Source organism: Ailuropoda melanoleuca, chromosome 4 (genome assembly GCF_002007445.2).
Source record: "Ailuropoda melanoleuca isolate Jingjing chromosome 4, ASM200744v2, whole genome shotgun sequence".
Lineage (NCBI taxonomy): Eukaryota > Metazoa > Chordata > Mammalia > Carnivora > Ursidae > Ailuropoda > Ailuropoda melanoleuca.
Window position 1 is genome coordinate 95,431,051 of NC_048221.1, and position 69,575 is coordinate 95,500,625.

At 50.2% G+C, this 69,575-nt stretch overlaps 4 protein-coding genes across 5 annotated transcripts in view; 1 reads left to right on the forward strand and 3 right to left on the reverse strand.

The window, feature by feature from the left end:
* Positions 1–16,186, forward strand: part of CCT7 (chaperonin containing TCP1 subunit 7) — a 16,432-nt gene extending 246 nt beyond the window's left edge. Inside the window, exons 2-12 of the mRNA XM_002914872.4 lie at positions 5,064–5,217; positions 5,844–5,950; positions 7,483–7,608; positions 8,615–8,667; positions 9,021–9,192; positions 12,241–12,405; positions 13,213–13,401; positions 14,023–14,120; positions 14,484–14,616; positions 15,108–15,314; positions 15,810–16,186. Coding sequence (XP_002914918.1) covers positions 5,064–5,217; positions 5,844–5,950; positions 7,483–7,608; positions 8,615–8,667; positions 9,021–9,192; positions 12,241–12,405; positions 13,213–13,401; positions 14,023–14,120; positions 14,484–14,616; positions 15,108–15,314; positions 15,810–16,031 — 1,626 coding nt within the window. The 3' untranslated portion in view covers positions 16,032–16,186. The remainder of the gene's footprint in view (positions 1–5,063; positions 5,218–5,843; positions 5,951–7,482; positions 7,609–8,614; positions 8,668–9,020; positions 9,193–12,240; positions 12,406–13,212; positions 13,402–14,022; positions 14,121–14,483; positions 14,617–15,107; positions 15,315–15,809) is intronic.
* A 4,324-nt stretch (positions 16,187–20,510) lies between these two features.
* On the reverse strand, positions 20,511–30,768 carry FBXO41 (F-box protein 41; the record flags this gene model as incomplete). Its single annotated transcript, XM_011219312.3, is given in 13 exon segments — positions 20,511–21,916; positions 22,050–22,165; positions 23,627–23,785; positions 23,954–24,072; positions 25,444–25,539; positions 25,696–25,848; positions 25,970–26,085; positions 26,288–26,529; positions 27,368–27,726; positions 27,990–28,063; positions 28,538–28,763; positions 30,205–30,542; positions 30,544–30,768. Coding segments are annotated over 13 exon segments (2,286 nt in total), but the record flags the coding sequence as incomplete, so codon positions are not given.
* Positions 30,734–44,016, reverse strand: LOC117801783 (formin-like protein 20). The gene is made up of 3 exons (XM_034657279.1): positions 43,982–44,016; positions 43,106–43,452; positions 30,734–30,851 (listed from the first exon to the last, which is right to left on the reverse strand). The coding sequence occupies exons 1-3, from the start codon at positions 44,014–44,016 to the stop codon at positions 30,778–30,780; spliced, it is 456 nt and encodes a 151-aa protein (XP_034513170.1). The 3' UTR covers positions 30,734–30,777.
* Positions 44,017–49,615: 5,599 nt separating this feature from the next.
* On the reverse strand, positions 49,616–52,298 carry EGR4 (early growth response 4). 2 transcript variants are annotated; one of them, XM_019794864.2, is made up of 2 exons: positions 51,918–52,298; positions 49,616–51,517 (listed from the first exon to the last, which is right to left on the reverse strand). In XM_019794864.2, the coding sequence occupies exons 1-2, from the start codon at positions 52,051–52,053 to the stop codon at positions 50,199–50,201; spliced, it is 1,455 nt and encodes a 484-aa protein (XP_019650423.2). In that variant the 5' UTR covers positions 52,054–52,298; the 3' UTR covers positions 49,616–50,198. The 2 variants fall into 2 exon arrangements, with proteins under 2 accessions (XP_019650423.2, XP_019650422.2); XM_019794863.2 differs by having other exon boundaries at positions 49,616–51,514; positions 51,918–52,123.
* Positions 52,299–69,575: the final 17,277 nt, after the last annotated feature.

Consider the following 69,575-nt stretch of genomic DNA (forward strand, 5'->3'; position numbering starts at 1 on the left):
GCTACCGATTCTGTTCTTTCCCGGATCCCTTGCCTACGGGGCCACCCTGGCCCGCCGCGGCCTGGCTCGGCCCCAGCACGGAACAGGGGCCCTGGGCGAGGGCTTTGTGGGGCTGCAGGGAAGGCTTGGTCTGACCGGCTGGGAACTACAAGTCCCAGGCTGCTTCGGGACTGCGAGCCCGTTTAGGGGACCGGGTTTTTGGAGCCCCTCCACAATCGTAACCTGTGTTAAACGAGTGCGGCTCTAGCGTGCGTGCATACACGGTCGGCGGGCCGACTTGGAGGCACCGGTGCCTTGGGAAACGGGATGTAAAAACGTGTGCTTCCTAGAACGGGCTGAGGCACCATGGGGACCTTCTGTTGGGTGGAGCGGAAGGGCTCTACTGTGGTTGCTCGCGGGTCCGCCGGCGCGCCTGCTACTGTGTACATGTACTGCGTACATGCTCGTACTTGAACACTCACTCGTTCGTTGCTTAAGTAAACGCATTTTTAGTGCCTGCTGAATGTCATGTAATGCTAGCTGGTTGTTGGGGGTGCAGCTCCTGAGCCGGGAGAATGGACAGGGCACATGGGAACGCTACATCAGAGGTAGGAAGACCCGGGCTCTGACTCCGACCCTGTCTGCCCTTCCGGATTTGGCATCAGACCAGGCTATTCCTAGTTGGCCATCTAACTCTGGGTCTCCTTATCTTGAATTAGGGGTGTTGGTGAATCCCGGAGGCCCCCTGTAGCCCTGCCCGCTTCCGCACCATCCCTTTCTGCCATCTCAGGGCCGTAGATGCCTTCCATGGACCCCAAGCCTACTGCTGTCTCTTGAGTTGCTTTGAACAGGGTCGGCTTTTAAAGGGATGTCTGAGGCAAGACCCTGACTGAGATACCGCTCCCTGTGGTGCACTTGGCAGTTCACTCGTTCATTTTAGTCTGTCAGCCAGAGGAAGCCCTCTGTACTTTTCTGGCCTGCTGCTGCTGCTTCCTGTCCTGGTAGATGTCAAACTGACACCTATGAGGTGTTCATTCTGTTACCAAATGCCCTGTGAATCCAGTTGTACCCACGGTAGAAGGAACCCAGAATTAATCTGTACTTTCTCCCATTTACCTCTAGTACTGCCCTTTTCCATTCCCTCTTCAGCATTACCTATTCTTGAAGTCACCTTCATCTTCCGTGTGGAGACAGCAGAGCCTTTGAGAGCAAGGGCTCTGGAGCCACACTGGATGCCTAGGTTTGTAACTAAGCTGGGCCACCTACTAGGTGTGTGACGTGGAGCATGTTATTAAATTTCTTGCCCTCACTGTCTTAAGGGGATTCTTTGAACTAATATAAAGCTACCAGCATGTCGTAAGCACTCTGTAAACGTTAGCTGTTCTGCGCCGTGGTTGGTGATGTTTGCTTTCCTCCCTGTACTCTATCCTGCTGGCAAGGCTACTGTAAGAGCTTTGGCTGGCGTTCAAGGAACTGAGGATCACAACCGAGGTTCTTCTGTCAGGTGATAAAACCCTTCACCGAGGGGCCCCACCACACTTGGGTTTTTCCTTAACTGACCCCTGCTCTGTTTCCTTGCTGTATAAGTTTTTAGGGAGGATGAAGATGAAGATCATTAAGCTGAAATGCCAGAGCCTTCCATGATACCCTTGGCAGGTTACTGGTTCCACTATTGTTTCTTTACTTGAGTAAAAATGAGTGAGATTGAAAAGTAACTTAGAAAAGAAGCTGGACATTCCATAGCAGTGCATGCCATTGGGGAGCCAATAGAAGAGGACCCATCCTGCTCGACCCGGTTTGGCACAGTCCAGCTTTGCCACGTTTCCTTTCCCTTAGGATCCCTCCTCTACCCAGCCTGCCATTTCTGTAAGGCCTACAAAGCATAGGGAATGAGGGGACTACATGATCAGCTGCTTCTGAACCCTGCTTGCTTTGTACTTAAGAATTCTCCATGAATTTAGTGTGACCATACTGCCAGTGCTTTGAGAAGCCAGGGCTATCTTAATTCATGGCATATATCAGACACTTAAAAGTATATATAAAGTTGAATTTTCAATATCAAAAGCGGTTATGTATTGCTTCATATGTGGCCAAATCTAGGCACTCCACAAATTGAGATGACTATAATCCTTACCTTTGGGAAGCTCATACTTTAAGATGGCTGGTGTTTTAAAAGTTGTACACAAGAGGAAGCAGAAGGAATTACGGGATCCTCTGTTCAGGGTGCTCCTAGTAGCTGCTGTTGAGAAAACATTCTTGGAAGAATTGGGGCTCTGATGAATTGCTGGCCTGGTAAGAATGTGTTTCATTTTGTTTTTTACTTTATTGAAATATCTTCATACACACACACACACACACACATATTTTATTAAGTAAAGCGTACAGCGAACATAGGACTCAAACTCATGACCTCAAGATCAAGAGACGCATGCTCTACCGATGGAGCCAGGGTAGGGGTGCCTGGGTGGCTCAGCCCGTTGGGTGTTGGACTCTTGGTTTCAGCTCAGTCATGATCTCAGGAACCTGAGACAGAGCCCCCTGTCGGGCTGTGGGCTCAGTACCGAGTCTGTTTGTCCCTCTGTCTCTGCTCCCCCTGCCCCTGTGTGTGCCCTCACTCTCTCACACATAAATAAATAAAATCTTAAAAAAAAAATGGGGTGCCTGGGTGGCTCAGTCAGTTAAACATCTGCCTTTGACTCAGGTCATGATCCCAAGGTCAGGGATTGTTGTCCGACTCCTGACCCCCCTCTGCCAGGCTCCCTGCTCAGCGGGGAGTTTTCTCCTCCTGCCCCTCCCCCTGCTCTTGCTCTCTCTCTCTCTCTCTCTTTCTTTTTCTTTCTCAAATAAATAAAATCTTTAAAGAAAAGGAAAAGTGCCAGGGTAGCTCTTGTAAATAGGCATACAGTTTGGAAGTGGACGCGAGAAAGAGCCTTCACAAGCATTGTTAAGTTATCCTGTTGGAGAGGTGAAAATTTGTTGAAGGCAACAGGAAGAACTTGAGATCCAAGTTAGTTTTTGAAGTGTAAGACTATCCAGGGCAAGGATGAACCAAAGAAGCGTGGGGGCTGCCATGAGGAATAATTTTCAGGACTGGGAGAGGGTGGGGCCTTTGAAGAGGACACCTTTTTCCTTATAGAAGGTGTAAGAGGCCTGAAAGAATGCTGGGAGTATAAAGACGCCATTTCTTACTGCGAGACCTAAGACACTACTGTGAAAGGGGGTAATCTGACCCCAGATTTAGGGAGTTATCTGACAGGTATTCTTTAAAAAAGAAAAAAGAAAAGAAATGTATGTGTTCATTGGGAAAACATTGAAACAAAACAGAAAATACACAATACAAAGCATCAAAATCCTTTTTACTCCCACTCTCTTACTCATTAGAGTTTGTTGCACATCTTTCCAGCCCCCTTTTATGCATTTACATGTTATATCTTGCCTCCTGCTTTCTCTCTCTTTATATTTTATATAGATAAAATGTAAATCAGAACATGCCATTCCTCTGCTAAAAGTTTTTCCAGGGCTTCCTTATGTAGGAATAAAATCCAAATTCCTTACCATGGTCTACAATTGAGTGTGCAGTCTGGTTCTTACCTGCCTCTTCAGCCCTATTCCAATCTTCCTCCTGCCCACTGCTGTCCAGCTGCAATGGCCAAAGGAGTTAGCCTTTATCGGGAATTGCCCAGTGAATATGGAGTCAGTCTCATGGGTCACTAGACTTTCTGGTGTATGAATCCCTGACTCCTTATTGTTGGGTCAAGATCTCTCTTGTGCTTCCGTGTCCTGTGTCTTCCTGCTCAGACACCTGAAGTACCTGGTAGGGGTGGACAGTGGCAGTGGCTTTCAAACTTCATATTGCAATCCATGGTAGGAAATTTTAAGTCATAGCCTAGTAGTACACACATAGCATAACAAGTTTTGAAGCAGCACCCTTACTGTATTGTTTCACACATGCAAAATTAAGTCACAAATGCAGGGCTGAGTGTGGTTCTTAGCTTATCTCTGAAGGCACAGGTTTTGATCCAAACTGGTTTGCTAAGATGAGGAATTGCTGTCTGTGGTTATGGTCACTGAAGCAAGGGTCTCTAAGCAGGCTTTTAAAATAGGCAAGTATCCCTGTCTTCCCCGAGTTTCTAAGGCAGGTCTGCAAATGAAGCCTCTGTAGGAATAGTGACTGTTCTCGAGGCTAGCATGCAAAATAGAGAAAAATTCCTGGGGACGTTTGTTTGGAGATTGGTCACAGGGAAGCTGTATGGAACTGGCATGAGAGGTGGAAGCACTGTTGCACGAATTAGATTTATGGTCACGTTGTGAGGCGGGACAGACATGCTGTTTGTTTCTCTGCCTGGCTCCTTGCGTACAGTCCCGCCAAGCGTGGTTAGGAAAGATGCTTGTCGGCCCGCGCCAGGAAACCACCTGAGGCTGTTGGCGCCTCAGTGTTTTGCATCAGTGCCTTAGCAAGTTCTCTGGGATTGAGCTGTAATGCAGATAAGTGGTGGTTTTGCTGGAGGGTGAACACTGAGCAGCTTCCTCCTGTGCTGTGACCTAATTCTTCAACACAGGGAATAGTGTCAAGTTGAAAAGGCTAGGCTTATCCACTGAGCACTGGAGAACACAATATTTGATTTGTTCTTTTAGACTAAATCATGCTTCTCATACCATTTTCTAGCACACCTGCAGGGTATGCTGTGGTCTTGGCAGTATCTCTGGATGTAGGGGCTGGTTCAGGAATCAGTGTGGTGGGCCTCGGGATATGGTTTTAAAAAGCCTCCAGAGGGGCGCCTGGGTGTCTCTGTCGGTTAAGTGTCTGATTCTTGATTTTGGCTCAGGTCATGATCTCGGGGTCGTGAGATCGGGCCCTGCGTCAGGCTCCGTGCTCAGTGGGGAGTCTGCTTCTCTCCCTCTGCTCCCCTTCCGCATGTGTACGTGCACACTTGCACATGCTGTCTCTCTCTGTCAGATCTTTAAAAGGCCTCCAGATATGTCTGTTAGGGGAGAGATGGAAACATTTATCCTTTCTCCTCCCTCCTTGAATTTCATTGTAAGAGATGATTATTAAAAGCAGTCCATTGCTCTTTCTTCTTCAGCCCACACCAGTTATCCTGTTGAAAGAGGGGACCGATAGCTCCCAAGGCATCCCCCAGCTTGTAAGTAACATCAGCGCCTGCCAGGTGATTGCAGAGGCTGTAAGAACCACCCTGGGCCCTCGTGGCATGGACAAGCTGATTGTAGATGGCCGAGGTAAGTCTGCAGGGTTCCTCAGGCCAGTGTGCAGGAGAGGGGACTGCTGGGGAGTGTTTGGGGCTAGCAGAGGTTGGCATCAGAAATGCCACAGCTTTCAAGCTCTCTGAGTGATTGCGCGCTATGAAACGGTTCCATTTCATACTTTGTCCTGAGTGCTGAACCCTTTGGGAATATATGGGAGAAGTTGGGCTCAGGAGCCTGTTGCCTCTTAGAGGCAGCCTGGAAACATGGAATAGAACCGTCTGAGTTGCCTGTGATCGTTCCCATGGTATCATGTTACCAAGACAGAATTCCCCCCTCATGTTTTAGTATATTAGCTGACATGTGAGATAGTAGGGTATCAACTGTTGTCAAGAATATCTGAACAGTTTTCATTCTCATTTAAAGTAATGTTTCGTACATTCAGTTTGAGGTATGCTAAATGCTGTTCAGAGAAAATCAGGAGCTCGTGGTCTTCAGAAGCTTGTGATTTTAGGTGGCCCTTTGTGCACAGAGCTAAGTCAATGAAAAGATGAGTTCATATATGCCATTATCTCTGTCCCATCCCAATAAAGTGTGCGTGGGCTCCAAATCCAGTTGGGAAAAGGATCTTTAAGTTTTTACTTTGTGTTTTTCCTTTTAAGGCAAAGCAACAATTTCTAATGATGGGGCCACAATTCTGAAACTCCTAGATGTTGTCCATCCTGCAGCAAAGACTTTAGTGGACATTGCCAAATCCCAAGATGCTGAGGTGGGAAAATCAAGCGTGTGTGTTTACATAAAGGTTGAAATACATGCCTGCTTGCTCCTTTGCTTTTCTCTCTTAAAATTTTTCTGATTTTAACTCCGAAATTATGATTTCATAAGTAATACATGCTTGTAAAATATTTAGATGGAATTGATAATATTTTAAAATTTATACTATTTAACTGCGTGTAGCTGAGATCTTAGGACCAGGCTCATGTACTGTCATTCGTATCAGTGACCTGGTAAACAATTTAATCTCTCATGTGTTAGTCATCTTATACAATGGGGCTTTAAGGTTTCCAGTTTACCTGTTGTTGTTGTTGTTTCCTTGCTCGTATAACATAGATAACGTAAAATTTATCAGTTCAGCTATTTTTAAACGAACAATATGATGGCATTAACCAGTCTGTCTTAAAACATTTCTAACACTAGGGGCGCCTGGGTGGCTCAGTTGGTTAAGTGTCTGCCTTCGGTGGGTCATGATCCCAGGGTTCTGGGATCAAGCCCCAGTCATGCTCCTTGCTCAGTGAGGAGCCTGCTTCTCCCTCTCCCTCTGCCTGCCACTCCCCATGCTTGTGCGCGCTCTCTCTCTCTCTCTCTCTCTCTCTCGCTATATCTCTTTGTGTCAAATAAATAGTCTTTTTTAAAAATTTTCTAACACTAGAATCTTGATAATAAATGTTGAGAGGAAACAGGCTTGCATTTTAAGAGTATTACAAATATGTTCTGAAGTTATATAAAAAGGTTTATTAGGACCCAGTAGCCTATAAAACAGTATTGCTTATATAAAATTAAAGTGAGAATAGTCTGGATTTGACCTGTTATTGTCTTCAGCAAGGGACTAATACCTTTCTGGCCAGGAATTTGGCAGCTTAAACCTTTTACCACAGTAACACTTTTTCCCCCTTGAAAATATCTCTCATTACACATAAGTGAGTTGAAAGTAAATTTCTGCCAAATCAGAGGTGAACTGGTTTTAGCTTATTCTTTTTCTCCCTCATTAAAAATAGGGTTTAGATCCCATTGTAGAAAATGACTATGTTAGAAAGATTAGCAGACTAGTGATCTGCCTATTCCAAACAGTGTTTAAAATGTAAAGGACTTTGGTCCTGGAAGGTTTGTTTTAGTGGGATTTGGCTGGAAATTATCTTTTTGTCAACTCCTGTAGTATTTTGTACTCCTTAAAGAATATTTGTCTCATGTCTTATTCATCATGCCTGTGTGCAATAAATAAGTTTTTGTTAATCTGCTTATGTGATTTCATATGCTGAGGAACTCTGATTGTCCAGATCAGCTCTCTTTGGAGAGTGGGTCTGGCTGGGGAGTTTATTTTGGAGCCCAGAGTCATTTGATGGGGTGGATACCTGACTACCATTACCTTCCTTGTACTTGTTGCCATCACCTGTGCTTCCAGAAAAAACATTTCACACTCATTTAAACACTTCCCAGTTTAAATGGGTAGGTTGCCTAAAAATGGAGTTCCAGGTTTTATCTCCAAACATGAGAAAGTGTGAATTTCCTGTCATCATCTTCCAGGTCGGTGATGGTACCACCTCGGTGACCCTGCTGGCTGCAGAGTTTCTGAAGCAAGTGAAACCCTATGTGGAGGAAGGTTTGCACCCACAGATCATCATCCGAGCTTTCCGCACCGCCACCCAGTTGGTATGGGAATATTGGCTACCCTCGGCCTTGTGCCTGGGTACTTTCATGTTTCTCTTAGGATAATACCTTTAGTGGGGTAGAGAGAGACTGGTAACAGGGTTCCTTGCACATTTTCTGACTTATTCTTAAGAATCTGAGTTCTACCATTCTTTAGCTATTCTTCAAGCCTCGGGTTTATTCTGTAGCTATTCTTTAAGCCTCGGGTTTCCTGGTGGACTCAATAAGTGAGAGCTGGGGTTTTTTGGTTTGTTTTTTATCAAGTTCCTCATGGCACACATCTTGAAGAACCTGCTTTTATTGATCTTTGACCTTCATTCTGCAGTCTTGGGAAAGTCAGTCCCTCTGGGCTTGACTTTCTCCCTTTACTGTCTCTGTTCAGGGATACCTGGGTACCTCAGTCAGTTAAGTGTCCGACTCGTGATTTCGGCTCAGGATCGTGGGATCAAGCACTGGGTCAGGCTCCACGCTCAGTGGGGAGTCTGCTTGAGATTCTCTCCACCCCCCCCCAAAGTTATTTACTATCTGTTTCAGGGTGGTGACATTAAAATGAGATCATATATGAGAAGTGCTTTTGAAAAGATACTAAGTTTAACATACAAATATATTACATAACATATCTAAATATATTAATCGTTAGAAGTCATCATGGGTGTTTTTCATAAGCCAGAAGATTCGGCCCAGTCTAGCATCCTAGCTTGTTTCCACTTACTTATTTTAGTCTGTTCCCTGAATATTCAGAGTTAAATCCTGGAAATACCCTGATGATTTTTCAGAACTATACCTAAACCATACCTACGCCTATACCTATTTGTCACTGGGAGTTTTCTAAACTGTAGAGATGTGTGTTTCTGGGCAGCTACAAGACTTGGAAGTGTTGTTTCAGCTGCAGAGTGGGAATGTTTAAGATTTGGGAATAAACAGATTGGAGAGTGGCAGGAGAGACTGGGACCCACCTCTCCTGTTTGCCCTTGGCACCAGAGACTCACTGGGCTTCTGTTGTTGGCAGGCAGTTAACAAGATCAAAGAGATCGCTGTGACCGTGAAGAAGGAAGATAAAGTGTAAGTTTTCGGTGGGCCTTGTCAGAACCTTAACTTTCTGTGGCCAAATTGGACATAGAAGCGTGTTGCCACCCTATATGGACCTGGGGCTGTTTGGCTCTTGCCAGACCCTTGGCTGTGCCCCAGCCCACAGAGCACAAAAGGGGCTGTACACTGTAGTCTTAGAGCTGTCACACAGGAGGTCTCTGACTGCAGTCACCATCCGTCAGTGATAATCTGTCCTAAAGATGTGGAAGATGAAGTTGGTGGGGGCTGTTTAGAGACCAGAACAGACACCCCCTCCACACTGCAGTAGACTCAGACAAGAGGGGCTTTCTGGGCCTGACGCGGGTCCCACCGTCCTTGTGTCCCAGGGAGCAGAGGAAGCTGCTGGAGAAGTGTGCCATGACCGCTCTGAGCTCCAAGCTGATTTCCCAGCAGAAAGCCTTCTTCGCTAAGATGGTGGTGGACGCGGTGATAATGCTCGACGATTTGTTGCAGCTTAAAATGATTGGAATCAAGAAGGTGCAAGGTGGTGCCCTAGAGGTAAGCCTGCCGCGGCCTCCCTGGGAGGCTCCTGCTTGCACGTGGGCTCTTCAGAGAGGTTGGTACAGGAGGTGAGCACACGTTACAGGTGTTGAGAGAAGGCATGCTGGGCTAGAAGTCAGACTGGGGTTGTTGTCCCCGTGCTGTCACTGCAGCCTGTGACTCTACATACATTTTGTAATTTCTCTGAACCTGTATTTACTTGTCAGCAGAAGAGCAGATTGAACCTGTTGATTTTTTTGAATCTCAGTGTGATGTGGGAGGGGATCACGCTGGCTCCGTCTGATAAATTACCTGTGACCCTCTCAGTTAATAAATCTGAGAAGTACTTCTTGGTCCACTCTTTCCCAAGTGACGTGTCCAAGCTCTCCCTTTTATTCGTTTATTTTGAATAGATGATAGATAGTTCTAAATGTATAAAGGGGCCTAAAGATAAAAATAAATGTCCCCTGTACGGTTCCTGCCCCAGATAAAACCACTATTAAGTGTGTGGGGGGTGGGCACACATGTGCACAGTCTTGCAAATGCTTTCAGAGTTATTGTGTGTATCCATGAGCCCGTATGTAAATATTTCTTCTAAACACAAGTGTTCATTTAAAATACATGGTGTTCTGTAGCTCCCTTTTGTCCATTTAACAACATATTTTAGAATTTGATCCATATCAGCATGTCAGACTTTTAATTCAGTGCTTCAGGAAAGAACTTTCTGCGATGGCAGGACTGTTGATGTCTGTGCTGTCCATTTCATGGACATATGTAGCTACCAAACCCTTGAAATGCAGTTAGTACAATTGAGTAAGTTTCTAATTTAACTTTTATTTATTTAAATGGAAATAGCAACATGTGGCTCATGGCTACTGCATTGCCCAGCATAACTGTAGCTTGTTCTTTTTTAACACAGTGCTATCTGTCTGGAAGCCTTTTTTGATGTTGGTATCTCCATTCCCCTTTGGCCCTTCTCTGCTCTGGCCTGCCCTACTTCTTTACTCTACCTTGGTGACCCGGCCTGAGGTGATAATGGACAGGGCAAGACCTGCCTGAAAATTATAACCTGGCCCAGCCCTTCACTTTTTGTTCTGTGACTTTTACTCTTCCAGATTACATCCCCACTCTGTTCTCCTTCCTCCTGTCATGGCACATGTCAGTGGACTGAGGTTCTCTCTTCTGTAAGAGCTGTGAGGAATCTGGAGGTCATCTGAGCAGCTCCCCATCTTTGGCCCCCGTACCACTCCTTTCTCACCCCATCATGGTTTACTGACTTTGTCTCTGCCCACAGCTTTGGCGCAGTAGTCCATCTTCTCCCGGGCCTTCCTGTTTCCCTAGACTCTTGAGATTGGATTGGCATTCACTCAACTGGGGATCAAAAATAATAATTTCATCTGGTGAGAAAGCCAGGGGCTCCAACCCACTTTTTCCTTAGCCTGTCCCACATTCCTTAAATGCATATAAAACCTGACACACAATTCAGTAAATGGTGGTAGTAATTATTTACTTATTCGCAGGATTAACTGAGAACTTCCTGATCTGTATCTTCAGTCCTTACCACCCCCTTGAGCCTCATGCTGTTGTATCTAACTGCTACTGAACTCATCTCGTCCTCCAGACCTGTAGCATTTTCTGTGTTCCTTGACATAGTTGGTATCTCCACCATTGACTCAGTCCCTCACACCAGAAACCCGGGATCATCTTTGAAAATCTTTACAACTCCTCAAAAAAAAAATAAAAATAAAATTAAAAATAAAAAAACTTTCTCCAAAAATCTTTACAACCTCTCACAACCTGTCAATCACCATTGTCTCATCTTGCCTGCCAACTTACTATTTACTTCTGTAAGCTGTCTCTTTTACTTACTCTCAAGAGCATTGTCCTGGCAGTGGTCACCTTTCCTCCAGTCTTGGATCCCCTCAGTCAGCCATGTTTTCTGATGTATGGTGAAGTTCCACAATTTACTACCCTGTGTGGGAAACCTGTTGGGGTTCACCATTGCATACAGGATGAGAGGTAGGCCTTAGCAGAGCCTGGAAGATTCTCCTGCACCGGCCCCTGCCCTCTGTGTTCCTGCAGCTGCCAGGGGCTTCACGTTCTCTGATGCCACCACACGTCCTCTGTGGAACCTCTTTTCCTTTCTCTGTTCGGCTGATTTCTGCTTATCCGTCTTGATTGAGCACAGGCATCACCCCCGTTAGGATGCTGTGGCTTTGAGGGATGCACAGATGTGTTCACTGATAGACTACAGTATTATGGGTAGCACCGGGAGAGAGCATAGAGGCCATTGAGCTGAATATATACCCTTTTTTATTGAGTGGGAAATGACTTGGTCTTTTAGTAAGAAAGAGATCTGGGATTTGAACCCAAGTCTTTTGATAGTGCTGAAGTCAGTCCCAAGTGCAGCGTGCTTTCTTACTATTCCCTATTAAATCCAACCCACAGGAAGCTCATATTCTGAGGGACTGAAATGTAGGAAGCCACAATTGTAGCTAGGGAACTGTACAGGGAATTTCTGACCCTTGTGACCTTTTGGCTTCATCTCCTGAAAAGAGGAAGCACCTAGGCTACTGCACACAGGTCGAAGTGTGTGTGCATGCACACAGGGCAGATACAGGGGGGTGTGAGGAGACGTGTCCCATAGAAGACTGGGTGGGGGGGCTGAGTTGGGATTGAAGGGAGGGAGGCATTAGACAGCCTGTGCCTTATTCATAAATGCCCAGTGCCTTGCCTGGCACTGTAGGGACACATTCACATTATCCCTTGGCTCCTGCTTTGGAGGTCAGGCTTAGAGGATAGCCCAAACAGCCCTTTACCATGCTTAGTCTCTGCAGGCTGAATGATTGATTTCTTTATACTGAAGGGACAACCAAACTATGTTTTGTATTTTTCCCAGCTTTTATGAAAATGAAAAGGCTTTGTTGTAACAGTGAAATAAAGACGTGGTTAAGTCTTTTGAGGTTCACAGGCATGGACACACGGTAGCCTAGTACACCACTAGCTTGATTTCATTTCATGCCAGTACTGAACTGTTGACTGTTGTTTTTTTTTTTTTTTAAACAGGAGTCCCAGCTGGTAGCTGGCGTCGCATTCAAGAAGACTTTCTCTTATGCTGGGTTTGAAATGCAACCCAAAAAGTACAATAATCCAATGATTGCCCTTTTAAATGTTGAGCTTGAACTGAAAGCTGAGAAAGATAATGCTGAAATCAGAGTCCACACGGTTGAGGTAGGCCCCACCAGCTGGCAGTGGCCTGGGAACGATCAGCTTTCTGGGCCAAAGCCTTGGGTCTTTGTGGCCATCTTGGGCCCCACTCTGTTTCTCAGACTCCCTATGAACCCCATTCTCCTCCTGGCCCCCTGAATATGTTGATGTCCAAGCACCAGGCTTACTTCTTTTCCCACTCTACTCTCTGAGTGACCTGAAGCTGAGGAGATGGGGATAGGGAAGACCTGCTGAAATATTCTCCTCTGGCCCCAGGAAGGGGCTGGCGGGGGCCTTCCACCTGTACACCAAGCCCAGGACTTTGAGTCCTCTTACTTGAGCAGATGAAGGCTCTCCTCCTACACTGGGTCCTTACTGTAGGGACAGGTATGCTCCCATCACTGATAATACCAAGTCTGTCTCTGAAGGTAGCGGTGTCACCGAGCTGTAAGCAAGTGCTGTTAGGTAATGTGCTCCCAACAAAGAATGGCCTCTGGGGGAAGGGGTCTTGGCATTGGGAACTCCATGGTTACAGCTTCTCAGAGGAATCTAGAACTCTGTCAGGCTACACTATTTCTTTTACGTTGGGATGCCAGCTCTGGAGGAACTCCCAGTCCTGGGGTTATTTTCTGTTTCTGTGTGTGGAAGTTTTAGGTGGTTCCTAAATTATCATATAGGGTCCTTGTTTAGTTGGACTGAGGAGAGGCTATTCTCTTTACCCTCAATTCCCAGGTAAATCAGCATATTTTACTTTGGGGGGTATGTTGCAGCCTACCGTATATGCTAATCTCCCCCCCAAAATTATCCTCATCCTTTTCTGGGTCTCTTCAGGATTATCAGGCAATTGTTGATGCTGAATGGAACATTCTCTATGACAAGTTAGAGAGGATCCATCATTCTGGAGCCAAAGTCGTCTTGTCCAAACTCCCCATCGGGGATGTGGCCACCCAGTACTTTGCCGACAGGGATATGTTCTGTGCTGGCCGAGTGCCGGAGGAGGATCTGAAGAGGACGATGATGGTAACCAAACATTCGTGTGCTGCTTCTTGGCCTTTGTGGCCCTGGAGGGGTTTTCATTTACTCCTGGTGTACTGGAATGCACTGTCGGGTTGGCATGTGACTCTAGGCCCGTCTTCACTTTTTTTTTGCCTTGAAGCACTCCAGTCCCCATATGCACATGCTCAGTGTAACCAAAACAAGTCGGGAAATCTGATTTGTGAGGGAACCTAGTAGTAATGCTATGATCAGCTAGATAAACTCAAGTATTGGTGTTTGCAGCCAGGTTTCCTCCTTTTCTTTTTCAGCATCTCACCAAAGATGTGTTAGGTCTAAAGCACCAGTCCTAACTAGTTGTTGGGCCCAAGGCATGCTAGTTTGGGAGAGTGGGTTTTGGGTGAAGTAAAGGGTCCCCATCTCCTTTTAACTAGGCCTGCTTGCCTGTCATGTGTCTTTGTTCTATTTTCTTTTCTCCTCTTCCAGGGGGTAAGGGTATAAGAGTGGGTGATCCAGGGCAGGGCGCTCTGGGGATTGTGGCAGGGTTTAGCATGGGAATTGGCTTTTGAGGCTAGGTGGCAGGAAACTGTCTTCTGGCTTCATGGCAGCCTTAACTGCCAGGTGATCTTACCTTCTTGTGCTCCTCAGGCCTGTGGAGGCTCCATCCAAACCAGTGTGAATGCTCTGTCGTCAGATGTGCTGGGTCGCTGCCAGGTCTTTGAAGAGACGCAGATTGGGGGCGAGAGGTAAGCCATAGGCCCGGGCTGCCTGCTGGCCTAGCTCACGGGGCCTGCCTGGGTCTGGCTGCCTGCCATCTTTTGGGGGTGGTATACAACATGTGCTACTCTTTTTTCAGGTGTCACCTTTCGGGGCATAAAGAACTTAGATATATAAAGTATTTCAAGAGGGAAGAAGAGCAAGTTGGGTCTGAAGTCTGACTCCACAAGATTTTATGCCCCAGGGTTACAGCCCCAAACCTTCCCCAAAACATGTCTACAAGAGTGGGGTTGGAAAACCCTAGTGAGGAACAAAAGAGCAGTTGCTGAGTGTCGGGAGGACGCAGCAGTTGGCAGCACAAGTTCACCTGTATGATTTGATCCTGCGTGTAGGTACAATTTCTTCACTGGCTGCCCCAAGGCCAAGACTTGCACTATCATCCTTCGTGGTGGTGCTGAGCAGTTTATGGAGGAGACCGAGCGATCCCTGCACGACGCCATCATGATTGTCAGGAGGGCCATCAAGGTACTAGGCCGGGGGGTATCCTGCCTGCATTGCCTACTTGACCTCCCCAGCTGATAAGACCCTGGATTTATGTGGTGATTTCTTCCCTGTATGACATGTCCTTCCCTGAGTGGCCTCTTGGCCCTGAGTTGCCTTACAAAGCGTGGAAAAATAGCCTCAGTCTCTCAAAATGGGTCATGCTGCCTTAAAGGCTATGACTTGTGAGCCAGCAGTGAAGCTGCTGTCGTCAGCCATCCCAGTGATTGTACCAGTGCCCTCAAACTACAAGGTGACCTTGAAGATGTCAGAAACCAGAAGGTTCACCAGATTGCAGTTGGGATGTGCTAGATAAGAGCCGCATGTAGGCCTCCTGGGGTTTGGGATGTGGGAGGAATGAGGAACCACTCCCTTTCTGTGCTAGGGGGCCTGCTGACTGGCTGGTCCAGCTTGGCTGTGGCTGGAGCTTGGACCAGGGGCCTATTACCATTGAGAGGTGGGTCTGGTCTCTGCAGAATGATTCAGTGGTGGCCGGTGGCGGGGCCATTGAGATGGAGCTCTCCAAGTACCTGCGGGATTACTCAAGGACCATTCCAGGAAAACAGCAGCTGTTGATTGGGGCCTATGCCAAGGCCTTGGAAATTATCCCACGCCAGCTGTGTGACAATGCTGGCTTTGATGCCACAAACATCCTCAACAAGCTGCGGGCGCGGCATGCCCAGGTGGGTCCTTCTCCTTGGGCTCCAGGGATTGGGTGCGTGGGGCTAAATGTTGAGTGTGTGTTGGGCCCCAGTGATAGGGCTGGCACTGGACCTGGCGCTGCCCTCTCTGAGGGCAGAGAGAGCAGCGGTGCCAGACTGGACATTCCAGGGTTTCTTTAGTGCTTCTACTGAGAGTATGATCGCTCCTTGCGGGGCCATCAGAGGAACCAGGGGGACCCTGCCGCCTCCCCAAAACACAGCACGTTGCACAGGGGCCCAGAGCTCTTGTCTGAGCAGCATGTTCAGGGTTTGAAGGGGGTGGTGGTTAGGGGCACAGGCGGGAAGACGTGCACGTCCAGATTCCCGGTGTGATGCCAGGCAGACGTCATCCTCCTTGGGGACATGCAGGCAAGTACAGAGAGAATGAGGTTTCCTCACACCCGGAGTCTTGTGAAGGATATGGGAGAAGAAATTTGAGAGCAGATCCCTATTACCTCCCCCTTCCTGTTCTTTCAGGGGGGCATGTGGTATGGAGTGGACATTAACAACGAGGACATTGCCGACAACTTCGAGGCCTTCGTGTGGGAGCCAGCCATGGTGCGCGTCAATGCACTGACCGCAGCCTCTGAGGCCGCCTGCCTTATCGTGTCGGTAGATGAAACCATCAAAAACCCTCGCTCGACGGTGGACACCCCCCCAGCTGCTGGCCGGGGCCGGGGCCGGGGCCGCCCACACTGAGAGGCATCCGCCCCTGGGCGAGCGGCTGGGAGGCCGGCTGCAGCATGCGCGCCCTCCCCCTGTCTCGGTCGGTTGGTGTTACAAGGAAGGGGTAGTAAGTGGCCCACTCTCTTCTCACTGGAGCTTATTTAAATAAACTTAAGACTTAGAATTCACTTTGCAGATTCCTCACGCACGGGAGTTTGGCTTGGAAATGTCTTGGCTCCAGCTCAGGACTTTGCTTTCGTATGTGCTCACCCACAGAGAGGAACATTTTCTTCTTTTCTGTTGGGCTGAGTCCTCAGCAGCCTCTGGTTGTCAAGGCAGAATGTGGGTGCACTCTGCCAGCAGGGAGCTCCACTCGAGGGGCCTCCATCCAGAAGTTTCACTTGGGGTTTTCTTTGTCTCAGAAGTGGCTGGGACGCTGATGTCATCTTGTTTAGCCCTGGCCTCGCCAGGCACTGGTTTCTCTGGGTTTGAGTGAATGTGTACATTACCTTGTTTGCTCCTTCTACCTCCGTACTCTTGGCTCAGTTTTTGGTCTTTCTTATTCAAGATCTCGTGGTTGAGGGCTCTTGGAGGAATGTTCTAGAGAGGCCACATCTTCTTGAAATTCCGTGGTGATTCCTTAGAAGTCCATCGAGGAGGTGACTGAAGGAGCACCCACGTGGTCTTTTCAAGCCACTAATGGTCTTGGGGGTTCCTTTGCTTTCTTCTGACCGGTAGAGGTTTGGAGTGGCCAGCACGGATAAACTGGAAATCAGCAGGGTCTGACTGCCTTCTCGTTCACACCAGTCCTGAGAGCCGGCCTGTAGCTAGCTAGCTGTCATTAGTAATTGTTAAAGCTGGAGGTGTAACTGTCACCTTGAGCCATGGAAGCTTTAGCTGCCTGACACTGGGAGGTGATGAAAAAGAAAATCTCTTTTGAGTTTGGCCCCCTCTTGGTTAAATGGGCTCAAGCAGGATGGGGTGGTGGGCAGGTCCGGACTGAGGAGCCTGGCATCCCTCCTAACTTGATAGTCTCTGGGTAAACTAGTTTTTCTGAACCTCAGCTGCCCTGCCTGTGTGGGGAACATAAAAACAGCTGGCTCAGAGTTTTGGAGATAAATTCATCCACTTGCTTGATGCAGAACCACACGCAATTTAAGCCTAAGCACCTGGTCTTTCTTCTGATTTTAAATATTTCAAGACCTGAGTAATCAAATCAGTGGGGCAACTTCATTTGGCTAAATGGGGGAGTTGAGGCCAGAAAGTGATGGGCAATTCGGTCTCTTCCCCAGGCCAAAGCCTGATTGGCTGGGTAGAGCTTCCTACGGAGGTGGCCAAGCCACTGAGGGCCGGACAGGGCCTGGGGCTTCTGCTGGACTTGTCCACAGGTTGTCCTTTAAGGTGGCCTCCCCCCCGCTGAGGGTCAGAAATGACACCCCAAGGCTTCTTATCTGTATGCAGACACTGAGTGAGCTATGGCGGGGGCAGTGATGTCTACAGCCCTGAGACAGGTCTTCCTAATGCTTTATTCACTGTTGATTCCGTTCAGGTCATCACCCGCTTCCCGCCCCAGTGTACTTGAGCTGCAGAAGGGCTTGGTGCACAGACGGACAAAAATATGGCCACCTACCATTTACTTCCCGGGCAGATAGTCCAGTTTCACCATCTTTTATTGGATACAAAGTCATAAATTCTCTGATGCCCATGTGAGTCCTTTTAAATACATACACTCAGGTACATTCGGCAAAGGGCATCTATGGGTGACGTGGAGCAAAGTGCTGGGATGGTGATGCCTGGGTGGGGCAGAGAAGTGGGGCCAGGGAAGGCCCCCTGGGGGCTGGAGGTACAGGCACCACTTCAAAAACAAAACCAAAAAATGCTCTCCACCCCTCCGCCTGATGTGCTTGGGGTGGGGGAAGCTACCCTCACTGCTCAGGCCCATTGCAGCCTGGCTGTGCAGGAAAGGCAGGCCTGGGGGCCGGTTTTGGAGGTCCCCGCTAGCAGTGCCCACTAGAGCCAAGCCTACTAGTGCCAGTCATGAGGCAAGCCTAGGTCACCTCAGGCCTCTGCATTTGAATGCAAGACCCTGCCAGGGCAGAGCTGAGGCCAGGGAGCCCAAGGCCAAGCCCCCCTGGAGCCATGCCAGCAACAGCAGACAAGGCTTGGGCTCGTGGTGGGGAAGCCTGCCTGATTGTCAGGGCAGTCTTGGGACTGGCCAGGGTCCCAGGGGGTTGGGGACGGAAGAGGAGCTGGTTGCCTCGGTCAGCCCTGGTATTCCGGTCTTCACCCAATCCTAAACCTTATCCTCAGGCAGAAGCTGCAGATGAATACACTTGTCCAGAAAGAAATACGTACACACGACACACAGCAGTATATACAGAAATGCAGGCCTGGAACAAGGCTGGGTGAGAAAGCGTGACCACCAGGGTTAAAGAGAGAAGTGCCAGTTCCCTGGGGGAGGGATTTCCACTCAGGGACTGATGGGCTGGACAGATCGCATCGGTATGTTAACTTCTCCGGGCAGATAGGCCCTGTACCCACTCACCATCTCTGCTGTCTTCACCCCAAGTCCACCAGGAATTGGGTCTTTGGCACCAATTGTCACCTGGGAAGGTCTTCAGCCTAGTGCCTTAGAGGGACTAGGGCCTGGGCAGCTTCCCACCCATGGCCCAAAGGACCAGGGGAACGGGCAGGACCCAAAGACAAAGGACAGAGCCAAACCTTGGAGCAGCAGGCCCCGGGAGGGAGGTGGCTTTTTGTTTCTGAAGCACTTCTTGAGGGGCTGGCTTGAACCACTCTCACAGGACCAGGAAATCCCGGGGTGCTTTCGTCCTTAGGTGGTTTCTTGGCCAGTGGAAAGCCAGGGTTCTGGGCAGCACACTTCCTCTTTCCCAGTGGTCAGATACACACAGCATCTCCTTCATTCCCTGCTAGTGCCATGCGGAGGCAGCCCAAAGCCTGATGAAGTGCTCGTGCTGAGTGTGCCAAGCCTCCCAGACGCTGGGTCCAGGCCATGTGGCAGGGAGAGGTATAGGGACACCCAAGTGCCAGAGCCCATGGGACCTCTTACACATGCCTGGGACCCCTGGAGCAGGGCCTGCCTCGATTTGCTCTCAGATATTCCTCTCCTTTGCATCTTACTAGGTGTGAGATACGGAGGAGGATTCTCCTTCGAGGGAGTGAAGGATAAGGTGCTTCAGGAATGGCTAGACCCTCCATCCCTGTTGCCCATCCTCAGCCATGCTCCGTGGTTGCGAGGGAAGTGAACAAACGGAGCATCCCTGCACAAGCTCCCCATACAGCAGCGGGGCTCATCCCCCTGACAGTCAAACAATAGCTTCAAGTGGGGGGACACGGGGGCTGTACCCTGCCACTTCTCAGCATGCATGAAGTCCAGCGTGTGTCTGCGAGCCCGTCGGCAGGGTCTTGGGCCAGTGTGACATGTACTTGTACACATCCTTCACACACTCTGCTGGGAGAAACCAGGTGGGCACTTGGTGGCCAAACTTCCTACCTGCCGGGGGTGGGGGTGGGAGGTGGGGGTAGGGCGGCCTGTTCACTCTTCTGCCCCTGGTGCTGGTGGTACTCAGGGCTGTTGCACGAATGAATGAATGACTGAATGACTGGGTGAATGAACCTACTCCTAGAATCAGTCCTCTCAGCACTGCCTTTCTCCCACTTTAGCTCACTGCCCATGCACCCTGATGTCCTTTTCCAGGACTGATGCCAGGCATTCCAGTGGGCACCCACCCAGGGAGAAATTGCCCAATGTCTTGTGTTCAGGGATGGAAGCTTCCTGGGGCAAAAAAAGTCCCTCAGTAAGGCAGGCTTACGCCAAGCAGGGCATCCCTTTGTGCTTTGTCTGGGAGATGGGGAAGGCAGCACCTCTGGTCCTAGGGTCTCGAGCAGGAGCTATAGAGGGTACAGCTGGCAAGGCAAGACAGGCACCCAGGGCACCCGCAGATCCCTTCCAGGCCCCTGGAGGACAGAGAAAAGTTGTGCTTCTTCCTGCGACTCCTGGGGACAGGGCCGTGGAGGCGGGACAGTGGAGTCCGCTGCTCCAGAGTGGGGGATGCCACACAGCCATGGCTTCGTGCAGGACCGGACAGGAAGCTGCCAACATGATACCCTTGGTATGTGGGGCCTTCAAAGGGCAAGGCCAGAATAAGCCAGGGGAGGAAAAATCATCAACAGGAGCTGGGCCAGAGCTGGGTGTGGAGCCAGGGGAGCTGGATACTGGGCCTGCGGGGTCCCAGGTCGGAAGGACTCCTACAGGGTAACCCGGGGCTAGGTCTTGATGTGCCAGCCGGGCTGTAGCAAAAAGGTCCCTTTGGAAAGGGCTGAGAAACTAGAGAAGCCCAGGCCCAGCCAGGCCCAGCAGCCTAATGGTTCGGGCAGAGCTGGCCTCTGGATAGGAAAGAAGGAAACCTAAGATGGATCGAGGTTAATGTTTGAAAGAAGTTTCCAAGTGAATGTTAGCAGGACCCAAGGCCTCTACACCACTATGGGAGTTCTGAGAGGAGGAACTGGGGAGACCTGAGTCTTTGGAGCCTTAATGCCAGAACCTAGTCTTACCAGAACGTGCAAGAGGTAGTGAAAACCCCCTACCTGCACTCTGTGGTTTCTAAGCCAAGTGGCTCCGGCTCAGGCCCCAGCACCGCCCCGAGCCAGCAGCTCTCCAGCATCGCCCACAGGGCCTGTGAAGATGGGGAGGCGGGGGGAAGGCGAGTCTGATGAGGCTGCTCGTGCTCGTCCTTGGCCTCATGGGTCTGGCTCCCTACCAAGGCCACATCTTCAAGCAAGCAAACCCCTCCCTCCTCCTGGCCTCCTCTAGGCCCCAGCACAGCAGGCAGCCCAGTGACTCCCTCCCACCCACAGCACTGGGGACCAGAGGCCATCAGATTCCTGCCCAAGCACCTGGATTAGAAAGACATTTCTTGAGGACAGGAGCTGCTGCTTGCTGCTGCTAAGGTTTCCCAGAGCTAGGACCTTGCCCTTCCAGAGGCTTGGGATTGGTGGAAAGTATAGAAACATGCACCTTTTAGCTCTGAATTTAGCTCTGGTGTGTCGTGAGGGTATGCGGTGGCTGGGAGGGTCTTGTCATTTCTACAGCAACAAAAACTAAGTTTTCTCTACTTGGCAACCCCCCCCCCCCGCTTTGGGAGTGGTGGTTTCAATATCCTGGGGAAAAGTTCTAGATGAATGTTTTGCCATTCCAAGCCCATTCCCACTACCTCACTGCACCCCTGCCCCCCCCCACTTTTGGCTGATCACATTCCCAGACCCAGAGGCCTATCTGTTATCCCTGGGGAGTGTGGACCCAGAGCCCAGGCAGGATGTCTGGAGGGGATGCCCCACAGAGGGCTGAAACAGGGCAGGAGGAGGAAGAGAGTCCTCCTTGCCAAGTCTAAGCTGTTTTGGGGAGCCCCCTCTGGCTGGGGCCTAGCAGAGGCCCTTGACCAGTAGGGTGGGCCTCAGGAGGGGGGGGCCTGGCCCAGTAGCCTGAGCAACCGAGGAGCCACTCTGTGGTTACTGCAGGTCCTGAGGGCAATGACACCAGGTGCTGGTGGTGACTCAGCTCCTTGCTGGCTGTGCCCAGAAGGATGCTCCAGTGGGGGGTGGAGTGGGGGTTGGAGGGCAGCTTCTGTCCAAGCCCCTGCGCTGAAGAGGCAGTGCCCAGGGTCAGGCCTGTTGCTCCACGGTCCCAGGAGGAGGACAGGAAACTCAACCCTTCCCTGGAAGCCAGGGATAACACTAGGCCTCCGAAGTTCTAGTCCAAATCAGGGTCCCTCTGGAGGTCCAAAGAGAGTGCCCTGGTGTGGGGCTGGCAGGGGCCCTGCCGCCCCCCACCCGGGTTAGCAGCTGCCGTCCACCTTGATGTGCAGGATCTTAGAGAAGCCGGGCCTCCGTCGTAGGGCCTATAGACCAAACCCTGGGTTAGTTCCCCTCAGGGTCAGGCAATTGGGGCCCTCCTGTGACACACCCAGGTTACCAACCCCAGCCTAAGGATATCATCTAAGGTCTTGGGTGGCATAAGAGCCAACTCCTTACCTGTAGTTTTGTCACCATGTCCTCAAACAGCTTCTGGGCCTCAGGACTGCTGGGCTCTTTGAAATAATCAGCAATCCCAATCTGGACCACAATGGACTTGAGGTTCCGGCAAATGCCTAGGAAAAGGTAGGTCATAAGGTGGTGGCTCATGTTTGGCCTGAGCAATGGGACTACTGCTTTTCCTTATCACTATTTAATGAAACCAGAACCCTACAGAGAGATGGTCACATGCCAGGCACTGGGCACCACATAGAAGAGAGCAGGCCCGTGGCACCCAGAGGGTCAACCAGATGGGGCTGGCGGGCGGAGGAGGGCAAGGTCATACAGCAGAGGCTGTAGTGGACTCTGGGAGGATGAGTGGGCAACAGCCAATTGTGCAGAGGCTCTAGGAGCTTCCCTAGCAGAGGGGGCAGTTGTACCATGGCCTGGCCATCTGGAAATGAATTCAAGGACAGAGCAGCTGGGGTGAGGCTGATGGGTCTTCTCTGGAGCATGGAGGAGGGGAAGCAGGCAGCAAACAAGTTGAGAGCAGAGGGTTTAAGGGACTAGATGTTGTCATGAAGTCAGTGGAGGAGGAGGAAGAAATTCAGGAGGCTGAGAGGGTTCTGGAGGTCATGATTTTGGAGGCTTGAGCATTTAATTTTGGTAGTCAGTCCAGGGCCAGGCCATGAGGCTGAAGGGGAGGGAAGAAGGGCCCTGGCAATAATGAGACAGTCAAGAAATCTTCAGTGCTCAGGACTTAGGTGTGACCAGGGCCTCAGGAAGGGGGGAGGGGCCTGGCCCAGTAGCTTGAGCAACTGAAGAGCCACTCTGTGGTTACTGCAGGTCCTGAGGGCAATGACACCAGGTGCTGATGGTGACTCAGCTCCTTGCTGGCTGTGCCCAGAAGGATGCTCCAGTGGGGGGTGAAGCGGGGGTTGGAGGGCAGCTTCTGTCCAAGCCCCTGCGCTGAAGGAGTGGGAGTGGCCCCATTGGGGCATCCATGTCCTCAATGAAGGTGGAGCAACGGTCAGGAGTGGAGTAGGAGGCTAGAGGGTGGTGGGGTCCAACGAGGCATGTTGGTGTCTACAGCAGCATGGAGAGAGGGGTCTTCACCCTGAGAATGGTCCTGGCAGGGCTCACATACATCATCTCATTTAATCTCCCACCCATTCCAGAAGGCAGCTTAGAGGATGGAGATACAGAACCCAGAGAAGTAGAGTAACTTGCTCAGTCACACAGCTCATAAGCAGTAGAGCCAAAATTGAGACCTAGATCAGTCCAGCTCCAGACCTGAATTCCTAATCTGTTGTGTGCTGCCCCTGCCCTTCCCCAGAGGCTCATGTGGAAAGGCAGCGGTGTACAGCTCCTATCTCCTGTGGGGGTTGAGCATAGGGCAATAAAAGTCTGTTGAACTGAACCATCTGGACCAGATGCTAGCAGGCCTCAAATGCCACACCAGCCTCCGAGGACACTGATGGCGAGGCTAGGATTAGCACCCTGGTCGGTCTGCCCCCTGTGCTGGTGCTTGCTGACAAGGCATGGTAAGAAAGGACCGTGGAAACCCGCCCCCCCTCCCCCGCATTCTCATCGCTCACTGTTGAAATGCAGCAGGGCCTTGGGGGTGACGGGGGTGGCCGTGAGCACCAACATCTCCAGTCCCTTCAGGCCTTCGCGGCAGACCTCAGCTGCCACCTCCTGGGTGATCTCCGACACGTGGTCCAGCTCTAGGACCTGCAGCCGCATGCAGTTTCTTGCTAGGAAGAGGAGGAAGAGGGGAGGTCCTGCTGACAAACTCCCTGGGTCTCTCTGGCCTTCATGCTCCTGCCACCGCCCAGGCCGAAGCCCCAAGCCCCTCGGATTTCGGTGTCACACCCACACTTGCTTCCCACCACCCTCTATCCTGGTCCCAAGGAAAGACTCACCAAGTGACGCCAGGCCCTGTACCCCACAGCCAGCGCCCCCAACCCCCAGGGCCCGAAGGTGTGGCCAACAGCGACCGATCATCTGCAGGCAGCGGTTACTGAAGCGTGTGGGCTGCTGGCTGCAGAATGGGGCAGAGAAAGGGCTGTCAAGGAAGCTGCTGGTTGCATGACACCCCAAGCCTGCTCCTCTTTCATGCCCCCCACTCAGGCTGAGTCCCCACCAACCACCCCAGCTGCTCAAGTTAGAAACCTGGGATCATCCCTGACTCTTCCTCACCTCCTGCCAAGACCTACGGATTCTGATTCCTGAACTCTTTCAGGCAGGGTTCAGACCACCGTCCCTATTCATGTGGACTCATCTAGTCTCTCTGCCAATTCATCCAGCACACTGCTGACAGCCATTCGTTCCTCTATTCTCTCACCCAGTCGTTCAACGAATGGGCCTCAAGTGTCTACTATAGCCAAGAACAACCAAGCTAGGCCCCGGGGATACAGTGGTGACAGTACAGACATGGTCCCTGCCCTGAAGGTGTGGGGGGCGGGGGGGGGCGGACACACAGAACATAACCAGCCAGGTGTGATCCTATCTTTAAGATCAGAAATACTGCAAAGGCTTCCCGAGCACTTCCTAGGTAAAGTACAAAAATCTAACCCCCATACGCAAGGCCTTCCTAACCTTGCCCCCACCTTCCTCTCCACACTCACTGCTCCACCCCGCCCGCCACTCACACCAAACCGGCCGCTTCCCTGAACACCTCGTTCCTCAACATTCGCCCAGGAGGCGGGTTTCCTGGCGTCTGCCACGCACTTGGTACCAGGGACATGGAAACGGACATTCACAGCCCCGACCCTGAGAACTGCAAGTACAGGTACAGCGGAGACTCGAGTAGAGATTATTGCAAAACAAACTACAGCAGGGGTTGAGCCGAGGCCCAACAGGAATGGGGGCAGGGGAGCAGGGACGGATTCTGCCAGGTGGCAGGGAAGGACACGGGATGCCCCAGGAGGCGCTGTCGTGCGGAGAGAGGGCTTGGAGGACAGAGTCATGGACAAAGAAGCCTGGTTTGAGGAACACCAAGTCGAGCGGTGAATGATCTACATCCTCCGACAACCAGCTCTTCTGTGTACGCTGCGTCGACCTCCCTGAACGGCCTTGGCGTGTGCCAAACCAGACGGGGCTATCTGAAGTGTACATATACGCTTCAGACACACATCTCTGAGCCAGCTACGGTCCTACTAAGGCTGAAAGATCTCTAGTGTCACCTTCACTTTGCAGTTGAGAAACAAAGGCACGACTGGATTGCCCTACGTCACACTGCCAGTGAGCCAGGATGTCACCCCAGGTCTGATTTTGAAGCTCTGCTCTTCACCGCTAGATACACAGACTGATGAAAGTGAATCTGTCTCCCCAACTGACCAATCTGGTCAGTCCTCAGCCCGCCCCAGCCCCAGCTCAAGTCTGGCCCCTCCCAACCCCGGCTGGGGCTCACCAAGGGTGAAGTGGCGCCACCTGGAGGGAGACGATCTCTCTGCAGCCTGCGCCCAGGGCCCAAATGACCTCATGGCCCACCGGGTCTGTGGCGCTCCTGTTGAAAAGACAGAGCTGGGACCGCCCACCCTGGTGGCCCTGGCTCCCCTCCCTTGGACCAGAGCACTCTTGGGTCCCTCTGCCTGACAGCCCCGGGGAAAAGTAGGCCGACCGCAGGGCCCCCTGGCCGAAGGCCGAGAGCGTGGGGCCCTACCTGTAGGTGACGGCCTGCAGGGCGCGGCAGTAGCAGCTGGCCAGCCAGAGCGAGCGGTCGGTGAGGATGTTGGGGCAGTGGGAGATGCGCAGGATGAGCAGACTCCCCCCGGCGGCCTTCAGCAGGGACTCCAGCCCTGCTTCCAGGCAGCCCCTGGGGAGGGCCAAGAGGTCAGGGCACCGCTTGTGGCCACTTCCTCCACTGCGGAGCCTCCCCCGCGGAGCTCCGGCTCTGCGGCGCAGTGATACCCAACCGCCCGCCCCCACGGCCTCACCGGGTACTCCGCGCATACTCTTCCTTGCTCTCCTTCTTGCCCCGCTGTCGGGGCTTCAAGTTCTGCAGCGTCAGCGAGTGGGCCTGGGTGCACCACTGAGCCAGCATGGCCAGGAACTGCAGGGAGAGAAGGGCTGCCTGGCGATGAAGGGGTCTGGGCTTGGCGGGCTGCAGGGGCACCAGCCCCAAGCCACGAGGCCCCATGAGAGCATTTGGGGGGCGAGGCTGTTGGAAGGGTTGCCAGGGCCAGACCTCCAGGGCCCAGATTCTGCTGGGAGAAAGGTGGGTTCAGAGCGGGGCGGTGGACGGGGATAGGCACCTTGGAGCAGACGCGGGCGTTCTCGAGCAGCACCCGTGTCCAGACGGCGGGGTGGCGAGCCACGAACCGCCAGTCCCGGCAGACCTCGGCGGCGTGCAGCAGCGTGCGCGTGTCCAGGTAGGTGAAGATGCAAAACAGGGCGGCTCGCATCTTGAGGATCTCGGGGCTGATGACCTCGTTGGAGCGTGAGGGGCTGCCCCTCTCAGCTCGCCGACCCCGCCCACTGCCTCCCTCTGGGCGGGCTGCACAGTACCAGAGGGTCAAAGGTCAGTGTGGAGGATCGAAGGCCAATGTGGGGGTGCAGCTGGGGAGGTGGGGTGGGGTAGGAGCTACAGAAGGAATAGGCATGAGGGACCCATGCTGGGGGACCGGTGACTTGGGAAGAAGGACAAGAGGCTTCTGCTTCCCCCTCCTCTGCCCACCCCATCTCTAATTATACAAATTAGAAAAAGGTGACCCTTCCTCAAGTAAACTGTCTTTTTAAGATCACATATCATCACAATGTCCAAACTCAGCTCCTAGATGAAGCAACTGAGTCAAGTCTAGGAAAGGCAAGGGTTTGGAGGGTGGGGGAACGGATGGATAGAAACCTGGCCTCTGTGAACAGAAGGCCAGGGCGAGCCTGCCCAGAACAGTCACTCAAGAGCAGCCATGCACCTGACTTGAACTCTAACCTCCTGACCCCAACCCTGACCCACCCACATATGCACATGGCCTTGTGCGTATATAGAAGGGGGCTCTCCCTGCTGTTCCAGAGACCAGTCTGCAGTTAACACTCAGTTACTCTGCTGTAAATGTCAAAGAGCCCACCATGTTAATGGACCCCCTGAGATGTGGCATCCTTGTGCAGCGCCCAACATGAGCTCCCCTGTGCTGCTGCACTGCTCTGTCTCATGAGTTCCTTGCCCAGGCTTACAGAGCACTTGTAGGAGAGTTTGTCATCCTCATTGCGGGAAGTCTGGGACAAGGGGAAAACAGATGCAGGAGCCCAAGAGATTTACTGCCTCAGCCCTGTGTTCCCTGAGGGGGCCCAGCACCAGAGAAAGACTCGCCTCTCTGGCCTACCCTTCCAGGACTCACCTGAGAGCCGGCAGCTGCTCAGTGGCCCAGCCATAGCAGGCCCAGGGCGGGGGGCATCTGAGGGGCCCTCAGCCTCTGACTCCGTGGTTCGGGAGCCCACGTCCGAGACATCACCCTCCTCCCCCTCCGTGCTGTGTCGGCGGGGTCTGCGCTGCCAGTTCTGGATGGCCTGGCGCCGCAGGCCTGAGCTGCGAGGGGCCTGGGTGCGCTCCGAGCCGCCGTTGGCAGCCTGGGCCCGTGTGCCCAAGCCCCCAGGGCCACTGTCCTCGGGGGCCCCCTCTTCTGGCCGGGGTAGCTCCAGACTGTCACTGTCATAGCAGCCTGAGCTCTGGGATGCAGCGGGGACACGGCTGGAGGCCCTGGGGTGAGGTGGACCAGATGGTAAGGAGCGAGGGGCACCAGGTCTGCCCAAATTCACCATGCCACCCCTAAGGGCAACCCACCCGCCCGACTTTCCAAGAGCCCCCTTCCAAGAGTGTGGAAAGGCAGACAGAGGTGACCCAAGGAGTATGGGGAAAGGGGAAGGAGCCAAGGCCCCAGATGGGCTAGCCATTCGGGGGGGCCTATGGATCCTTCCAGGGTGAGGATGGGCTGTGTGGGACGGGCCAGGCCCGAGGCTTACCCTGTGCTGGGAGAGGAGCCATGCCTCGACACGGCGTATGTGCTAGGCATGGCCGGGCCCGCGTGGTGTTCTCGCTGTGGGCCCCCAGAGCGGGAAGGAAAGGTGAGGGGTGGGAGTGGGGGAAGAGGCAAGAGGATGAGAAGGAGCAGGAGAAACAGGGTACAAGATGGAGAGAAGAGAGGAGGGAGAGGAGAGAGAAGGAAAAAAGTTGGGAAAGATGGACAAATAGACAGACAGACAGCCCAGAAAGGCAGGCTCAACAACCCCCTCCCCAAACCCACCCAGCATCCCCAGACCCAGGCTTGTGGCTCCTGGGCTCTCAGTTGGGCAGAGATGGGCCCCTGAGAACCAGAGCAGCTGGATCACAGCTCACTGGATCACAGCCTCAGGGGCCGGCACTTCTGCCCAGTCAGAGGGGCACCCTTGTTCCTGGACCCCTCCTTCAGGCCCGGAGTCTGCTCATGGGGAAGAGCCAAAGAAGGGAGGCACAACAGGGGGACGGCAGGCAGGGTGTGCGGTGGGACTGTGGGGGGCAGGTGGGCACTCACCATTCTGCCGGGACCCCGGGGACCAGGCCCAGCGCCGCCTCCTCCCCCTCCACGGCCCAGGCTGGCGCTGGGCGTGCTGCCACAGCTGCTGCTGATGACCTGCAGCTGCCGCTCGGCGCGGTCGGCGCGCTCCAGAAGCTCCTCGATGAACTGCTGCAGCCGCAGCTTGGCGCTGGCCTCCCGCGCCGCCGTCTCTTTCAGGAACTGGTCGATCTGCACCACCTCCCTGGGCCCGGAGCAGTCTCTGACCCCAGGGCCTCAGCCTGGGTGCCCACCCACCCCCTGTAGGAGCCCCAGAGCGGGAGGGAGAGCCACGGCACAGCTGCTCCCGCTCATGTGGGTGCATGCAGAACAGGCCCAGGCACGAGGCGCCACGGCACTCACACAAATGCAACCATACACTCCGAGTCACACACGCACGCCCCACTGCCCCAGCCCCGACGCTCCTGCTAGGCACCCCTACCCTGCACGGAAACACTCTGTCATATGCGGTCGCACTCAGAGCCACCTCCTCCGTCCGGAAACACTCTCGGGCACACAGCCACACACACTCACGTACACGTGCTCATGTCATGTTCACTTGCAGGAGTACACGCAGTCTGAGACAGGCACAGTCCCGCTCACACATTCCAACACACACACATGCACACACACTTTCAGAAATATTCTCAGATGCAGAAGCCTCCGGGAAGTACACACAGCACAGCTCAGAGTCACTTGAGCATTTACTCCCAAATGTATTCACAGCTGTTCATGCATCCACTCAACATTTACTGAGCACCTTCTAGGTGCTTGGCACTGGTCTAAGTGTTTAGGGATACAGCAGTAGACGGACCTGAGAAAAGCTCTTGCCCCCATGGAGCTTATATCACAATGGGAGTAGAGAAATACCATCCATCTATCTCACCATTCTACATTTAAAGACCAGAGAAATTAGAAGCCAGCAAAGAATACTGAGAAGGAGCAGACAAAAAGAAGGGCATTCCAGGAGAGTATCCTGGACGCCAAATGAAGAAAGTGTTTCAGGGACTGGCCGTGTCAAATGCTGCTGATAGGCTAAGGTGACATGAAGGTCATTGGTGATGTACAGGTCAGTGGTGGAGGTGGCCATCTATCTAATCAGAGTGGATTCAAGACAGAAAGTGGAGACGGAAATTGGAGACAAGGATTATAAACAATACTTTCAAGGAGTTGTTCTGGAAGGAGAGAAAAGGGGCAGTAGCCCAAGGGGGCAGTGGCCTTATGGCGGACGGGAAAAACGACCTCCTGCTTGACCGCTTTCAGGAAAGATACAGATGACAAGGAAAATGTGATGATGGCAAAGGGAGAGAGAGAGCGGAATTGTACCACGTCTTTGAGTAGGCAGAAGGGAAGAGGATGTGGTGCCGCCATGCAGGGGCTGGCCTTGGCTAGAGGCATCGAAAAGGAAGAGAAACAGTTTTCAAGGGCAGACGCGCCGTCATACCCGCATGTCCTCACAGTCCCACACACACACCGTCATGGCGTTTGGCCCCACACATACCACCATCACAAGCTTGTGGCCACACAGACACACACAGGCACACTCAGGCCCACTCACGGTGGTGGCAGCGGCAGCAACACACACAGTCACCCAATCAGGCACATTGACGGGCACACCAGCCCACAGCGCCCTGAGGGCCACTCACTGCTGCTTGCGGCTCAGCTCCTGCTCCTTGTGCACCAGGTCCTGCTTGAGCGAGGCCAGCAGCTCCACACTCACGTCCACCTGGCGCGAGAGCTCGGACGCCCGTTCCTCCAGCTCCTCCTTCTCGCGCCCCAGCCGCGCGCTCTCCTGCCGCGCCGTCTCCAGCTCGGCCGCCTTGCGCTCCAGCTCGGCCTGCAGCCGACCCACCTGGCCGGCGATCTTCTGCTCCACCTCCTCGCTCAGCCGCTCCAGCCGCCGGTCCACCTCCAGCTTCTCCAGCGCGCGAATCTTGAGGCGCGCCAGGCCCTCCTCATAGGCCACATCGGCGGGCGAGGGGGACCGCGGGCGAGGCGGAGGCGGGCCCGGGGCCGGGGCCCGGCGGCGGCGTCGAGCACGCGGAGGAGGCCACGGACTTGCGGGCGAACAGCTCCCCCAGCGGGATCTCGATCTCGCGCAGCGCGTAGCGCGCGGCGGCGGCAGGCACGAGGCCCGGCTCGGCCAGCTCCTCGCACTGCAGGCTGGCAGNCGCGGCCCGGGCTCCACCGCGGCCGCCGCGCCGGTCAGCCGGGCGCGCTCATGGGGGGCCGCGGGCGAGCCCCCCTGCGGGGTCAGGAAGGCTCAGGGCGCCCACGGCCAGGGGCGAGGAGGCTAGAAGAGAGGGAGTAAACCTTAGGAGGGTGGTCTCCCCCACGCGTGAAGCAACACGCGCCCATAATGGAGGGATGAGGGGATACCGATGGCTTGACCTCCCAGAGGGGGCGGGCCTGCTCTGGTACCTGCGGGAGGGCCTGTACATGTACGACAGTGAGAAAGAATGAGAATTTTTAAGAGGGGAGGGAGGCATTCATTATCCTTGTAATACTTCCGACCTATACTCCAACTAGACATAACCCAAGGGCCCATCACTGGTAGAATGAATAAACTGTGATATCCATAGTGGAATTTTATCCAGCAATAAGAAAAGGGAGCACTGGTACATCCAAGGACATGGATGAATCCATTCACTATTACGTCGCATAAAGGAAACCAGAGCAAAGTGCATACTATAGGATTCCACACATATGGAGTTCAAGAACAGACAAAATTGATCATGACAGAAGTCAGAATAGAGGTTACCCCTTGGAGACTATAAACTGAGAAGGGACAGGAGGGAACCTATGTGATGCTGAAAATGTTCTAGATTTTGATATGAGTGGTGGTTATACATTGAATACATATGTAAACTATCAAGCCGTATACTTAAGGCTTGCTCACTATATATATTTGGCTGTATGTATCTTACATCTGAAAAAAATCCTTAAGAGATGCTTATTTCCATGTCATGCAAACCATACCCATCAGATAGATTGGACTGTTGGTACCACGTTGCAGTGACCAAGTTGTCACGTCACCTGATGATACCTGTGTGCCTGTGTCACTGTTTATTCTTGTCCTGCTTCTGTACCCTCCCATTACAGCCACTCTAGGCACACAGGTCCTTTTTTAGAGTCCTTTGCTAGGTCAGTCTCCAATAAGCACCCTGCCCTGCCCTCTGCTCCAAGGGCCACCATATTTGTCCTCTTTAGGCCCCTTCTAGCACAAGCTACCCTTATGACATGCTACCCCCAGTCACCCTCAACTCCCACTGCCCCTCCTCCCTCATCTCTGGCTTCTGGGCAACCTCCTCTGCCTCGTGGAATCTCTACCCCATTCGTCACTGCCTTCCTCTTCCTAACTGCCAGCGACTGGGCTTCAACTACCCTCTGCTGTCCCTGTGCTCCTCTGGGTCACTAACCACCTGCTTATCAATCCATTTGTCGTCAAGGATCTTCACCCATTGGTCCCTTGGCTGATACTACTGACCACTCAATCTTCCCAGGCTGCCATGAAGCTGCCCGTTTGGGTTCTCCAACCTCCTCTTCCTACTGCCTGCTGACTCTTCCTGTCTCCTGATGAGAGGTTCACCTTCATACCCTCTTTGCATTTGCCCTCTCCCCACTACTCGGCTTTGCTCCCGCACATTCACTCCCAGCTTTAAGTCAGTGACTCTCAGCTCTGCCTCTCAATCCTGACCTGCTCTCGAGTTCCCTTTGCCTTCAGGCGTTTCCACATGGAGATGTGGGTGACTGTTTGTTCCCTTTACCAGCCCAGCACCCAGTCCTTCTCCTGGTAAAATCACTCTGCTTTGACCCTGGAGAACCATTCTTCCTTCCCCCACTTTCTCAGTCCATGTGCTCTGAGTGGGGGTTGATGGTCCACCCTGGCTTCAGGTGTAAGAAAGTGATATAGACCTGGCCAGAGTCCTAGGATGGGCAGAGATCACCCAAGTTGAGTCTGTGAGTCATGCCTCCCTCTAGGACTTCTCTGGAAGTAGCTGGGAAAAGCATCCTCTTTGGGCTCAGGTTTCTAAGCTGATGGGGAACGCTAGAGCTGCAAGGGCTATCTTTGCCTCTTTGAGGGGGGAACCTTCTGGGAATGAAGCCAACGCAGAGAAGCAGAACTGAAATGGAGACAGAGATTTCACATAGACACTGTTTGAGATCTGATCTGTTCAGTTGGGTGAGCCAATCCATTCCCTTCGTTGCTTAAGCCATTTGGAGTCGGGTCTGAAGAAGTCCTACCCAGAAATTAGAATGAGAAATGGAATTTTTTAAAGGAATAGACCCTAAGGAGGAATTAGCCGAACTAAGAGGGGAAGTAAGATAGTACCTCTTCCCACCTCGGAAGTTGGTGACCACTGTCACACAGCAGCAAAGCAGCTGATGAAACTCTCCCACTGTCTCTGGAGCTCAGATGATGTTCCTACCTGGAACTTTAGGGGACTTGTAGAAAAATGTCACCATGTTGGGGTGTAACCTCTCCCATGGCCTCAGTAAGGTCCAACAAGTAAGGGACACACTCTGGCTGAAAGGGGCACATCTGAAAGCAGAGAGGAAGAAAATGCTGCTTTGCCTAGAGAGGCGCTTTCCGCCTGAGGCTAGTAATCCAATATGGCTGAGAGAGAATTAAGAGCCAGTTCTCTGCTTCTAGCTAAAATCAGCTCAAGAAAAGACAGGGAGGCTGGAAACATACAGAGAGACAAACCTGGGCCCTGACAGGCTCTTGACTCCTCAGGACCTTCAAGAACCCCTCCTGCTGTGCCCTCCCAGCTCGACAGAAGCAACCATTGCTTTCATCAAAACAGCCTTCCACTGGGATACAGCTTAAGTGGGAAGGAGCAAATGAACTCTGCCTCCTGCCCCGGATGTGGGGTTTGCAGTGGCCCAGGGCAGAGGCCTAGCCAGAAGCAACAGAACCCTGGGCTCCCGGGATGGGTAGAGCACCAAGGGCTGTTGCTAAGAGATGACCCCTGCGCCTCCCCCAACACTATCACCAGGGACTTGATTCAAGAATTACAACTTCCAATGAGGTCTCTAGTTTGGTTAATGGCTCTGGGGACAACTGAATGCAAATTGACTGAAAGCTTCCTAATGATTAAAGGGATTGTATTGCCAGAAAAACCCACAAACCTGGAAAACAAAGGCCAGGGATCACTCAGCTCCTGATGTCCCCCACCCCTTAAATTGAATCCGTGGTAGGTGAGCCCCCAGTGCCCCGTTTTTGCGTGGCACAGAGCGTGAGGCTCCTCGCGACGGCAGAACCAAAGCAGCCAGAAACAGGAGTCAGGGAACCTCATCCTCACCGACTGGTCAAGCGCGTGGGCCACGGATGGGTCTGTGACCACTGAGGGTTTTTCCTCATCGCCCCTCTTAAGCTGCGAGGGTTTTATTCTTTCAGCTATCCAATCTCTCCTCCATCATGGCCCAGCTGTAAACTGAAAGACCATGAGGGGCCAGCCCAGTACCCCGCCAAAGAGACAGCCCATCACCAAGATCTTGAATTGGGGCTAGACGCGCTAAGTGGATGAGAACTTGGAACATCTCCTTCTGGAGATGGGACAAGTGCATTTTAAGTTTTGTGAGGGATAGTTGTGTTATGATACAGAGAAACATTTTAAAAATTTACAAGTAGCGGGATCTGTGTAGATCTTGGTCAGAGGTGGGATGCAGTGGGCATTTATTCTTATTTGCTATTCAACTCCCATCCCCCTTTGTGGCTAGACCCCCAGTTTTTCCTTGGAGAACCATTCCCAAGGATCTTAGCCTGTTCATCAGTCACAGCGATCATTCATCCTGGGCACATTTTCCACTCCAGGCTCATATGGCCACTCCAGGACCTGTGCCCAGCTGGTAGGATATGAGCCTGGAGCTGCTTTTGTGGCCATTTCTATCCTCATTGGGCAAGAAGAACAAAAAGACTCCCTTGAGATGACCTCCTTTGATCACCCAGATCCAGATGGGCCTGAAACTTTAATGACCCCTGGTGTCAAAAAGCAAACCTCGGACTTCCCCTCACCCACTCCCCAGGATCCATCCCTGTTTCCTTCAACGGTGCCACTGTCCTCCCAGTCACACCACACCACTGGCCATCCTGACCTCGCTCTCTGCTCACCATCAAGACCTATTGATTTTTTTTCTTCAGCGGTTCTCTTCTCCTGCTCTGTGCTTTTCCTCACACCCAGACTGCTGGCCCGGGTTTCAGCTCGGGCCCTTTTCTGTCCCCTGTTAGGCACCAGACTCCTCTGTCTACAGACCACTCCTGCTCATGCTCTTTCAATGGCTCCCAGCATCCGCCAACTGCAGCCAAACCCAGCTTCGCCTTTGGCCTCACTGCACTCTTGCCAATTTGAGAGTGAAAAGTGGCCTGGCTGTTTTACTTGCCTTTCTCTGATTACTGTAGCTGGATATTTTTTTTACACATTTAGCAGTTGTTTATATTTCTTTGGTGACTTTGCCTATGCACTATTTTGCTCATTTTTATACTGAACACTCATATTTTCTTATTGATTTTCAAAGGCTTTTTCTAATATCGATCCCTTGTCGTTTACAACAAATGGTCTTCTCCAGTGTGCTGATGGGCTTGTTTATGGTCTTTACTGATATAATAAAGCTGATAGTTGGCTTCAGTAAAAGTCCTTAGGATTTCTGATTTTGTTAACATGCTTAGTAAGTCTGGCCCTACCTGAAGACTATATAAACAGTTTTATATGTTTTCTCTTTGTACTTTGTGATTACCTTTTTTTAAAAGTCTAGAGCAATTTTTTAAATTAAGGGCCTTAAACAAATAACCATAATACCATACACTGACAGTGACTTGGTAGCATGCAAATACTTCAGGCTATAGGGTTTCCTTTTTATACAATGTAGTTTTAAAATCCAAAAATTTTTGCTATGCATGGTGAGACAAGGATTAAACAAAAAAAAAACATAACTTTTTTAAATGGACATTTTCACACATATTCAAAAAGACAATCTGTTGCTACACTCCTGTGTACCCATCCTCCAACTTCAACAGTGACCAACGTACAATAATTCTGTTTCATATGTACCTGCTTGCCTGCCTTGCACTCCCCCACCCCCACCACTGGATAATTTTGAGCAAATCCAAGGTTTTCTATTATTTTACCCAAAAAGTACTTTAGTACCTATAAGACAAGGACTTACATTTCTTTTTAAAAAAATACTTAGTCACTGTTCTAACATCACCATCATTTAAGTATATTGAAACCAAAAAGTGGCCTCAAGAGGTAAATCCAGAAGACAGTTCTCTGAGAAGAACAACAAAATAAACAGTCTTCTGGCAAATCTATTCAAAGTGAAAAAAAAAAAAAAGAAAGAAAGAAAGAAAGAAAGAAAGAAAGAAAGAAAGAAAGAAAGAAAACAAATACATAACACTATGAATGAGAAAAGGAATACAACCACTCACAAGAGATTTTTTTAAATTACTAAAATGCAACCAGGTACAACCCTTGGCCCAAATTTTTGAAAATCTGGATGAGCTGAATATTTTTCTAGGAAAATATGAATTATCAAAATTGACTCAAGATGAAATAGAAAACCTGAATAGATTAATAACTATAGATAAAATTGAAGAAGTTGGCAAAGTGACCAGAGATGTTTTAAATAGAATTCAGCTCACATACACACAACTGTTCGGGAACAGGGTTATTCTGTAATGTATGGTCAGCCTGGTGGTATCAGGGCACCCATGTGTACCAGCCCATCCCCACCAAGTGCTGGTCCCTTCTGTGGGGGCACTCTCAGGGCATCAGAACTGGCCTTCCCCCTCCCCTCCCCATCTACTTTTGAAGCATCCTTTTCCTGTACAACACCCTGCTAGCCAAGCTCTGAGATGGGAAAGTCTGGGGGTGCAGGCCTGTGTGTAGATGTGCAAGGTAGAAGAAGGAAGGGACTTTTCAGGTCCAGGTGGCTCTTAAGACCTGAGCCAGCCCGCCCCATAGTTTCCCCCCATAGGCCAGAGCAGAGGAATGACTATGAATCATTCTTAGGAATATTTTTGCCTAGATGTACACACTCAGCATGAGGCTAAGCTTTGCCCGAATGCAGGCAAGAATGTGATGGAGGGAGAGGGAGGCAGAAGAGGAAGAAAAAGAAAAATAGAAGTGTTGCCTGTTCAAATTTGATCACAGTCCTGTATTATTCGTATCATGACAGAACAGTTGGCGATTTCCTTTGCATTAGTCTCCCCAAATCAGCAGCCTCTGCAGCCCTAATACCTGCCTCCTTTTTCAGCCTGGACCTGACCCCTCAGCATCCCCAGGGCCTGTTATGCTCCTTCCCTCTTCTGAAAAGCCTAGCTCAAGTCTCTTTCCTCTAAGTCCAGCTGAAGGTTTTCATTGGGTAGAAGGATTCTTCAAGATGAACCAGAGGCATTGGCTTTTTTTTTTTTTTTTTTTTTTTTTTTTTGGTAAGGTTTTCAGATGTGTGAGTCTCATCTCCTCAAACAAGGCCAACCATCTCAAGATGTGTGTCTTCCCTGGCTCCTGTCTACTGTCACGTTCTCATGGACTCTGCCAGAAACACACAGAATCTTGCATTTTCATGGCTTCTACTACCAGGTAGGCCCTGCAAATTCCTGCAGCGGACATTTGTATTTTTATCTGCTCGGCAAGCCTTCTTCAACTTCTGTTGATACAACATCTCATTCTTTCTTTGGTAAGCTGCTCCTCCCCCCTCCCTGTGGTTCGGACAGGGCTGCATGACCCAGGCCTGACCTATCATGGTGCCCCCATCTCTTTGGCCACCATGGATGACCCCAGAATGGACACAATCCTCAAGCTGAGCCAACAGAGTCCTTCCCTGGGAATGTAAATGAAAGATTGAGGAGTCTCTTGTTCCTCTGGGATCACATGCTGGGACGATGAAGCTGTCTACGGCTTTGTATAACCTCCATCTACCACATGGACAAAGTCCACGTGTGGTGGGGGGAAAATATGGCAACAAAGTGAAGCTGAGCCAAGAGCTAGAAAGAGTCCTAGCCACATTTTTGAGAACCCAGGTACGGTCATGCCCCAAAACCACTCATCCCCCTTCTTTCCAGTTATTTGAATTGGTACATATCCCTTTTTGCATAAAGTAATTTGAATGGGATTTCTGTCCGTTGTGATCAAAAGTCCTCACATTCTCGCAAATCGGTATTTCTAGCCTAGAATTCTCCCCTGAGCGTTATTAAAACATGAATTCATTCATGTTACATTTATTGAGTCCCTGCTCTGTCCCATGCACTGTATCAGGTGCCACGCTAGATATGTTGAGGACACCCAGACCAACAAGACCCAGATCTTGCCTTCAAACAGCTTGCGGTCTCCAGGGACAGACTGAGGTATTAGATGATACGGTCATGAAATCAATGCTATGTACAAACATGGGATTCTACACTCAACTGTGCTCGAGGAATTGGGAGACTGAGGAACCCCCAGAGGCGGTAACATCTAGGATGACTCTGGAAGAGCAAAGTAGAGTCAGGTGAGGAAGTGTAATCATGAGGTTGGGGGAGGGGAAGAGAGACATTCTGAGCATGGAGAACAGGATCCACAAAGACAAAAAAGCAGGGCTCCCCCTGGGAACTAAAATGTAAGCTCTGTCTCAGTCACTGCTCCTTCCCCAGCACTTCGGCACTGCGGCACTGCGTGGCATGGGGTAGCTGCTTAGGTAAGTGTTTGTGGAATGAAGGAACTCCAGGACTTAATCAGAGGTACAGTTGAGAGAATGGCCTACCGAGGGTCAAGGTCAGGAAGAAGGCTGCTGGAAGTAGAAACTGTGACAGCCAAGGCGGCAGGCATACAATGAAGAGAAGGACGGATATGGGAGCAGCATAGGAAGGAGAGTCGAGAAGACTTGGTGACAGAATGATTGTGGCTGGTACTAAAGAGAGGAGTGCAGGATCAAACTCAGGTTTGGCTTGTGAGCATCTAGGTAGATGGGAGACTGTGGTTCAGTTAGGAGGGAAAGTGAAGCAAGGCAGGTTTGGGGAGAGATCTGTTTGGTTGTAGATGGCATGAGTTTGAGGTTCCAGGGGGCCCTGGAAGTAGAGATGGTTGGTACATAGTTTGTGATGTGGAGCCAAGCATACAGTTACGGCACCCAAAGCATAAAAGTGGATGAGTAGGATTGGGGAGAGGGTGCAGAGAGAGGAGAGCAGGGGAAAGGTGGATCCTCAGGGAGGTGGAGGAGGGAGAAGAACCAAGAAGTTCCTAAGAACCAGCAGAACCAATGGGAATTCTGGTAGGAAACCTCTGGGAAGAGAGGATGTCAAGGAGGGAGGGAGCGGGCAGCAGTGTAAACATGGCGTAAACAACAGAAGTTGACAACACATGTCAGAGGTGCAAAGGGTCCGCTGGGGACTTCAGGGAGCACCGCTTTGATGGGCCCGGCCAAGGGGGTTGAGGGGAGAGTGAGATAGAGACAGTGAGTGGACACAGGAAGCTCAATTGTGAAGGGGGAAGAGGCAGCGTGGGAGATTCCAGAAGGAGCTTTTAAGATGAGAGACACCTGAACATATTTAAATGCATCTTAGAGATAACCTAATTCTAATCTATACCATCCCTTCCGCTATCCCAAGGCACACATAACCCAATGCCTTAGACCTGACATTTATAGCAATTCTTTTTTTTTTTTAAGTGCTCCTTACAAGCAGCCTGTAGAGAGGGAGAGGATGAAAAGGATGATATTTTAATGTAGGTGGCTCAGAGCTTAAGATGGCTAATAATGAACTCATAATAGCAGGATATTCACCTTCAAGCCTGCTTCTTTCTCCTGTTTCCTATCTTGACCAACATCTTCATTATCTACTTTGCACCTTGGATGCAACCCCCAAGGCATCTCTGAATTCTCCAAGTCCCCCTCAGCCCTCATCAATCCCCAGTTTTTGTAATACTGCCTTCTAAATACTTGATTCTGTTTCCTCTAGCCCCTGCCCCTTCTATATGGACCACTGATACCACTGCTAACCGCAGTCTCTAACTCCACCAACTTTCAGTGTTCTCTGCAAATACAGATCCAGTCATGTCACACTTCTTCTAAAAGAAATCTCTGAGGTCAGGCCACTTTCTGGGAGGTAATGTCCACCATGCTTTGACTGCCCTCAAGGCAGGCTCCACTCAGCCTTGCCAGCCTAGCCTTTGCATCTGCTTACCATCTGCGCCTTACTGAACCCTGTGGGGCCTAGCTTCACTGAGAAGGGCCCTGTGCCACCGAGAAGGGCCCTGTGCCGTCCCAGCCTCAAGTCTTGGCTCATGCTGGTCCCTCTTCGTGGGTCTCCCTTCTCCGAATGGTGAATTCTGCAGGCCCAGCTCAAGGGCTACCCATTCCATGAAGCCTTCCTCGACTCCCTCCTTCAGCTCAAATCACATCACAGCATGAATCATTCCTTACCATAGCTCTTCAGATACGGTAACAGGTGTCACACGCTGGATGGTCGTGGACCTGTCTGCACATCAGATCCCGCCCTACGCATACACTGGAGGGCAAGGACAATGCAAATGACTCACCCTCATACCTTCCTCCCACACAGTAGACATCAGTATGTCATTCTTAGAGGAATCACACTGAATAATGGATGAACTGATTGATTTCATGTAGCCAAAGTGATTTCTACCACTCATGATCATGGAACTGGATGAATCTGGTTATAATTAAGCCGATCTAAGAATCACCTGGAATGACAAGTGCTTCCCTGGCTCTGCTTACTTCCCACTGACTGGGCAGTAGCAACCTGCTGTGTCTTCTTGACTCTGTCACTCTGGCAGAGCTCTAAGCTTTAGGGCCTGTCTGCTTCATTCTAGTTTATCCACGCAACAAAAAATGTCAACCAGGGGTGCCTGGGTGGCTCCATCGGTTAAGCATCCAACTAAATTTTGGCCTAAGATTGGGTCTCAGGGTCATGAGATCGAGCCCCTCTATGGGCTCTGCTCATCACGGAGTCTGCTTGAGATTCTCTCCCTCTCCCTCTGCCTCTCCCCCTGCTTGTGCGCCCCCTCTCTCTCTCTCTCTCTCTCACACACACACACACACGAATAAATAAATAAAATCTTAAAAAAAAAAAAGATGTCAAACACAAGGGCCATGCCAGCCACTGCAGACACAAAGATGAATAAGACAGTCACGCCCTCAAGATGCTTACAGTCTAACAATCTGAACAGTGAACGTTTACCTACTAATTATCCTGGTCAGATACCACGCTTCTCATTTAACCCTTATGACAGTGCTGCCAAGTAGATGGTATTGTCTCTATTTTAGGAGGAGGAAAGTGAGGCTCAGAGTGGCCAAATCACTTGCCCAAGGCCAGGAAGTGACTGTAACAGACTGTTGCTTTGATGGCCCCCTGGAACCATGCCTCCCAGGATTCTTGACCTTATGGGGTCCCCTCCCATATTGACTCAAAGCTTGGCCGTGTGACTTGCTTTGGCCAATTGGGCATTAGCAAGCCTGATGCAGGCAGAGGCTTGATAAGCATTTGTCCCAGAGGGTTTATCCTCTTGGAATCCATTTGGGATCCAGCTGCCATATAAAAAACAGGCTAAATCACTGATTCATTAGATGCCACATGTAGAGACCCTGGAGGATGAAAGGCCATCTTGACATTCCTTTCCAGCCAGTCCCTCAACTGAATGCTGCTGAGAGGTGCCACGTGAGCTCACAGCCACGGCCACAGTCACAGCCAACCCACAGACCATGAGAAACAATAAATCACTGTTGTTTTACGCCGCTACATTCTGGGGTGGTTTGTTACACACCAGTGTATGAGTGATAGGCTAGGATTTGAACCAAGTACTACCTGACTGACTTCAAAACCCATGCTGTTAGTCTTAACACATGTTCCTTCTGCTTGGGAGTAGAATGTCACACCAACGCTATAATATTCATTGGCTGGCCCACAGTAGTGCTCAATAAATATTTGTTGAAGCAATGAATAGGGAGTGGTGGGCTTTTGTTTTTTTGTTGAAGGAATGAATTTGTTGAAGGAATGAATAAAGGGAGTGGTGGGCTTCCAGAGAAGCAGGAAAGTCCAAGGAACTCAAAGGCAGGATGGCAATTACCTTTCAACAACCATCACCCCCTTCCAGCTATAAATATTCCAAAAGCAAAAATACGCTAGGCATCCCTAAATCTAGAAACAAGTGTGTGCATATCATCAAACTTTCTCTCTGTCTCTTTCTCTATTAAATTCAGACCAAGCAAAATTGATAAGTTAGCTGAGTTTGGTTTTTGATGGTCATTCTCCCTGCCCCCAGGTCCCCCACCATGCCTCTGGCATCTCTTCTACCTCTCACTTGGCCTTCTGGGCCCAAGAGCTTTTTCTCCCTCTTTCCATAAAAATCGGCATGCAGGAAAGGAGCAGAGAAGGTGAAACTTACAGAAATGGGGGAGGAAGATTTGGATGTTAATAGATGGCTTTACAGGCCAAAGAAATGAAGCTCTAAGCTCAGTGCTTTCAGGAGACAACTGCCAGCAGGTGGAGGAGGTGTTCTAAGGATGGGGAGGCAGCTGGAAGTGTCCCTGTGGATGGAGAATAAAGGAATGCCCCCTGACTCTCCAAATCCCTCCAAATCCCCCAAGAAGGAGCGGGTTCTGGCTCTCCACACCTGGGGTTGTGGTCACCACATGTGCACCTCCCAGTCACTATAGCCTAGTGAAGACCCACAGGGGTCAATGCATCCAGTCCCCTGCTTCCTGGCGGCCCTGACACTGCCTTTTCTGTTCTAAGCTCCCCTTCACTCTTGTGCTCCTGCAAACATGCACACACCTCCCAAGGTCACACACACATGGCTCCAGTACCTGGATCCCACACCCAGGAAACCACCTCGGCTCCTCCTCACTGCACATTCGACCTAAGGAGAGAGCAGGCCCCACTCCCACTCACAGGCACAGGCACACCATGGCAAGTGCACACAGGCGCCGTGTCACACACTCACGTGCAAAGCAATGCAGTGAGGAGCACACATCCAGATCACTGTGGACAGTCACCAACGGAGGCACTGGCATATGAGAGAGAAACCTGCGTGCACACACATGCACACCTCCAGATTGTCCAGACTATCACACGTGCACACCGGCACGCACACAGACACCCAAAGCCTCCCACCCTCAGACTCCCACACAGGTGCCCAGCCAGGCCTCAACACCAAGCCCCTCCCCCACCCCTTTTCAGAAGCAGGTGGAGAGGGCTGGGTTTGAGGGCGCTCGCCTTCCTCCTCCCTCCCTCTGGCCCTGCTCTCCAAGGTCCAGAGTCCCAGTGGGGTCTGGAGCCCGCCCCCCGCCCCCCAACCTGGCTCAGGGAGGGACTGGCGAAAAGGGGGGGGGGATGGGAAGCCTGGTCTTAAAACGTTCTGATTTTAATTCCTTAAATTAACCCCTTCCTTGCCCCTGGCCTGGCCTGCCCAGAATCCCTCCCGGTCTGGCAGCCTCGCGGGCCTCCTGAGGGCTGTGGGGGAGAAGGAAGAGGAGGAGGAGGCAGCGGCTGGGGTCCTCCCTGCCTTCTCTCTCCAGGAGCGGTCCCGCAGCGCGCCCGTGACTCGCCCTTACCTCCTCCACCCCGCGGCGAGGCCAGGCCCCGCGGCCCTCGGCTGGGGGTGCACAGGCAGCCCCCGCGTGCCGTGTCCAGATGCAGGGCCGCCCTGGGGCCTCGGATCTCGTTCCCCTCCGCAGCCTCGGGTGGCCGCCGCGGCTTGCGCCCCCGCCTCCCTCTCGGGGCGGGGGCGGCCGAGCCTCCCAGCCAGTCGCAGCGGGAGGGGCACACAAACCGGGTGGGGGAAGGATGGAGGAGGAGGAGGGAGGAGGAGGGGGCTCGCGGCCGGAGGAAAGGAAGAGAAGGGGGAGGGAGGCAGCGAGGAGGTGGGGCGGAGCCGGCCCCTCCTTCGGGGCGGGCCCTCCTGCGAGAAGGGGAGCGGCAGATGCCGCCAGAAGCGGCTGCGCCGGGACCCCACGTTTTCCGCTGAAGGTGGCTTCGATGGGGGAGGGGTACGCGGCGCCGCCCTGGGGGTGCAGGGACAGCTTGGCCGCGCTCCTCCCGGGTCCGGGTCTTCCAGACTCCCGGCACCGCCCAGTGCACTCTCTCTGCCCCAGGCACCTCTTCTACCCACCTTTAATTGAAACCTCTCCGCCCTAGTCCTACCACCCTGGCTGGGCCTGCTCCCACTCAGGGCAGATCCCGAGGGGTGGGGGGCGGGCGGTTCTGTGGGCCAGGAAGAGGGCGGGTGCGCTGCATTGCTCCAGGGATGTGCGCCACGGTCACTAAGCAGCCTCGTGGGCCGCGCCCTAGGTTGTGCCCTCGGCGACCTCCAGCCAGATGCTTGGTCTCCGCGGAGATTGCTTGAGTCTGTCCCCTCTGGGCATCCCTAGGGAACCAGGAAAGCTGCGAGTGGTTGCCTTCCCGGGACCCAATTTTGCCCTTGAGGATACCATCGAGGAGAACTTGTCCCTATCACAAATCCCATCCCTGACCTAGACAGGAAGAAAAGAGGAAGAGAGACGGTGGCCTGCAGGTTTGGTTCCTTCCCATCCCCACCCCCACCACTCCCATCTCTCACACCGCCCCCAACCCCGCCTAGAACTTGGTTAGGAGAGAAGCCCAGCTCCCTAGGACTTGAGCACCTAGAGGGCCCTTGGCTTAAGGCCTATCCAGTCACTGAAGCAGGAACAATCTGGCTGTCCTAGGCTTGGAGGGAGTCCACAGGGCTGCAGTGGGGCCTGAGAAATCAGACATGGTGTTAGGGCTATCAAGCCCAGGGCTGAACTGAGCTTTGGATGAGGAATAGGGGAGATGGAATTTTGGGCTGTGGGTAATACTTGGGCAAAGGCACAGAGATGAGCTTGGGTGGGGTTGAGCACCAAGGCTAGGAGTGGCAGTCTGGCTGCAACAGCACAGAAATCCAGCATAGCCAGAGGATTCTCCAATAAATGACACTGACAGGAACTTTTCTTGACCCCATCCTACTCAGGCTAAGGCAAAGGCATTGGACATTTAATATCAGGAAAAGTAATTTGTAGACTTGTCTCGTGGCTTTTGGAGACAGGCAAATTTAATAAGGACTGAGGCAGAATAAGCCAGTCAGGTCAAACTACCCTTCTCCCAACATCTTCTCTTCTGTCCCCGAGCTCCTGAATTTTTTTCCTCCTCCAAAAAGTCTTCTTTGATTGAGCAAGTGAAAAATTACTTCCTCTAACACCTAAATGATAACAGCTTCTATTAGCCAAGTGCCAAGCATCATACTAATCATTTAATGCATATCATTCAATTGCCCTAATAAATCTATCAAGTACATATTATTACTATTCCTGCTTTACAGATGGGGAAGCTAAAGTTCAGAGCCCAGTGAATGGCACAGTCAGGACTTGACCTCAAGTCAATGAACTCCAAAGTCTGCACTTAAACACAACCCTTTTGATGTATTAAGCCTACTGAACCCTCCTCTGCCAGAGGACAGATTCCCCAAATCCACCTGCTTTTGCAGAGAACCAAAAATGTCCATACATTGTCTTGATTCTGCCTTTGTTCTGGTGATGTTTGTCTGTCCTCACATTATGCTTCCTATGAATATGCAAAAACAATCCAGGGCATGCGTGTGTATGTATGCATGTGCTTTCGTGCATATGTGTATGCACGCAGGTATATAGCTGTGCATATGCACACATGTGCACGTGTGTGAGTACATGCATAGGTGAATGCATGCGTGTGTACACACGTGAGTGTTCACTGTGGATGTATGTGTCTGTTAGTGAATACACATGTGTGTATATGTGGGTGTGTATGCGTGTGTGTGTGGAATGCGCACGTGTATGTGCACATGCGCATATGTGTGTATGCATGTGTGCCTGTGCGCTCATGCTACATTTCGCAGGCAACAGTTCCTGCTTGGTTGTTATGGGAACCACAGTTCTAAAAATGTTCAACTGAATCCCACTCCATGTGGGCCAGAGAAACCAAAAGAGAGAGAACTGAGTGAGAGACACATCTGGGGGCCCAGAGCTGAGGTACAGAATCATGGGCTCAGCAAGCCTGGACAGGCACAGACCAGCCAGACGTGTGGTCCCACTCCTGAGACCCCCATGGCTTGGATCAGGACCTCAGTCCTCCTTCTTCCCATCTCTCCCTCCTGATCTTTTCTCAGCTTCGTGCTCTCCAAACACCTTCCTTCCTTCCTCTTTCCCCCTTCTCTTTTCCTTTTTTCCTTTTAACACTTTAGACCTTTTTCGGGGGCCAACCAGTCCACACAATAATTAAGCGCTTAAGTGTGCTGGGCAGTAGGCATGATGATATGGAGCCCACAGTCTGTGCTCTTGAAGGAGCTTAAGGGTGGGAGGATTTGGATAACACACAAGGGAGAGGAGAGAGCAAAGGAAGAGAAGACAGAGGAGGGTGGAAGATGAATCTGGATCAGATACGGAAGGCTTTAACTGCAGTGTGTATTTTTTTGTAGGAAGGTGGAAGCTGTGGTCATTTTGGGTTACAACAATGAATAATGTTTTAGGGAAGTTGTATCAATAGTGATGTGCAATGTGGAATGGAAGGAGAGAGACCGCAGGAAGCAGTTTGGTACAGTGCAGGCTTGTCTCAAACAGGGTACAGAGGTTCGGGGGATGAGGGAAGGAATAGTAGGCATTCTGGGTTGCTTTGTCAGACTTCCCCCTCTATCCTGCTTGATCAAGATTCTTAATTACTCTTCCCTATATCTCCATGGTGAAAGTCAGGACTAGAGTGGCCTTTGTTACTGATGTATGTGTTGAATTCTTCAAGTATACTGGAAAGGAAACAAGTTAGGAACCACTGGCCTGATGGTAGGTGCTCCATAATACTTGTGGAATGACTAGATATGGGGATATATGCTGGTCTTGGAACTGGAAGGCCCAGATTCAAGGCCCACTTCAGTTTGTCACCATCTGTGTGCCCTTAAGAAGATCCCCAGATCTCTTGGGCTTCAGTTTCTTTCTCTATACATTGAAGGGTCAGAAAAGATGTTCATATAAATTCCTTTCAACTACATGTTATGTGATTCTATGTGATTGTCATAGCCATGGTGTTTGTCTATGTGCAGGGAGTGGCATGGACTGAGGTGCTGGCGATAGGCACAGAGAAGATAAATATGGGAAATATTTTAATAGAGGAACCAACATGTTCTGGCTTCAGTTTTAATCAGCATTGTGGAATAGATAAACCAGAGACCCTCCTGCTACAGAATATGTGGACTGACTCACAAAATATGACAGACCTCCAAAATGCTTAACCAAAGGAAATAAAGTCTATATGGACCAAAACTGAGCATAGAACTGGGAGACCAAGAAATGGAAGCATGGGATGTGCTGTGACTAACCCCAGGAGGTATGGGGAGGGAGACTTACTGCTTGTGTGTGCTGATGGGGGCCCTGGTTGGGGGAGTTCCCTTGAGAATGAATAACTATATGAGTTAGAGTCTGAACTCACAACCCCTGCGTGATACAGGAAACCCAGGCTAAGACATTAACATAGAGACTGATCTCCATTAGTTGATACTCTTATGATGCATGGTACAAGCAAACACAAAACTGCTCAGGAAAAACATGCCCTCGACCCAGGCCACAGAGTATTACTGCCCAGAGTATTAATTCCCCACTGAAGATGAGCTCACAGGCAAAAATTACAATACATAAAAGGAAACAATGTACCATAAATGAGAGTAGATAAGACCCTGAAGACCTTCAGTAAGATCCAACAGTTCTGAGTGACAGCCTGGATATAGGGGAAGGAGGGGTCAAGGGTCAGTCCCACAGAAGAACTGTAAGTTATTTAGGTGTGTCTAGGGACCCAAACAAATGACAGTCATCATTAACAGAAATTGGTATATAGAAGAATGATATGGTTTTAGACAGTATTTTAAATGGCAGTGAGACACCCGTATGGAGGCGTTCATTAATCTGACCAAGGAGCTACAGCTGCAGTAGATACCTGGGCTGGCTGGCTTAGAAGTCATTTTTGCAGCAGTGATCGCTAAAGGCCTGGAAATGAATGTGCTTTCCAAGACGAGTGTTGAAATAGGGAAGGTGAGAGCTAGGAACCACGTCTGGGAAAACACTCCCATTTTGAGGACCAGATGAAAAAGAGGAGCAAGTAAGGAAAGAGCTGTTTGTCCCTGATTCTGCATGGGTCTTGAGTTTGGGTAGATTTTCTGATTATTTGATTCAAATTCTCTGTCCTAACATTCTCTTCCCTCACAATCCCTAGGGGAAGCTCCAGTAAATGGAACAGTTTCCCTTGGGAGTACTATGAGGGACTTTCAGCTGGGAGTTCTAGAATTAGGCTGGGCTCTTGGCACAAGCACCACGACCAAGGCACACTTGTGGGGTTCAATTTTCCCGTCTGTGATATTTAGGCTTAGGTGTGTGTGTGAGGACAAGATGGGGCACGATAGAGCTGACAGTACTTGACAGAAAGATGTTAAAGGGGATAAGGGTGGCATGGTTAGACACCACCCACCCACAGCCTGTCTGCCCTTCTTTCTTTGCTTAGGTTGTATGGTTTGCAACCAGTTGCTTGAAATCTGGGCCTTTGTGCTCTTCCTTACCCTATTCTGCATGGAAAGTGAAGTCAGGTGGCCCATGCCTGTTAATGAAAGGTGCGGTCACTTAAATAGTAAGCTAATGATAATCATCATTATCTTATGTCTCTGTGAATCTACTGCTTACCTATTATAATGCCTGATGGTCCATCATTTGAGCCTCTTTACAGGGTTAAACATTGCCCTCTGCAGGCTACTCTTAAAATGTTAACTCTTCTAGAAGAGGTAATGTGGAGTCCTTTACCACAAATTGGTCTACTAGATACAAGATACTCAATCACATGAAAGCACTTAACACCTGGGGAGAGAAATGGGTGGAATTCTCTGACTTGATAATTTTGTCTCTGGTTAACTGGACTGTGGGTGGAGGGTGAGCATGCCTGACAGTGAAGGAACAAAGAAGCCAAAGGATCAGAGGCCAGGTTGATCTGGCATCATAAGGCTGGAAGGCACTCTTAAGAATAGTTCAGCTTGAAGGAGAAAAGAATGAAACCTGCAGACAGGCCCTATCCTTTCCTTACCAGAGAGGAGTTACTGGGGAGGAGAGATAGGGTGCACAGCAGACTTTTAATGTTCCAGAGTCTGCTCAAGGTGGCCAAAAAGAGTATAAAAGCTTTTGAGTTGGGAGTTCTGGGAGTAAAGGGGGACCAAGTTGCATCCATTCCCCATCTTTCCCATCACAAGATCATGCTTTCCTCCTTTCTGGTTCCAAACTCCATCCCCAAGCCATGAAGGATTCACCTGGAAGGAGAGCTAGGGAAAATCAACTATGGCAGGTGCATGGCTGGATGGTAAATGGGCTGCTGCCACCCGAACAAGATCCTTTGTTAGCAAATAACATGACTGTGAGAATCTGGCAAGCACCTTGTGTGGCTTGGCTCTGCCCATCCATGGTCTGGCTGAATGCTGAGTCCCTCTTGACCCTGACAGCATGTGCTTCTCATACAGATGCATGAGCACTGGCTGGAGCTCTGTGATACCCAATGCTCTGGGTGTTCGCAAACAGCACTGCCATACTGCAGTCTTCTATTGCCGTGGCTACCGCCTGGGGCTCCCTCTAGTTGCTGAAACTATTTCACTTCTTGGTAGGAAGCCTTTCCACACAGTGCTATTAAGCTGAGGTGCCACCATTCTGGGGTTGGTAAAAAAAAAAAAAAAAAAGTCCTGGCTTTGGAGACAGACAGATCTGAGTTTGACCCTGTCTGTTCCTAGCCGGGTTACCCAGCGAGTTACCTATTTTGCTCCCCCATCTTTGAAATGGAATATATGCTGCTGCATTTAGGACTGTGAGGAGTAAGGATAATATATGCCCAGTGTTTAACACCTAAGCCTCTCAATCACTCTCAAGTTTCAGAAACACTTTGAGCTCTTAGGTCAGTTGTGATTAAATGCATTTGTTAATTCAGTACATATTTATTGAATGCCTACTTTGTGCCATAGTGCCTGACTGTAGCTGCGTAGTGATTCCTTTGGGGTGAGTATCTCCTTTCTTTTCTGGCACATATGCTCCTGGGGCAGTGGCTGGAGGGAATGGGTCAGAAGCTTAGATGGCAGATTCAGTAAGCTTTTAGCACAATAATTTTAATTGCAAAAATAAACAGTTTTGTCAACTGCTCGAGAGTAGCGTCTGCTTTACAAAAATTAACAACAACAAAAGGAAATAACCCCAAAGCAAAACGTTACATCCAATGGCTGCTGGAAACGACATTGCTGTACAAAATCCCGCGCGAGACCGGCTCGGCGCTGCCCCAGCCTGCCTCTGGGTGGGGGGTCTAATGAGGGGCGTGGGGCGTGTGCCAAGCCAGTTACAAAAGACTACCTTGAGTCTCAAGGAAGTGCCTACTCAGTGGGTGGCCTGAGAGGACTTCACTCAAAGCACGGCGGACGCGGGAGTCAGCGCCGGGGACCGCAGGAGCTGTCCACGAAGCTGGTGCTGAACGAGGCGTGAACGGCGGGCACTTCAAGGGAACTGGAAGCGGGGCCACAGGCCGGCCCCGGGACGTGCCGGAAAGGGTGGGGGGCGGGCTGGCCAGGTCGTCTCTTTCGTGCCGGGCGGCGGCGCCTCAATCTACAAACCTATTTCCCCCTCACAGGGCGGCGAAAGAGAGGCCCAAAGAGTAAAAGCCAAGGCCCTTGAGCCGCTCCTCGGCGCGCGCCTTCTGCTTGAGGTGCACCTTGCTGTGCCTTTTCTTCTCATCACTGCGCGCGAAGCGGCGGCCGCACACGTCGCAGGCAAAGGGTTTCTCACCCGTGTGAGTGCGCACGTGTGTGGTAAGGTGGTCGCTTCGGCTGAAGTTGCGGAGGCAGATGCGGCACTGGAAGGGCTTGTGGCCCGTGTGGATGCGCAGGTGGCGGTTGAGCTCGTCGGAGCGCGCAAAGCTGCGCACACAGCTCTCCACTGGGCAAGCAAAGGCCTTGGCATGCGGCCGCGGGCAGAAGCAGCGCGCGCTGCACTTGCCTCCCCGGCGCCCCTTGCGCCGCGCCTTGGTCGGGGGGAAGGGGGCCGGCGGCGGTGGCCCGGGAGGCTCAGGCACGCCGCTGCTCCCAGGGATGTCAGCCACCAGAGGTTTCGGGAAGTCCGCCGCGGTGCTGCGGAGGCCCAGGGGAGAAACCTGAGCCTGAGTACCGGCCAGAAACTCTCCGCCGTCGCCGCTACTCCCCCCATCCCCACTAGGAGGGGTCAGGAGACCCGGGAGGCCCTCGGCCACCTCCCCTAAGTCACCTGCCGTCAGCGGGAAAGCGTCGTAAGACCCCGTGGGGTAGAGTCTGTTGGCGGGACCGGCCGGCAGCTCCGCCGGGCAGCTGATGGACAGCAGGTCTTCAATCTTGGCCCCCATCGAGGGGAAACGGGCGTCGGGGGCAGCCTGGTAGCCTCCCTGTGTCCCACAGCTCGCTGGGGCTCCAGCTGAGAGTAGCTCCCAGGGAGCGTAGGGGCCTTTGAAGGCCGAGGCAGTGTCCAGCGCAGGAGAGGCCGGAGGCGCCCGGAGGCCTGGCTTGACGTCGGGCGGGGAGAGCTGAGGCTCATACAGGCACTGTGAGGGGGCGCCTGCCGAGGGTGAGACCTCCCAGAACGCCTCTGGGAAGGCGGCAGCGCCCAGATCCGGGGAGTAAAGGTCCGGTGGACCCGGCAGCAAGGCGTCGGGGCCTGCGGAAAAAGAGGCGTCCAGCGGCGACCGGGATGCTGCCGCCTCAGGGCCGGGGAAAGGTGCCAGACCCAGGATGCCCGACATGAGGTTGAAGAGTGCCTCCGGGTCGTGCGGGTGTTCGGGTACTGCTTGGATGAAGAAGCTACCGCTGTAGCTGAGGCCAGGAGGGGGCGTGGGTGCAGGCCCCTCCAGGAAGCAGGAATCGGCTAAGTCCCCCCCGGCGCCGCAGCTGCTCAAAGCCCAGCTCAAGAAGTCGCCTGCTGAGGAGGGAGCAGGAATCAGCTTCGGGCACATCAAAGGGCGCGCCGCGGAGTCTGCGAGTGCCTACCCACGAAACCCTTGGGGCGTACTGACACACAAAAGGTGCCTTTTGCACATTGTGATCCAGCCGGAGCCCGCTTACGCCCCAAGACGCACACACAAACATGCACACGCAAAACACACGTGCACAGGCAAAAGGACGCCCTGATAAACCCACAGGTTCCTGCGGAGGCGCTGGCGGCACAGTAGGGCTGGGAAGGGGGGTGCGCACCCCAGGACCCCCGAGCCTCCTACCACCCCTACCCCCACACCTCTATGGTCCCAGTCCCTGCCTGTTCTCAGGCACCGTGCGCCCCCGCGCTGCGCCGCCGTCTGAGCACCCTCCGCCGCTCTCCTTACCTGCAGGGTAGCCGGTAGCTGCCGGCGCGTCCCTGCCGGGGAGCCGGGACAATTCGGTGCTGGGTTCCGCGCAACAGCCCTCGGTGGACTTCACCAGGAGCGCGTCGGGGCCAGAAAACTCGCTAAGGTGGAGCATGGCGCGGCGGCGGCTGCGGGGCGCCGGGGGCCTCGCCCGCTGGGCTTGGCTGCGCGCGGGTGACGGGGAGGCCAGCAGTTGGGGTGCCCTGCGCCTCACAGACCCAGGCACCTGGGCTCCTGGCTCCAGGCGTTCACCTCTGGGAAAGGGGTCGGGGGGTCGAGGCGCCCTTGCTCGCCGGGACCGGCCTCGGGCGGCGGCTCCTCGCTTCTCCAAAGCGCTGCCGGGCTCCCCCGATCCGCGGCCCCCCCACTTATATAGCAGCGGTCGCGCTGGCTCCGGGCTTCCGACTCCCCGGGCCACTGCCATTTCGGGAGGCCCCGGCCCTGCCGCCGTGACGTAAATGCCCAAACATGGACACAGGATGTGTGCCGGGGACTCCCGAAAAGGAAAGCTCGGGCTGTGACGTCGCCGCCGCCGCCGCCGCCGGGCCCCGCGCCGTTGCGTGCGCGCGCGCTCCCTGAGCGTGGAACCGTGCGCGCCGGGGCCGCCGGTGCGCCCCGCTGGGGTGCCGCGCTGCGTGGGGCCGGGTGTTCAAGTTCCCTTCTCGCCTGTAGGCAGAGGCCCGCGGTCGGCGAGGAAAAGCCCCGTGGGCTTTGGGATTCCGCAGTTAGGGATTCGAACCCTCTCTCTGCCACTTACTACCTGTGTCATTTAATCTCCCTGAATGTCAGTTTCCTCACCTGTGAAATGGAGCCATGTGTATCTACTTCGTAAGTTTACTGTAAAGAGTAACTGGGTTAGAGCTTATTAAATTCTCTGCATGCGTACACAGTAAACTACAGAGATTCTTGCCATTATTCACTATTTGCTCCCACTTGTGTGTTTTTTCATTTTCTTAATAGTTTCTTTTCTTTAGTTTGTTCTAGGAAAAATAATTCAATTAAAAAGGACCATAACGCTTGTTAGTGATGAGAGAAAAAGTCAATTCGTACAGAAGGGTATATTCTACACTGAAAAGTAAAGGTCTCTTTTTCCTACCCATCTATGTTTTGAGGTAGTAACATCTAAGATTCTTGTGTATTCTTTCAGAAAAATCATATGCAAGCATACACTCTGTCTTGCAATATAATTTTTTCCCATTTGTAATAGTTGAGAGATTGCTCCATGTCTGAACAAAAAGAGCCATTCTTTTCTAAAGCTGCATAGTACTCCATTGTGAGGGAGGTCAGTTTGTCCCCTCTCCATGAGCATGTAGAAAGCTTCCAACCTCTGGTTTTTGCCAACGTTTTTGTAGCCAACTTTCTTAACGATATACATATGAATATATCTGTGAGTTAAATTCCAGTGAGTGTAATTCTGGGTCAAGTGTATGTAAAATTTTGATAGTGAACTGGCAAATTGTCCTCCATAGAAGTAGGGCCAATTCTTGCTCCTTCCTCCCTCCCCTAGAGAGTATGAGATGCTTCTGTAGACTTTTTTCTGCCTTTATATAAATGACTTTTACTCTAAGGATGTTGTTCCCAGCAACACACAGAGATCCACGCGATATATTTCCCTGGAATCAGCACCTGGAATAATTGGGCTTCTTATGGAAAAAAAAAAAAGTCCCTAACCTTAAGAAGGCTGTGAATCTTGGCTGCAGCAGGTTGGTCAATCCTAGCAAAGAAGCCTACCTGCTCTCCTGATCTCGTCTCTCTTCCGCTGTGGTTTCCCCTCCATCTTGCTTTCTCATTCTCTTTAAAAATCTTTCATTTTATTTTATGTTATAATCACTTATCTCCTTTCTGGAACAAAATTAGGGGATTAAATAAATACATGGGATAGCATGTTTTTCTTTACAAAGAACGTCAATTCTTGGGATTCTGGGAGCTGGAAAGTGGGGAGGGCAGAGCTGGGGTTCCCTCTTCTTTCTCTGCTTTCCTAGGAATGGGAACAAAGCCATTCAGGGGTGATGGGCTACAGCATGACTGGCAGTGTAACTCCCAGCCTTCCTTGCCCACTGACACTCTCCTTTTACAGAGGGTGCCTAGAATGCCCCAACCCCACCAAATTCTCAGGCCTTTTACCCTACGTCCATTATCCAAAAATTCATTCACTCATTTTCTCAGTGTTAATTCACACAGTATTCATTCCTTAAATTCTTACTAAGGACCAGAAGGTAGATTTTGGTTTTGAGTCTACCAGGACCCTAAGACCTATCTCCATCCCTAGCTGCCCCAGCCTCACCCTACAATGACCCTGTAAGTGTGTTCACAGAATATGTCATCACAGAATCACCTGCAAAACCTGTGTTGATATGGTTGCATTCATCTTCTCCCCTTGTCTGGAAATCATACAAAGCTTTTCAAGAGTCATGCATGTGCAGCATGTCCTAACAAATGCCACAGATGTAATAATTCTATGTTAGCTGTACATATGTTTGCATGTAGGAAATGAAGAAACCCAGCTCATGTCTGTAAGGATTAAACACATAGAGCATTATTTCCATCATACTCTATTTCAGACCTGGGGATTGATTGTAATCCAAATGCATCGCCAAGACCAGGTGAGCCCACACCAGCCACGCAGGGCACACATGTCTCAAATCCATTCTGGCATCTTGCTGCCTGGGAGGGAGGAGGAGTGGAGGGGTTTGGCTAGGCCAGTGTCCAGGGCTCCCCAGGTTGCCCCGTCGGGCCAGATTGGCCAGCCCCAGGTTCCCCATCCCTTCTGCTGTTCTTCCCTCTGCCACAGCATTCCTCCTCCTTCTTAGTCATAGATAATTCCCCTACTCCTTTGGCAAGTTCCCAGGGCTTTGCTGCTCTCTGCCAAGAGCTGTTGGGCTAAGTCTGTGTTAAGACAAGGGTCCCAGTCACCCCAACTTCTTCTTGTTACAGGCCAGGTCTAGGGGCAGAGCTGCAGAGGGAAGAATGAGTAGAAGAGGAAATGGGGAACACAGCTCGTGCACTCACCGTCACTGGACATACATGCACACACTCTCCCACATGGGGTGGTTAGCTCTGGAGGGTAATTGCATCTGCATTTGGTTCCTTGAGGAGGAGGAGGGAATATAAAGAGAAAGGGCATTTTATAGCCTTTCCCAGCTCAGCCCCTCTTATCCCTAAATTTTAACAGCTCTAAAAGAGATTCTGGGCCCAGAGAGAATTAAGGTCTTTGGGAGGGGATGGAAGAAAGAGGAGCTTAGACCTATGAGTTCTACATTAATTCACGCTTTAAATATAAAAACACAAACCGGAAGGGAAAAAAGGAAAGTCACGCACTTTGAGCACTTTGCAAACATATCATTTAATCATCCCAAAGCTCTATGGAATAAGGAATTGGAGACCTATTTCACAGATGAAAAAACAGACTAGATAAGGTTAAATAACTTGCTCAAGACCACACTATTTTTTGAAAGATTTGGTTTATTTTATTTTATTATTTTTTAAAGAGATTTTATTTATTTATTTGACAGAGAGGGAGCACAAGCAGGGGGAGTTGGCAGGCAGAGGGAGAAGGAGAAGCAGACTCCCTGGCTGAGCAGGGAGTCCAATGCAGGGTTCCATCCCAGGACCCTGGGATCATGTCCTGAGCTGAAGGTAGACGCTTAACCGACTGAGCCACCCAGGCGCCCCTCAAGACCACACTTCTATTCAGTGGTGGGACTGAGAGTCAAGCCCAGTCTAGTCTACTCCCCAAGATAATTTAGGAAAAGATTATTCATTTGACAAAAGGATTCACTCAGGGATGGCCGAGATGGAGGAACTCCCTCCAGCTTTTCAAGTAGGGTATGAAGTCAAATTCCATCTGGCTGCTGTCCTTCCCTGCAAGGATTCCCTGGAGTGACCACCGTGGATAGAAACACTGTGGGTCACATCAGACATGTGCTGATGAGGAGCACATGCAAGGTCCTTGGGAAGTTGGTGGTGGTGGGAGTGTGTGTGTGTGTGTATGTGTGTGTGTGTGTGTGCGTGCTCATGCTTGTGCACGTGGCCTTGGGGAGGGTGAGAGGAAATTTCCAATTTCCACCGGAAAAGGTTGGGGAAGGAGAGTTTACCTTCTGGACAAGCATCAAACGGGCAATTACTGAATGAATTAATGAATGAAAAAATTCATTCATCAAATGTTCATTGAGCACAGCCGTGTGCCAGGCGCTGCGCAGGCCCTTGGGACACTGCTGGTGGTGCTGCAGTGGGGAAGACTGGAAGCTTTGGATCCAGGGCGGGAGGAGGGAGGAGAGGGGGCTGGGGAGGAGTGAGCCTGCCTTGTCTCTCTTCTGGGAAGGGCCCAGCCCCTGTCATCATTCTGGTAATGCTACTGCCCCCTCCTCCACCCCCCACCTTGATCTTTCTGCTCTAAATATCATTGTGTTCAAATAATAGTGTATATATTTAAAAAGACTCCAAGAAGACAGCTGCCTCAGAGTATTAATCATGAAGAGGCCAGCACTCAGTCTCCATGGCGACTCCTGACAGAGCTGAAGAGCAGCTCCACGTCCCACTTCCTGGGGCCATGGAGATGCAGGGACACAGCATCTCTCACCCTTCTCTTTCCTCTCTGCCTCTCTTCTCTCCCTCCTTCCTCCCCTTTCTTCTCCCCCCACCCTCCCTCTCCACTCACTCTCTTTTTCTCTTCCTAAAAGATTTATTTAAAAGCAGGGACAGAGGCAGGATCCAGCCATCAGACTAACCAGGAATAAGGCCAATGCTGCTGCGGCAGAGATGAATTTTGCCTCCAACTACCACCTTTGCAGAACACAACTCCCCTCCCTAAGACCCCTGCAGTGCCCCTTAGGCTACACTGACCACTAGGACAGAAGAAGTCTGATCATCTGTCCCTGAGGCAAGGGACCCACTATCAGGGTCCTTCTCTGTTCCCTCCCTCTTCCCTGCCCATGGCCAGGCATTGGTTTATGGTTTCTGTCTTTATTATTTTTTCGATGCCCACAAAAGTAACATAGGCTTGTTGGAAAAAGATAAACATGTTAAAATGAAAGAATCTCTCCCAGTTCTATACCCAGATATATACATTTAAATAGTTTCAAGTTGATTCCTATAGATTTTTCTCTATGCATATTCATTCAACATTCATCTATTCAACCGTAGCACCACCATCATCATCATTTATACCAGTGGTGTCACACTATACATACTCTTGTAATTAACATTGTCCCTTGAACGCTTTTTCTTTTCCCCATCTTAATACAGATCAACTTATAGTGTTGTTAACATCTGCTCCAGAGTGTTCCATCATGTACATGTACATAAGTTTTAAACTCTATAGTTGCCTGTTTTTCACTATGATACAAAGAATCTGGCTGTGCACAGCCTCCTATGTGAACTTGGTGCACTGATAGGGCTGATAATAATAAGTATGCTAGTTAACATTTGTATAGCACTGACTATAGGCACTACTCACCAGGTATTGAGAGTTTTACCTACACTCACCATTTAATCCTCACAACTTGATTAGGACTGTTATTACCTCTATTTCATATATGGGGAAATTGAGGCCCGCATCTTCTCCCCAAGGTCAAGAAATTTACCTAAGCTTACAAGGTTAGTAAATGAGGGGCGCCTGGGTGGCGCAGTCGTTAAGTGTCTGCCTTCGGCTCAGGGCGTGATCCTGGAATTCTGGGATTGAGCCCCACATCAGGCTCCTCTGCTAGGAGCCTGCTTCTTCCTCTCCCACTCCCCCTGCTTGTGTTCCCTCTCTCGCTGGCTGTCTCTCTCTGTCAAATAAATAAATAAAATCTTTAAAAAAAAAAAAACCACAAGTTTAGTAAATGATGGTGCCAGCATCTGAACCTACAGTAAAACCATAGGCTAGATTCCAAAGCCTGGGATTCCTAAGTCAGAGGTACAAATATTCAAAATTATATAATGTCAAGTGTTCCTCTAAGACAATTGTTTCAATTTTGGAGCCAGACAACAGGATGAGGGTCAACTGGTAAGCACAAAGACGTATCCCAGTGATATTTTAATTTGCATTGTAAATTTAATTTGCATTGTAAATATTCTCAGAATCTTTCCACAGGGCCTTGGTATTTCTTTTTCTGTGATCCAGGGGAACCTTCCTAATGCTCTTCACATCCTCACAATAGGCAGCGGGGATGAGGCTGTTCTGATATTGACCAGAGTGGGGTGTGGGGTGTGGGGGCTTCTGTACCCTCCTTCTTTTTGTTCTTTCTGGTTTGGGTCACGGGGGAGGTAGAGAAGAGGAGAGCAAGGTGGCTGTGGACCATTTAGGGAAAGGTTCCTAACTCTTCCAAGGCAGCTTCTAGCTGCTCTCTCACAGGAGAGAGGGAGGTTATTCTTTCTCCTGTCTTCCATTCTACCTCCTTCCTTAGGCGAAGTCCAACATTGGACAGAGCTGAGAGGTAGATGATCACAGAAGGGGTGTGATTGGGATGGGTTCCAGGAGGGTCAGAGGCAGGGGGAGTGGACTCAGTGACTTCTCCACACTGCTACCCACCCTGGGATTTGAAATCATCCTTCCACCACCCCTTCATATCTAAGTCTGGTTCCCACTTTGTGGGCACTGATGGCCTTGAACGTTGATAGAAGTTCTTATTTGATTAGGTTCAGAGCATTGATTTTCATGAGTTGAGAAGGTGAAACAGAGGCTGACAACATGGACTGAGAGGCTATAACTCTAGAACAGAATTAGAATCAGAAACAAGCCTGCTGCACCTCCCCCGTGTATTTCTCTCCTCCCCGGCCTCTTCTGGTTCCTCTCACCTGACTTCATCTCATTGTCTTCTATCCTCTCTCCTCCCCCATCTCACAATAGTTCTCTTTAAACTGCTTTAAAGTAGATTGGTCAATGTACTGGGATCTGACAGCAAAAGTCCAAAATACCCAGGCAGTTTAGCCACAGATGGGCCACTGAGCCATAGCCCAAGTCTTCTATGTGTCCCCAAACCCTGACAACCACCAGTAGACCAGCCTTTTGGTTGCAAGTGACAGAAATGCAACCTGAATTAGTTTAGGCCAAATAAATTAATTACCCCCCCCAAAATGGAATTTACCAGCTCACAGAATCCAAAGGAGTGTCAATCAACCAACCAACCAACTAACCAACAGACAAGGGGGTAGAGATATAGCTGCATATCATGAACTAGTGGAACCAGGGGCTAAGAATTTTTCAAATGCTCTCAACTCTTTTTTCTTTTCTCTCACTGATGACTGAAAAGCTGGCCACGAGCAAATTCGGCATTCTCCTTGTCAACCTGCTGTGATAAATGGATTCTTGTGCTCAGTTCCAGGTAAGAAATCCCAGGAACGACCCCTGCTGTCCTCCCTAGGAAAATTATCTGGCTAGGGGGCAGGGTAATATACGGCTGATAAGACAACAAGGGGCTTGTGCTTGTGTTTTGACGGCCTTTTCCAAAGAAGAGGAAACCACTGGGAGCCAGAAAGGCTTCCAAGAGGCCTCTGCCTCAGGCCCTGAGGGCAGGAGCTAGGCAGCAGTGGGCTCTGGCATGTTCTCCTAACAGGGGCAGAAATGGATAGTTCCCTCTACTTCACAGTGCCCCTGGAGCAAGTCGCCTACTCCATCTGTCTGCCAGCTCCAAGGAACACTGCCCAAAATAAAAATCCCTAATTAGCAATTCCTGCAATCCAGAGCAAAACAATGTATTTATTTCCTAGAATAATCTGGAGCCATATTCGGCTTGGCAACCAGTGGGTCCCACACATTCATGTGGTGTGCCATGTGAAGACTCCAGCAGGGGCCTATACTCAGTCAGGGCATGAGGGGGAAGGCTGCAGGGGTCCCCCGCCCAGGCAGCAGCAAGCAGGGGCCCAGAGCAGAACGGGCTTTATGATGATCTACAGCAGGTTTCTGGTACAGGGTAGGGAGGGAATGAAGGGAGCTTCAACAGGATTTCTGAGCACCAGTTCCCATAAAGGCCAGACTGGGGACTCATGACCCACAGGGTCACAGAGAATCCCATTATGGAGTAGCGACCTCAAGCCTGGGAGTCTGGAGAACCGATACCAACCCAGCTCTGCTGTTAGCTTGTTCTGTGACTTTGAATGCATTACCAATGCTTTCTGTGCTTGCGTTTTTCTCACCTGTGAAATGGGGGTATGTTATTTGCTCACCTGCAGTCTGAGGATTAAGAGCTAGCATCAACAAATTAGGCAGTTGAAGGACAAGCACTTACTGTAAAACTGAGAGATGATGTGAGATGCAGTAAGTCCAGTTAAGAAATAGTGGATAACCCTGCCCACCCCAAATGTGCTCCCTATTTTCTAGGTACTTCTTCATATGCGGGTGGGACTGGGCACCATGACCAGAATCTTGTGACTAGCTTCCCCCCCACCCCCAATTTTGCTTTCATTTATTCACTTATCATTCATTTAAATCTTTATTGAGGAATTAATGTATCAGTCACTGCAAGAAATTATTACAGAAAATTGTGATGCATGTGACAGGGGGAGGGACAAGATGGTTTGAGATCATACAGTGAAGCAGCAGATAGTTATCTAGTTAAGAATTTCAGGGGATGGGGCCACTGGGTGGCTCAGTCAGTTAAGCATCTGACTCTTGATTTCGGCTCAGGTCATGATCTCAGGGTCATAGGATAGAGCCCCACATCGGGCTCCGTGCTCAGCACGGAGTCTACTTGTCCCTCTCCCTCTGCTCCTCCCCATTTGTGTACATGCTCTCTCTCTTTCTCTCTCTCAAATAAATAAATAAATAAATAAAATCTTAAATAAACCAAACCCCCCCCCCGAATTTCAGGGGAGGCTTCCCTTGAGGAAGCAACATTTCATTTGAGACCAGAATGTTGAGTAAAAGTTAGCCATGAAGAAAGGACAGGCTGTGGGGAGAATGCTCTAGGCAAAAGGCTGGGAAGAGAGAGAGAGAGGATTGGGGGAGAGAGAATTCAGGGAACTTCAGGGAGTCCATGATGGCTGGAGCATAAGGAGTAAAAGAAGCTAGAAAGGAAGGAGAAGTAGAGCCAGGTGGGTGAGAGGGGCAAGCTCAGGGTCACGGAGGACCTTTTAAAGCACATTTAGGCATCTGGACTGTAGCCTGAGGGGGGCACTAAGATGTCTGTGAAGTGGTTTAAGCTGCGTAGGACATGCAGTTTTTAATTTAGGAAGACCAGTCTGTCTACTGTATGGAAGGTGACCTGGAGGGGAGATCAATTAGGGTACTGCAGCAAATCAGGTGAGAGAAGGTCTTGAGGCCTGAGCCCCAGTGGTAGTAACAAGAAAGGAGAAATTTTCAGAGTCAATAGCCAGTTAGGAGCTGGTATATGATGGACATACATGGGTGATTAGCTATGTATGGGGCAGAAGGGAGAGGAAGGAGCCAGGCTTGACTCTCAGATTCTGGGTTCGACATTGAGGTAGTCATTTACTTGGGTGGAGAACCAGCATGAAAAGCGGAGTCCTCCAACCGAGCACACTGTGTTTTATTTATGGAGCTATAATTTACATACACTAAAAGGAGCAAATCTTCAGTGTACAGTTTGATGACTTTTTACCCAAATCAAGGTAGAGAACATTTACATCCCCCAGAAAGTTCCCTTGTGCCCATTTCCAGTCTACAGACACCCCCTCTTTGAAGTAACTACTTTTGTTTTTTAATTAATTAAATTAATTAATTAAGTAGAGAGACAGAGAGTGAGCAGGGGGAGGAGCAGAGGGGGAGGGAGAGGAAAGGGGGAAGAATCCCAAGTAGACTCCACACTGAGCGGTAAGCCCCACGCGGGGCTCTATCTCACAACTCTGAGATCATGACCTGAGCTGAAACCAAGAGTAGGAGTGCTCAACCAACTGAGCCTCCCAGGCGCCCCAAGGTAACCACATTTTTCAGTGTTATCCCTATTGATTAGTTTTGCCTGTTCTTGCACTTCACATACATGGAATAATTCAGTATGTACTTTTTGAGTCTGGCTACTTTGGCTCAACACAAAGTCTGTTAGTTTATTTGCTCCATTTCGCGTGTATCAGCAGTTTGTTCTTTTTTTTTTAAATCGCTGATTAATATTCCATTGTTTGAATATACCATAGTTTATTTATCCATTCTCCCAGTGGTGGAAGTAGGTTTTTTTGTTTTGTTTTGTTTTTAAAGATTTTATTTATTTATTTGACAGAGAGACAGCCAGCTAGAGAGGGAACACAAGCAGGGGGGAGTGGGAGAGGAAGAAGCAGGCTCATAGCAGAGGAGCCTGATGTGGGGCTCGATCCCATAACGCCGGGATCACGCCCTGAGCCGAAGGCAGACGCTTAACCACTGTGCCACCCAGGCGCCCCGGAAGTAGGTTTTTGTTGTTGTTGTTGTTTGCATTTATGTTTGTTTGTTTTGAGAAAGCCAAAAGAAAAATGAGTTAGGGGCACCAGGGTTGTGCAGTCGTTTAAGCGTTTGACTCTTGGTTTTGGCTCAGGTCGTGATCTCAGGGTTGTGAGATCCAGCCCTGCATCAGGCTCCACGCTCAGTGCAGAGTCTGCTTAAGATTCTCTTCTCCCGGGGCCCCTGGGTGGCTCCGTCGTTAAGCGTCTGACTTCGGCTCAGGGCGTGATCCCAGGGTCCTGGAATGGAGCCCCACATCAGGCTCCTCTGCTGGGAGCCTGCTTCTTCCTCTCCTGCTCCCCCTGCTTGTGTTCCCTCTCTTGCTGTCTGTCTCTCTCTCTCTGTGTCAAATAAATAAATAAAATCTATTTAAAAAAAAGATTCTCTTCTCCCTCTGTCCCTTCCCTTCCACTCTATCACTCTAAGATAAATAAATAAACCTTAAAAAAAGGAAGAAAAGAAAAATGACTTAGAAATGAATGATAATGAAAAGATATAACAGTTATAAACCCATATGACCTACTACATAGGTTTAAAATACATGAAAAGTATGAATAAGAGCTCTCATTTACTTAAGCAAAAAAAAAACTTTAAATAATTTAGTAATAAATTGAAAACTGTGCAAGATGAATAGGAAGAAAATTATAAAATTTTCCTGAAGAGCATTAAAAAATATGACTAAGTGAGGAGATATGTTTTCTTGGATGGAAAGGCTCATCTTATAAATAGGTCAATGTTTCAGTGTCAGTGGGTTTTCTGTGAAGCAGACATTGAGATGGAGTCAGGGGTGCAAGGGGCATATTTGGGAGTGATACATGTCAGAGATAAAAGCAGGATTGGGCAGGAGAGCCTCAGCCTGCAATGCACATCTGATAAAGTCTCAGGCAACCCAGTGATGAATTTCAGGGCAAAAATTGCCCATTAGAAAAATCTTGCACTGAGAAGAAATGGCCTGTCCCATAGTACCCCCCTTGTATTCAGTCACTGGTGACGGCCTTCCTGGAAAATCATGGCCTTGGTTTGAAAGCCGAGGTGAGCCTGAAAGGTGCTAACAGCTGGAGGCTCCACTCTGACTGCACGCCTTGCAGCTGGGTGGCACGTCCTTTCTTGAAGGGGGACTCCACAGCTGCTAGTCGGTTCTCTCCAAATTAATCAGTAAATTTAATGCAGTTCCAATGAAAATGCACAGATGATATGATTATGTACAGGGAAAAATCTAAAGGAAGAAACAGATTAATTATGAGAAATCATAAGAGATCTTATAAAAGTTTCTTGATGAGAAGTCAACATATAAAAATCAATTTTTTCTATGTATCAGCAACAGTGAGTCAGGAAATGAAATGTAAAAGATAGAGAAAACAAAGCAGAATTTAAAAATTCTATCATTTTGGGGCATCTGGGTGGCTTAGTCGGTTAAGTGTCAGACTCTTGATTTTGGTTCAGGTTACGATCTCAGGGTCGTGAGAACCAGCCCTGAATCAGACTCCATGCTTAGTGGGGGGTCTGCTTGGGATTCTCTCCCTCTCCCTCCCCCCTCTGCCCCTTCTCCTGCTCATGAGCACGCTTGTGTGCTCTCTCTCTCTCAAATAAATAAATAAAATCTTTTTAAAAAAGATCAAGTTTGTGAAAATTTGAAGTGTTTTCTTTGTTTAAGATTTTATTTATTTATTTATTTATTTGACACAGAGAGAGAGAGAGAGCACAAGCAGGGAGAGCAGCTGAAGGAGAGGGAGAAGCAGGCTGTCTGCTGAGCAGGGAGCTTGATTTGGGACTTGATCCCAGGACACCAGGATCATGACCTGAACTGAAGGCAGATACTTAACTGACTGAGCCACCCAGGATCCCCTTAAATGCTGTTTGACAAAAGCCATAATGAAATTTAAAACAAAGTACCATTTAGAAGAAAAAAAAAATCTCTCTACATATAATAGACATGGCTTAATATTGGAAGAGTATCTACGAATAACTTAAAGAGACAAGCAAATCAATAGAAAAATAGCCAGAAGTTATGACAGGCAACAGTCATAAAAAAGGAAAAATACAAATGATAAAGAGATAAAAAGATGTTCAATCTCATTGCTTGTAAAATAAATGCAGATCAAACAAGATATAAGAGCTGAAGAGCTTTACCTTCTGGGTAAGCAAAAGTTTAAAAGGTTAGGGCGCCTGGGTGGCACAGCGGTTAAGCGTCTGCCTTCGGCTCAGGGCGAGATCCCGGCATTTCGGGATCGAGCCCCACATCAGGCTCCTCCATTATGAGCCTGCTTCTTCCTCTCCCACTCCCCCTGCTTGTGTTCCCTCTCTCTCTGGCTGTCTCTCTCTCTGTCAAATAAATAAATAAAATCTGAAAAAAAAAAGTTTAAAAGGTTAATAATATTCCACCAATAGCATTGGTGGCAAAAAAAAGAATGAGGTGTATCTAGACAGAAAGAGCTGTTTATGATACTGCTTATTATTACACATTTTATTATACGGTTACGTTTAAAAGTGACACAAAACAATAAACAGAAAATGATCCCATTTTTGAAAAACAAACAGTTATAGTTATGTGTACTTGTCAATGTATAGACGAAGACCTCGAAGGGCATTTATTAAACTGTTGAGTAACTCTGGGGAAGTGTATGTGGGGGGGGTTTCTGTATTTCATCTTACATCACCCCTTGTTTGAATTTTTAAACAATAAGAAAGCATTTAAACATAAAAACAATAGGAATTCCCTTTGATTCAACAGCTACACTTCCTGAATCTATTCCAAAAAAACTTCCCACAATGTAGATGTGAAGATTCCTTATAGCATTGATTATAATGGAAGACCTTTGAAACAAATTATATGTCAATCAGGAGAAGCTCAGTTAAATAATTGCAGTAATTCTTGCCACTGAAAACACTTGTAGCTGTTAAAATGAGATCGTATATCTCATATATGTACTGTTATATATAATACATATCACATATATACTGTTATATATAATACATATCACATATATACTGTTAGGTGTTCCGATACATTATAACATAACAAAAATTGCAGGACAGTACAGATGTCCAGCCCATTACCTTTTTGTGAGTATGAAAATATTGATGTTATTCATTAGGAGAGGCCAGATGGGTCCTGCAGGGGCATCTGGGCGCAGAAGGCTCCACTCGCCCCTGCGTGGTGGCTGTACGCTCCTGCATGCAATCACGAGGGGCAACGTAGTAAAGATGGAGGAGAGAAGAAAAGGAGATGAAAACGAAATAAAAAGTTTGAAAAGGTAAACACTGATGTCATCAGTTGGGCAGGTGGTCCATGTGGCTACTTTGGGCTGATTCCTCAATCTCTCCCTCACCTTGTTTCCAAGGGCTTCCCTCCATTGCAGAGGCTACGAAGCTGAAAACTACAGTTCTCAGACTCCTTTGCAGTTAGCATTCAGAAGGCCAGTTAGGTACTGCCGAGTAGTGCTGTGAGATTTGGAAGGCCAGCGTGGGGCAGAAGTCAACTTCCTCCCTCTTTGGGTCGTTTTTCTGTTGCCAAGTCACGTCAAGGAGACACCATGTTTTCCCACAACAGTGCTCCCGGGTCCACTCCCTCCCTGGCTTCTCAGGTGTTGAAAGGGGGTTGTGTTGGCCAGTCGACACTTCCTAGTTCCTGACTGGAGTCCGTCTATTGCAGCATGCTTTGGAGTTCAATAATTTACATTCTGAGGTTCATTCCAGCCCTTCCCCACATTTTGTAAGTACCCAATATCCTCTAATAAGCCTCTTCCCTCTTCCTCTTTAAAATACCTCAGGTAGTTTCTATTTCTTTGTTTGGGTAATTTTATTGCTACATGACAAACCCCTCCAAGCTTAGTGGTTTAAAATGGCAACAATCATTTATCTGGCTCACAAATCTGTGATTCCAGCAAGGCTTGGCCAGGAAAGCTCATGCCTTATAAATTGGAGGGGCTTTCCTGAAGGCTGGACGTCTACTTCCAAGAGGGCAAAGTGATGCTGGCTGTCAGCTGAGTTGCTTGCTTCCGGGGCCTCTCCTCACTGCATCGTGGCTGGGCTCTGAGGCCAAGTCTCTGTGTGTGTGTTTGTGTGTGTGTGTGTGTGTGTGTGTGTGTGTGTGTGTGTGTGTGATCAGAAGTCCCGCAGCATCACTTCTACCATACTCTAGTAGTGAAGACAGTCACAAAGACTCACCCAGGTTCAAGGCAAGGGGACTTAGATGCCTCTTCTTGATGGAAGAGCGGCAAAGTTCTGGAAGAGCATGTGGGATGAAAATATTGTGGCCTTTTTTAGGAAGTACAATCTGCCACATTCCTGCTCTGAAACATAATTGATACAGTTAATAATAGCTTTTTTAAAAAAGCCTTAAGCATAAAACATTGAGCTAAAACTAAACGCAATAGAAAGTATTAAATCTGTAAATACCTAAACAAGTAACATTTTAAAGGAATGTACAAAAAATAAAGAAAAGGCAGATTTTTTAAAGATTCAAAAGTGTGAATAGGAAAGCTACAATATAGAAGCAAATAATTTTCTAAAGAATAAAGTTTAACACCTAGGATGTGAAGGTAAGGGGGAGAAATAGTGAGAAGGTAGAATGAGAAAACTGAGAATTGGAAAAAGAAGCAATAAAATAAACATAAGGATAGAAAAAGAAGAGCTCACATCAAGACAACAAAGTATGTTTAAATAGCACTGACACAAAAGTCTACTAAATCAAATATATCTTTGTTAAAATGAGAAGGAAAAAAGAGTGACTGGAGGTCAGTTCAAGGTGGGTTCCGGCCCTAGACAGGAGGAGTCTCTCTTCAAAGGCCCTGTGCGACCAGGATTACCTTTCAGGGCTGGCGCTGGTAACCCTGCCACATCCTGGCTTTGGAGGTCCGTCCCATCTCTCTGGTCAAACTCTCTCTCTCTCTCTCTCTCTCTCTTTCTCATTATCTCTCTCTCTTTCCCTCAATAGGTCTTTCTTAATCATTTCTTCTCCATGTTAATTTTAGATTTCTGTCAAAGCAAATATTTTTGGACTTGTCTCCCTATATCCAGGTCTTTCCTTGCTCTTGTGGCCGTCACAATGGGGTCATCATTCTGGAGAGGAGAGAACAGAACCCCACTGAGATACTCCTTGTGGAGGCCATTTTGCCATCATGCAGGTTAAAGTAGGAAGTGTTCTGGGAATTGCTGTGGGCAAGTTTTCTCGAGGACCCAGGAACCCACTGTATCTTCATAAATGCATCCTGTCAGTACTGGATCTATTAATGGATCTTGTTTATTCTACCGTTTGTCTTTGGATTGCTTAGTTTTAATGACAGTGACTAAGAGGAGAGCCAGTCATCATCCCAAGCACACATTTTCCATTTCCAAATGGGATAATCTGGGCCGTTTCATTTCCCTGGATGGTGCCTTTGTGCTGTCTCCTTCCACTCTCATGTTCCTGTCTCCACTGGGTGGCTATTATTTCCACCACCGAAGCCCTGTTGTTGAGCCCCCACCCCCCACCCTCATGGAAGAGCCAGGTTCCCTCCAGGGCTGTTTGGGAAACACATGTGAGCAGAATTCACCCAGCTATTGGGCACCAGCAGCAAATCCTCCAAGCAACCCCACACAGAACAGGAGCTGGGCTGGGGGTGGAGGTGTGAGAGGTGAGCCTGGCAGGCTTCAATTACGTTGCTAAGTTCTGAGTTGCTCGTTTCCTGAACGGCTGTGTCAGCTCACCCTGGAAACAGTCATTTCCCTGGCAGCTCCATATTTAGGCTGCGGGCTGCCTGCTGCCAGCACCTTTGCCCCGGAGCTCCGAGCTGCCTGGTGGCTCTGCTGCCTTCCAGAAGAGCCTCATGTCTCTTGTGTTATCAGAGGCTGAGCCCTTCTCCAGAGCAGTAGGAGTATCCAGACTCTCTTCTTTGGGGTGTCAGCTTTCAGGGAGGGGCTGGAGGAGATGGGAATGTGGGTGGGAAGAAGAGGGACTGAAACCTGTGATTGAAAGTATTTCCTCTCACCCTATCTTAGAGAATTAAAGAATGGTGGGAATGGGGTCAAGAGTGATGCTTCCCTGCTCACTCCTGCTCTCCTACAGGGCCCCTCATGACCAAGGACACCTGCTTTCCGATGGCTGACACCCTCCCCCTCCGGCCAGGATGGGATCCGTGCTGGGGTGTCCTTCATCTTTGCTGTAGAACTAAAAAGCATTAACAGATCCATAGAGAGAGACAGAGCTCCAGCCCATTGGCGTCAGTGGTCCACGTTTGGCCAATGAATGAATTGGCCCTGAATTAGAATGGAACAGATTTTTGAAAAAATCAGTAAGGATAGAGAAGATAGGGTGGGCACTCACGTCAAATGACTAGAGAATAATCCTAGCTAACATCGATGATTGCTAACTATGTGCTATTCTTTATACTTGTCAACTCATTTCCTGCTCATCACAGCGTTAAGAGGTGGGTGATTTTATCGTGCACATTTTACAGATGAACAATCTGAGGAACAGAGTTTATGGTTTTTTAAAATTTTTTAGATTTTATTTATTTAAGAGAGAGAGGGTGCAGGGGGAGGGGCAGAGGGAGAGGGAGAGAGAGAATCCCAAGCGGATTCCATGCCTAGCCTGGAGCCAGAAGCGGGTCTAGATCCCATGTCCCTGAGACCAGACCCGGACACCAGACCCAAGCCAAAATCTAAGAATCTGCCTCCCAACTGACTGAGCCACCCAGATGCCCCAAGTGTTTGTATTTTAATCCAAGATTAAGGAGCTAGGAAGTGGGAGGTCTGCCCTTCCTCGTGCTCCTTGTCCTTGCTTCTCACCCACCCTCTCTGAGCCGTCAAACATACAGTATTCCTGTCTCTTCTCAAAGCCCGCTGTCACTCAGTGACATGTCCAGTGACACTCTGCCTGGCTCTTCCTCCAGGTCCCAGCACAGGGTGACGCAGAGTCTCAGAGTATTCAAATTTTCCCTTTCTTACTCAACATTCTGGGCTCACCGCTGTCCCCTGCCATTTTTGAAATCGAAGTCAGATTTTGAGTTTTTGTATAAAATAGCTATTGGCGTACAGGCCGATCTCTCCAAGGAGACTCCCAACTCCTTGAGGCCAGGCACCGGTTCTCAGTAGTTGTGCAGCCCTGTCAGCGCCCGGCCTGGGGCTCGTTGCTCCATGCACAGGGACACGGTGCGTGTCTGTCTGCACCACCTGCCACCAGGGCCCAGATTACGTCTGGCCCCACAGTTTACCCACTACCCATTAAATGTCCTTCACCTTTTTCTCTCTTTTCTTTTTTCTTTTCTTTTCGTTCATTCTTTCTCCCTTCCTTCCTCCCTTCCTTCCTT

Excerpts from the sequence above, each read along its gene's own strand:
- EGR4 (XM_019794864.2), bottom strand. The coding sequence starts at position 52,053 with ATGCTCCACCTTAGCGAGTTTTCTGGCCCCGACGCGCTCCTGGTGAAG. Across the intron at positions 51,518-51,917 it reads AGCTACCGGCTACCCTGCAG|CAGGCGACTTCTTGAGCTGG; the intron begins GTAAGGAGAGCG and ends CTCCCTCCTCAG.
- LOC117801783 (XM_034657279.1), bottom strand. The coding sequence starts at position 44,016 with ATGGGATTTGTGATAGGGACAAGTTCTCCTCGATG. Across the intron at positions 43,453-43,981 it reads GGGACAAGTTCTCCTCGATG|GAGGGCCCGCCCCGAAGGAG; the intron begins GTATCCTCAAGG and ends CCCTTCTCGCAG. Across the intron at positions 30,852-43,105 it reads CTCGCCGCGGGGTGGAGGAG|CCTCCTCGCCCCTGGCCGTG; the intron begins GTAAGGGCGAGT and ends CCTCTCTTCTAG.